The 72089-nt window shown below is 41.4% G+C and overlaps 2 protein-coding genes and 1 long non-coding RNA gene across 8 annotated transcripts in view; all 3 read left to right on the top strand.

The window, feature by feature from the left end:
* LOC123732929 (scavenger receptor cysteine-rich type 1 protein M130) overlaps window positions 1-14915 on the top strand; it is a 137460-nt gene extending 122545 nt beyond the window's left edge. For both annotated transcript variants that reach the window (XM_045712247.1, XM_045712249.1), the window contains exons 2-8: window positions 4623-4652; window positions 4884-5192; window positions 5651-5680; window positions 5912-6214; window positions 6642-6947; window positions 7073-7351; window positions 14141-14915. In XM_045712247.1, coding sequence (XP_045568203.1) covers window positions 4623-4652; window positions 4884-5192; window positions 5651-5680; window positions 5912-6214; window positions 6642-6947; window positions 7073-7351; window positions 14141-14160 — 1277 coding nt within the window. In that variant the 3' untranslated portion in view covers window positions 14161-14915. The remainder of the gene's footprint in view (window positions 1-4622; window positions 4653-4883; window positions 5193-5650; window positions 5681-5911; window positions 6215-6641; window positions 6948-7072; window positions 7352-14140) is intronic.
* A 13470-nt stretch (window positions 14916-28385) lies between these two features.
* On the top strand, window positions 28386-42814 carry LOC106570624 (uncharacterized). Of its 4 annotated transcripts, none has more exons than XR_006763504.1 (8): window positions 28386-28452; window positions 38753-38828; window positions 39778-39892; window positions 39991-40080; window positions 40965-41096; window positions 41200-41308; window positions 41887-41949; window positions 42201-42814. It is a non-coding gene; the product is annotated as an uncharacterized lncRNA (long non-coding RNA). The 4 variants fall into 4 exon arrangements; XR_006763506.1 differs by having other exon boundaries at window positions 28388-28452; window positions 38753-38851; XR_006763503.1 differs by lacking the exon at window positions 39991-40080 and having other exon boundaries at window positions 28424-28452.
* A 3808-nt stretch (window positions 42815-46622) lies between these two features.
* On the top strand, window positions 46623-68775 carry LOC123732932 (uncharacterized). 2 transcript variants are annotated; one of them, XR_006763502.1, is made up of 8 exons: window positions 46623-46922; window positions 65598-65627; window positions 65859-66170; window positions 66594-66898; window positions 67024-67300; window positions 67757-68077; window positions 68181-68269; window positions 68397-68775. XR_006763502.1 is itself a non-coding variant. In XM_045712252.1 (8 exons), the coding sequence occupies exons 6-8, from the start codon at window positions 67795-67797 to the stop codon at window positions 68529-68531; spliced, it is 507 nt and encodes a 168-aa protein (XP_045568208.1). In that variant the 5' UTR covers window positions 46634-46922; window positions 65598-65627; window positions 65859-66170; window positions 66594-66898; window positions 67024-67300; window positions 67757-67794; the 3' UTR covers window positions 68532-68775. The 2 variants fall into 2 exon arrangements, 1 of the variants encoding a protein (XP_045568208.1); XM_045712252.1 differs by having other exon boundaries at window positions 46634-46922.
* The last annotated feature ends 3314 nt before the right edge of the window (window positions 68776-72089 follow it).

Below are 72089 nucleotides of genomic sequence, written 5' to 3'. Positions count from 1 at the left end.
CTAAATAGCTAGCCCGTGATGGCTGGGCTATCTACTCAGAATATTGCAAAATGTGCTTTCACCGAAAAGCTATTTTAAAATCGGACATAGCGATTGCATAAAGGAGTTCTGTATCTATAATTCTTAAAATAATTATGTTTTTTGTGAACGTTTATCGTGAGTAATTTAGTAAATTCACCGGAAGTTTGCGGTGGGTATGCTAGTTCTGAACGTCACATGCTAATGTAAAAAGATGGTTTTTGATATAAATATGAACTTGATTGAACAAAACATGCATGTATTGTATAACATAATGTCCTAGGATTGTCATCTAATGAAGATCATCAAAGGTTAGTGCTGCATTTAGCTGTGGTTTGGGTTGATGTGACATTATATGCTAGCTTGAAAAATGGGTGTCTGATTATTTCTGGCTGGGTACTCTGCTGACATAATCTAATGTTTTGCTTTTGTTGTAAAGCCTTTTTGAAATCGGACAGTGTGGTTAGATTAACGAGAGTCTTGTCTTTAAAATGGTGTAAAATAGTCATATGTTTGAAAAATTGAAGTTTTCGGATTTTAACCTCTATGGGAGTTTTCGGATATTACCCTCTATGGGCTCAACAGCCAGTGTAATCCCGTGGCGCGATATTCAAATACCTCAAAAATGCAAAACTTCAAATAATAATAATAATAATAATAATAATCAGACACCCATTTTTCAAGCTAGCATATAATGTCACATAAACCCAAACCACAGCTAAATGCAGCACTAACCTTTGATGATCTTCATCAGATGACAACCCTAGGACATTATGTTATACAATAAATGCATGTTTTGTTCAATCAAGTTCATATTTATATCAAAAACCAGCTTTTACATTAGCATGTGACTAGCATGTGACTAGCATTCCCACCGAACACTGCCGGTGAATTTACTAAATTACTCATGATAAACGTTCACAAAAACATAACAATTATTTTAAGAATTATAGATACAGAACTCCTCTATGCACTCGATATGTCCGATTTTAAAATAGCTTTTCGGTGAAAGCACATTTTGCAATATTCTCAGTAGATAGCCCAGCATCACAGGGCTAGCTATTTAGACACCCAGCAAGTTTAGCACTCACCAAAGTCAGATTTACTATAAGAAAAATGTTATTACCTTTGCTGTTCTTCGTCAGAATGCACTCCCAGGACTTCTACTTCAATAACAAATGTTGGTTTGGTCCCAAATAATCCATTGTTATATCCAAATAGCGGCGTTTTGTTCGATGCGTTCAAGACACTATCCGAAAGGGTAAATAAGGGTGACGAGCATGGCGCATTTCGCGACAAAAAAATTCTAAATATTCCATTACCGTACTTCGAAGCATGTCAACCGCTGTTTAAAATCAATTTTTATGCCATTTTTCTCGTAAAAAAGCGATAATATTCTGACCGGGAAATCGTTTTTAGTACAAAGAGAGTGAAAGTAAAAGCATGCTATCCCCTCATGCACGAGCCTCAGTCTAATGGCCCTCTGATAGAGCACTTGCCAAACGCGCTAATGTGTTTCAGCCTGGGGATGGAATTACATCGTTCAGCTTTTTCACGCCTTCTGAGAGCCCATGGGAGCCGTAGGAAGTGTCACGTCATGCCAGAGATCCCCTGTATTTGTTAGAGATGATCAAGGAGGGAAAGAAATTGTCAGACAGGCCACTTCCTGTAAGGAATCTTCTCAGGTTTTGGCCTGCCAAATGAGTTCTGTTATACTCACAGACACCATTCAAACAGTTTTAGAAACTTTAGGGTGCTTTCTATCCAAAGCCAATAATTATATGCATATTCTAGTTACTGGGCAGGAGTAGTAACCAGATTAAATCGGGTACGTTTTTTATCCGGCCGTGCAAATACTGCCCCCTAGCCCCAACAGGTTAAATCGGGTACGTTTTTTATCCGGCCGTGAAAATACGGCCTCCTATCCATAACAAGTTAAGTTAGCACAGTTGAAAACTGTTGTTCTGATTAAAGAAGCAATAAAACTGGCCATCTTTAGACTTGTTGAGTATCTGGAGCGTCAGCATTTGTGGGTTCGATTACAGGCTCAAAATGGCAAAAAACAAAGAACTTTCTTCTGAAACTCATCAGTCTATTCTTGTTCTGAGAAATGAAGGCTATTCCATGCGAGAAATTGCCAAGAAACTGAAGATCTCGTACAACGCTGTGTACTACTCCCTTCACAGAACAGCGCAAACTGTCTCTATCCAGAACCGATAGAGGAGTGGGAGGCCCCGGTGCACAACCGAGCAAGAGGACAAGTACATTAGAGTGTCTAGTTTGAGAAACAGACACCTCACAAGTCCTCAACTGACAGCTTCATTAAATAGTACCCCCAAAACACCAGTCTCAACGTCAACAGTGAAGAGGCGACTCCGGGATGCTGGCCATCTAGGCAGAGTTGCAAAGAAAAATACATACCTCAGACTGGCCAATTAAAAGAAAAGATTAAGATGGGCAAAAGAACACAGACACTGGACAGAGAAACTCTGCCCAGAAGGCCATCATCCTTGAGTCGCCTTTTCACTGTTGACGTTGAGACTGGTGTTTTGTGGGTACTATTTCATGAAGCTGCCAGTTGATGACTTGTGAGGCGTCTGTTCTTGTTGACCATTCATGCTAATGTTGGGTGTTTGAGCTAGTGCCCAATAGACTCCCATTCAATCCTTGAAAGAGTGCTCTCCTTGTCCCAGAATCACCCAGAATGCACAATGCGGCCCATGGATGTTTTACAGGCACCGTTTCCCATCTCCTCAAAACTATATCTGCAGTTGCGAATGTTAGAATCCACTCTGTGAGGCACATCAATCTGTAGGTTGAATATGGTGAGATTGTGGACTCCTAAATTGATAGTGCAGTTCGTTTAGGTGATTTAACAGCTAGTTAGCTACTTCACATGCTGATATTGTCTTTGGTATTATTGTGTGTAGATACGTTTAGCTACCAGCCAGCCAGCCCATACAGAGAGCATTGCATTGTGGATTTTGTAGTCGACTTGAGCTGCAACAGATTTCCTCAACGATTTTCCATCTTGCTACCAACCTTATAACGCCAAAATGAAAAATTTGTTTACAAAAAGTATTGTTCTCACATACTAGCATTATTTAACAATATCAAGTAAAGGAATGATTGGTGTAGATTTTCATCTTGTATTTCATGACTATCTTTATTCTTAGGTTGAGTCAGTTTGTCGTTATGCGTCCTTGTCGATTGATGGCCTAATTAATTATTTTGATGCCTTTTATTTCAATACATATACAGGATTTATCTGGCATAGTTTACATTCACATTCAGCTGTTTTATGCTCCGGTGTCTTTCACATTGATGTGGGTATTTGAAGTCGGCCTTTGAAGTGTGTATTATACATCTATTTCATTGTACTGTTCCAACAGTAGACTAAATGTGTCAATGTAGCCTATATATGATGAGGTTGAGTAGTACATTCTACACTCCATTCCACAGACCTTTAAACCTAATATAAACCTAATATTGCAGTGATAATGTCTGGGGGCATTTTTGTTAATTTTGCATTTCTCCAAATAGTATTGTAGAGTTTTTAAGTACAGTAAATTATCTGGTGTGGGAATTTCTACACACCCCATTTAGCAATACCCTAGGTTGAGCAGTATTTCTACACACCCCATTTAGCCATACCCTAGGTTTAGCTGTATTTCTACACACCCCATTTAGCCATACCCTAGGTTTAGCTGTATTTATACACACCCCATTTAGCCATACCCTAGGTTTAGCTGTATTTATACACACCCCATTTAGCCATACCCTAGGTTTATCTGTATTTATACACACCCCATTTAGCCATACCCTAGGTTTAGCTGTATTTCTACACACTCCATTTAGCCATACCCTAGGTTTAGCTGTATATCTACACACCCCATTTAGCCATACCCTAGGTTTAGCTGTATTTATACACACCCCATTTAGCCATACCCTAGGTTTAGCTGTATTTCTACACACCCCATTTAGCCATACCCTAGGTTTAGCTGTATTTCTACACACCCCATTTAGCCATACCCTAGGTTTAGCTGTATTTCTACACACCCCATTTAGCCATACCCTAGGTTTAGATGTATTTATACACACCCAAACAACTTCAAGTGGCTATGGGACACAGAAGAAGAGGGAAGAAGAGTGAGAGAGAAGGGGAGGAGAGAGAGGGAGATGTTAACAGAGAGAGTGCTGACAGACTAACATGCTGTGATCTGAATATCTTTTCAGAACTGACTTCTCACCAGTGATGTCATCATAACCTGTAACCTTTTCCACTCTTGGTTCGGCTCAGCTTGACCCTGACCTCTGAAACTAATGATTGAAAAACAGACGAAATCAAATGTATTAAATGATATATAAACCAATCTGCAAAGAGAGGTTCACCTTTCCATGGAACGGGAATGTGTGTACACATGGGTGTTGTTGCACCATACCAACGATAAGCCTGTCTCCTCCATCACATCATGAAAGGTCATGTTGATGTTCATTTAACCTCTGTCTCTCTCTTCCTCTGACTCATCCCTTTCTCCTTTGTTTCTCTCTATCTCTCTGTCTCTTTCTCTCTCTTTCTCCTCTTTCTCTCTCTTTCTCCTCAGATCTCCAGGCTCAAAGCGTCAGTCCACCAGGTAGGTAGAGTATAAATTTACCGGGATTATAGCAGTTCAATATTAGTCAACTTTATTATCCCACATGGAAAAATTCATGTTTCCATACAAACCATTCTAAACCCCAATAACAAGTACTGTTTTATGGAACTACTAATACTTGTCAACCACAAAGCACTACTGCTGTTAGAATAACAGAATCACTGTCATCATCTGTCCTCACCACTGTGTTTTCCTCTCTGCTGTTTACAGCTGAACTCTCAGTCAGACTGGTGAATGGGACCACTTCCTGTTCTGGGACAGTGGAAGTCTTCTACAGAGGAGAGTGGTCAGGTGTATGTACTGGGTGGTGGAGCATGAGAGATGTTATGGTTGTGTGTAGAGAGCTGCACTGTGGGGATGCTGTAGCTGTATCTACAGGAGGTCTGGTTGAAGACGGAAGACGAGGAGTCTCCATAAAGAGTTGCAGGGGACATGAGTCTACTATTACAGAGTGTGGCTTCAGAGAAGGAGGACCTGGTTACTGTGATGGTAGAAATTATCATTATGTGATCTGTTCAGGTAAGAGACATGTATTATTCAAGAAACATTTGTACATTATTTTGCATGTAGAATGTTTTATCCTTTTCAAAAGAGAGTGGGCTGACAGACTAACATGCAGTTAACTGAATATCTGACTTCTCATCAGGGATGTCATCATAACCAGTAACCTTTTCCACTCTTCCACTTTTGGTTCAGCTCAGCTCAGCTTGACCCTGACCTCTGAAATTAAGAAAAAAAAAAACAGACAAAACCAAATGTATTAATTAAAAATAAACTAATCTGCAAAGAGTTGGAAGGGGAATGTGTTTACACATGGGTGTTGTTGCACCATACCAACGATAAGCCTGTCTTCTCCATCACATCATGAAAGGTCATGTTGATGTTCATTTAACCTCTGTCTCTCTCTTCCTCTGACTCATTCCTTTCTCCTTTGTTTCTCTCTATCTCTCTGTCTCTTTCTCTCTCTTTCTCCTCAGATCTCCAGGCTCAAAGCGTCAGTCCACCAGGTAGGTAGAGTATAAATCTACAGTGGTTATAGCAGTTCAATATTAGTCAACTTTATTATCCCACATGGAGAGATTCATGTTTCCATACAAACCATTCTAAACCCCAATCACAAGTAGTGTTGTATGGAACTACTAATACTTGTCAACCACAAAGCACTACTGCTGTTAGAATAACAGAATCACTGTCATCATCTGTCCTCACCACTGTGTTTTCCTCTCTGCTGTTTACAGCTGAAGACTCAGTCAGACTGGTGAATGGGACCACTTCCTGTTCTGGGACAGTGGAAGTCTTCTCCAGAGGAGAGTGGTTCGGTCTATGTCCTGGGTGGTGGGGCATGAAAGAGGCTAAGGTTGTGTGTAGAGAGCTGGACTGTGGGAATTTTGTAGATGTATCTAGAGGACCTCTGGTCGAAGATGGAAGAACAATATATGTCAGCTGCAGTTTATATGGAGATGAGTCTATTGGACAATGTTACAAAAATGAAGGAAGTAAAAACTGTAATGGTGGATATTATCATCATGTGACCTGTTCAGGTAAGAGACTGGTCATATTGAGAGATTTATTTATACATTATACAATATTACCATGTATCATGTTTTATGTGTTTTTATTTCATTTAAATAGAGGGAGAGATGTCAGATGTATTTAAACATTATATTTGTGTTTGTCATATTGGTTTATGGGAGATGTTCATGGGCAGATCATTGTAGTTCAGATGGTACTGAAGTGAAGCTGCCTGATGGATGTCCAGCTGTTTATTTTCTATAAAGTGAAGTGAACTTATTCCTGTCTCCTGCCTGCATTATTCCCAACCCTATCCTGAGTGACTAAGAACCCATTTCTACCTCTTACAGTATCAAACATAGCAAACTACAATATTTTATCCAACATATTTGTGTTTGTCCTTGACAGTGTCATCAACAAAACTGATTGAATGTTCAACCAACTCTTTTTCTCCAGAGTCTGTGCGGCTTGTGGGTGGAGCTGGTCTCTGCTCTGGGAGAGTGGAGGTGAAGTCCAATCAGTCCTGGGCCTCAGTGTGTGAAGCTGACTTTGACTGGCGAGATGCAGAGGTAGTCTGTGGGGAGCTTGGCTGTGGGGCTCCTGCAGCTCTACAGGGGGGGCTCTATGGAGAAGGTAAGGGTCAGACCTGGGATAAAGAGTTCCAGTGTAAAGGCAAAGAGTCCCTTCTCCTGGACTGTGACACCTCAGACAGAGAAAACAACACCTGTCTACCTGGTAATGCTGTTGGACTCACCTGCTCAGGTAAGAAACAGTTTTTCTCTCAATCAACTTTGTTTCTCACCTGGAGTGAAGAATATGAGAGACAATATAGGTGTGTTTTAGTGAGAAAATAGTAAGATTACTGTCTCTCTCTTTTCTTTTCTCAGAGCCTGATGATGTGAGGCTGGTGGGAGGAGGCAGTCGCTATGCTGGTGGAGTGGAGCGGTACGACCAGGGAGAGTGGAAGATTGTGGGAGCTGAAGACTGGGACCAGGAGGATGTAGCTGCAGTAGTGTGTAGACAGCTGGGTTGTGGCTCCACTGTTTCAGTTCTACCTGGAAACACCACTGGAGTGTATGGAGTTTCCTGTTATGGGTCAGAGTCTGCGCTGAGGGAGTGTTCCAGAACGTCTGGTCGCCTTTCTGGATTCACAGTGATCTGCTCAGGTAATTACAAGGTACACTACATGGCCAAAAGTATGTGGGCAGTGGTGGATTTGGCTATTTCAGCACAGCTGTTGCTGACAGGTATATTAAATCAAGCACACAGCGGTACAATCTCCATAGATTGGCAGTAGAATGGCCTTACTGAAGAGCTCAGTGACTTTCAACGTGGCGCATCGAGGAGGAACAGCGATTCAGCCGCAAAATGGAAGGCCACACAAGCACATGGAACAGAACCAGCAAGTGCTGAAGCGCGTAGAGCGTAAGAATCATGTGTCCTCTTTTGAAAAACTCACTACAGATACCCACATTCTTTTGGCCTTGTATTATATCTCCTTCCTGGACTCACAGGGATCTGCTCAGGAAATATCAAGATATTATAATTATATTGAACTGATTTCCTTCATTCATACAACTTCCTCTGCACCTCTCATAATGACTGTTTAGCTTTTCAGTCTGCTTTGCAAAATAGATCACTCAGTCAAATAGGAATCAAATACAACTTAAATATCCCAGAATGCTTTTGTATTTGAGTGTTATCTCAGTGAACGTCTCTACTCAATACCACTGTTACATGTCATGTTATTGTCATATCTACAGTAAATGAGGCAAGTAGATAAGTAGCTACGTTTTATGTTCCCTCATAACTTCTCCTCTGAGAGTGAGTTCCTCTCACCGTCACAGGTAACTGAACCTGGGGTGAGACATTCTCACTAATCTGCTAGAGAACCAGTACGGATTTGAATATAACTTTTGTATGACTGAAGCCTTTAGTGAGAGGTCTAACGCTTTAATAGTTAATCATTTCTGCCCTCTGAATTCATATTCATTATATAAATAGGCTTGTTAAATTTTGTCTGGCTTGCCATTACAAATCAAATGGAATATTATTTTCTCATTTAATTTAAAAAACAGGTCGCCACGTGTAGGCAAGACCATAAGCAAATAGGTAAACTGGGATATGACTAATGAGTTAATCAGGGTAAACTGGGATATGACTAAAGAGTTAATCAGGGTAAACTGGGATATGACTAAAGAGTTAATCAGGGTAAACTGGGATATGACTGAAGAGTTCATCAGGGTAAACTGGGATATGACTAAAGAGTTAATCAGGGTGATTTTTCCACAAATATACAGGTCGTTTCCTTTCCATGGTAGCAAGATCTTATCTATTTTTGCTAAATATCTATTAAAATGTATTAGAGTGAGTTCATTTGTTTCTTTCTGGATATGTATACCGAGTATGTCAACATCACCCTCAGACCATTTTATTGGTAAACTACACGGTAATGTAAAAGTTGTATTCTTATCATCATTTGGTTGTAATCCAGAGAGGTTATAAAAAGTATCTAGATCCTCTATGATGATGTGGAGGGATCCAAAATGTGGATTTAAAGGAACATGAATCATCTGTGTACAATGACACCTTTGTTTTTAAGCCCTGGATTTCTAACCCCTTGATATTTTTATTGGATCTGGTTTTAATAGCTAACATTTTGATGGCCACAATAAATAGATTTGCCGATATTGGACAACCTTGTTTTACTCCTCCTGACAGTTTAATAATACTTTCTGAGAAGTAGCCATTATTTACTATTTTACACCTAGGGTTACCATACATAACTTTAACCTGTTGTATAAGTATTCTCCAAAATGTAAATATTCCAGGCATTTATATATAAATTCCAGTCGTACTTTATCAAAAGCCTTTTCAAAGTCAGCTATGAATCCCAGGCCTGGTTTCCCAGATTCTTCATAGCTTTCTATTGTTTCCAGTACTTGTCTTATATTATCTCCAATGTATCGTCCATGAAAAAAACCTGTCTGATTAGGATGAATAATATCCGACAAAACCTTTTTAATTCTCTGCGCTACACATTTTGCTAGAATCTTTTTCCATCACAGCACTGAAGTGTAAGAGGCCTCCAATTTTTTAAATGGACTGGATCTTTATATTTACCACTTGGATCCTGTTTCAGTAATAATGAAATCAGACCTTCTTGTTGCGTGTCTGATAATCTACCATTTATATAGGAGTGGTTAAAACATGCTAATAACGGTCCTCTGAGTAGATCTAAAAAGGTTTGTTATAACCTCCACTGGTATGGCCTCCAGCCCTGGAGTTTTCCTGGACTTAAAGGCTTTATATGTATCAAGAAGTTCCTCCTCTGTACTTTGGCCTTCATTAAATTATTTTTGGTAGGATTCTATGGTGAAGCTTTTTATAATATGTTACACTGGATCTTTCTTGAATAAGTTCCTCCATTTCTTTTTGTTTTTCCTCTTAACTTACTCTGAGCCTCTACGGGACAGTTCTTATTGCTACCTAACTGTACTGTTAGTCCTGCCATTTTCTTTGTTAATATGGACTATTTTGACCTAAATTGCTTTTGTTTTAGAGATTACTGAATTGCATTGCCTCTGAAGGCACATTTAAAAGTGTCCCATACAATAAGGGGATCTGCTGTACCTATGTTATGTCTGAAAAAGTAGGTTATAAATGATTCTGTTCTAGTTAAAAACAAGTTATCATCCAATAGGCTTTGATAAAATTTCCAATATCCTCACCCACGTGGAAATTCTGTAAGAGTAATATATATGCCAATATATGTCCCCTATCAACACTATTTTATCTTTTGGTGCCAGAGAGAACGACATAAGAAAGTAGTAAAGACGACTAGCTTGATTAAGTCTCCTCCATGTATATCTCACTAGGTCAGGATATTAAACCTCCTCCATGTGTATCTCACTAGGGCAGGATATTAAACCTCCTCCATGTATATCTCACTAGGTCAGGATATTAAACCTCCTCCATGTATATCTCACTAGGTCAGGGTATTAAACTTCCTCCATGTATATCTTACTAGGTCAGGATATTAAACCTCCTCCGTGTATATCTCACTAGGTCAGGATATTAAACCTCCTCCATGTATATCTCACTAGGTCAGGATATTAAACCTCCTCCATGTATATCTCACTAGGTCAGGATAATAAACCTCCATGTATATCTCACTAGGTCAGGATATTAAACCTCCTCCATGTATATCTCACTAGGTCAGGATATTAAACCTCCTCCATGTATATCTCACTAGGTCAGGATATTAAACCTCCTCCATGTATATCTCACTAGGTCAGGATAATAAACCTCCATGTATATCTCACTAGGTCAGGATATTAAACCTCCTCCATGTATATCTCACTAGGTCAGGATATTAAACCTCCTCCATGTATATCTCACTAGGTCAGGATATTAAACCTCCTCCATGTATATCTCACTAGGTCAGGATATTAAACCTCCTCCATGTATATCTCACTAGGTCAGGATATTAAACCTCCTCCATGTGTATCTCACTAGGTCAGGATATTAAACCTCCTCCATGTATATCTCACTAGGTCAGGATATTAAACCTCCTCCATGTATATCTCACTAGGTCAGGATATTAAACCTCCATATATCCTCTAGTTCCAATATATAGTTTGTAGTGTGATTTCCTTTAGTGAATGAGGGTGATAGTTTGTAGTGTGATTTCCTTTAGTGAATGAGGGTGATAGTTTGTAGTGTGATTTCCTTTAGTGAATGAGGGTGATAGTTTGTAGTGTGATTTCCTTTAGTGAATGAGGGTGATAGTTTGTAGTGTGATTTCCTTTAGTGAATGAGGGTGATAGTTTGTAGTGTGATTTCCTTTAGTGAATGAGGGTGATAGTTTGCAGTGTGATTTCCTTTAGTGAATGAGTGTGATAGTTTGCAGTGTGATTTCCTTTACTGAATGAGGGTGATAGTTTGTAGTGTGATTTCCTTTAGTGAATGAGGGTAATAGTTTGCAGTGTGATTTCCTTTAGTGAATGAGGGTGATAGTTTGCAGTGTGATTTCCTTTAGTGAATGAGTGTGATAGTTTGCAGTGTGATTTCCTTTAGTGAATGAGGGTGATAGTTTGTAGTGTGATTTCCTTTAGTGAATGAGGGTAATAGTTTGCAGTGTGATTTCCTTTAGTGAATGAGGGTGATAGTTTGCAGTGTGATTTCCTTTAGTGAATGAGTGTGATAGTTTGCAGTGTGATTTCCTTAACGTTCCATAGAGATATTTAAAACCGGATTATAATCTGACACCATAATAATAGAGTCTTGTGTTGCTTGTACGGTTGATAAATGATTCTATATATTTTCAAAGAAGCCTGGATCATCATTATTTGGACTATATAGGTTACAGTTTCTCAGTCGCTTTGGTGCATTTTTCACATCATCCCTAACATGTGCAAAATAATAAGTGCATTTCTCAGAACAATTTGTACAAACTGCAATATACAATAGATGTGTTTCTAAAGCTAGTCAGTCACTAAAAATCCTTAGTACATCTCTCAAAAGTAAATATTCATGCCAATGATCATGTCAGTGTCATCAGAATGATAAGTCATTGAGTCATTGTTCACGAACAAGGTCGTCAAAATGTTTAGGCATGTTGTCAATGGAACTGTGTACTTTGACAGTATTACCTGATGTAAACTTAGGCTACAGTTTGGATGACAGTTACTGTATTGAAAATGCACAAGGCTGCACTTCTATGGCATATATCAATTTCAACCGTACTATTTACATATTACTGTATGTGGGTTATTGATTGAAAGAGACTGGACAACCCAAGGGGCACAAAGGGAAAAAAAACGAAATTAGAAAGAAACACTTTGCCCGCAGCGCTGTTCTAGTGCTGTCTCTACACATCCAGACGTTCCTGTCTGTCGGCCCACATATTCTCATCCACATCACACCGGATATTTTACCTTCCAATGCAACGTGGAAAGAATCTTTTGGAATGCCTTATCCATCCTCTGCAGGCGTCTACTGTGATGTCCTCACATGCTGCATCCATTGCAGCCAGCAGGGTCATCTGTGTGTGTGGCTGACGATCGTACACCTTCCACCTCTATGCTGAAAAGAACTCCTCAATTGGGTTAAGGAATGGTGAATAAGGTGGGAGGAATTCTATGAGCGTCCTCGGGTGGGTCACAAACCATTGCCTTATGATGTTTGATCGATGGAAACTCACATTATCACAAATGACCACATACTTTGGCAAATCCTGTCTAAACAGACCCCTCTCATCATCAGGGATGAGAGCCCTGTAGAGAGTCTCTAAAAAGTTGAGTAGATGCTGGGTGTTGTATGGCCCTATAAGGGGGATATGGGTTAGGACACCATGCTCCGAAATAGCAGCACACATGGTGATATTTCCTCTCCGTTGGCCTGGCAAATCCACAGTAGCTCTGTTACCGATGATATTCCGACCCCGCCTTCTGCATCTGGTCAGGTTGAAGCCAGCCTCATCCACGTAGACAAAGTTGTGAGAGGGTTCACTTGATTCCAACTCCATTATACGCTATATCCCAGAACACACAGTTGAATTTGTTTTGGTAAGGAAGAGTGACATAAAATGTACATATATTGCATGTTCCTTCCACAGCAATGGAAATGTGTGCAGTTTATGCTTACTGTACTATGTATCACTATAAAATGTTGCTGTAAAGTAGTTACATAGATATATGTTTTACCTGTACATACTGGTACCGTAGCTCCTTAACTCTGTCCTCATTCCTTTGGAATGGTACACGGTACAGCTGTTTCATACTCGTCTGGTTTCTATGCAGCACCCGGTCGATGGTTGAGATGCTAACCGTATGGATGTTTTCAAAGACATCGTTGTCTTCTATAATGGTCCTTTGTATTTCCCTGAGTCTCATGGCATTGTTTGCTTGGCTGTTGACCCTGTTCGTTTCCTGGTCCATCCATTATTGGAAAATTGCAACTCTGTGTTGTGGTCTGTCTATATATGCTTGCCAATTGATTCTTCATGAGATGCACCTTTGAGCAATTTAGACAACTGGTTGATTGTTGGTTGAACTAACACTTTACATTCCTTCATGAGTGAGGGTCAATTTCACCTGCACCATTCATCAATTCACGTTTTTGTACAAAAGGTCTAATAGAAATGTGTAAAACTATGCTTGACAGTTTATGACAAATAGTTCAACAATTGTGCATGTAATGGCTTATGCAAGGAACTAATGCCTAGATGTTTTGAGGGGTAAGACTATTCAACAGAGAACCATCTACTATATTTTGATCAACATGACATGAGTAATTGAAAATGTGGAAAAAAGCTGACACTTGTACATTATCAATTGCAATATGTACAAAAGCAATTGCAATTTGTTCAAAGGAATAAGAAATTGCTTTAATGATGTGCACAAGTGACTAGATGATTTGGAATTTGTACAAGTAGTATCAAGAATGGCACTTTTGATCTAAGAAATGCACCAAAGCGACTGAGAAAACTGTAATAAGCCCTGTTGTTTATGTCCCAATAACATATAAAAAATGATCCATCTACCTTCATCCATCTACCAAAATGACTGTAAATTAATATCACCTCTTTGGAATTTCTTTGCCTATGGGAGAAATATATTTCACCCCCCCAGTCCTTTTCCCACGCAACTTCATCTTAAACGGTTGAATGAGTTTCCTGTAAATAATAGATGTTATATTCCTTCTCTTTCAACCAGGTAAATACAGATCGTCTTTTCTTATTATCAGCTAAGCCATTACAATTATAACTGGCTATACTTATTTCACCATTTACCATAATGAGACACAACTTTCAATTATATTTATCAAAATATGTTTGTAAACTCACTGTTAAAAAGTACCATAGTGATTGAGTGTTCATATAGCTGTACCATGATATTTGCATTGCTACTAAGTAACCCTCCAATTGTTCTCCACTATTCCATCCTCTAAAGCCCCTCCCCATCCCAAGTAGGGTTGTCATCCCAGTGACCGGCAGACCCCCCCGTCCCCCCGGATCCCAGGGCCCCTGAGAGACTGGGACCCATCCTTTGAAAAGACCCCACTGTGAAACACACAGAACAGAAGCAGATCAGCAGACAAAAGCATTTCCATCACCCTCACATCGATTAGCATTATTCTACAGCTATAAAAAATATATATAAATAAAATGTCCTGCTTATCTTAATTTCCATAATTAACAAATAATATGCGTAATAATGTAGGCAGTTCCTGCCATGTTATGTTGTCAGTAATATATAGATAATGATGTTATTGATTATAAATGTTATGCTATTGATTATGATGTAGATTGTTCTGTTGTTAGTAGTATATAGATAATGATGTTATTGATTATAAATGTTATGCTATTGATTATGATGTAGATTGTTATGTTGTTAGTAGAATATAGATAATGATGTTATTGATTATAAATGTTATGATATTGATTATGATGTAGATTATTGTTATGATGTTGTTAGTAGAATATAGATAATGATGTTATTGATTATAAATGTTGTAATATTGATTATGATGCAGATTGTTATGATGTTAGTAGTATATAGAACATGATGCTATTCTCTTATGATCTGTGTGTTACAGAGAAAGTATAGTATTTAGTGCAGGTCTGATATACATTAGATTGTGTGGATATGTTCCAGATAAAGACCTGTTGTTCTCTAAACTGCCATGTAATCAACTGAATGCTTTTAATAAACTCCCAGGCTGTCAGTCTTGTGTGATTTCCCCTCCAGTTTTTTATTTCCCAGTGGTCAAGGAGTTATTGATCATTAATGATTCCCTCAGTGACACCAGACATCAGCTCAGCCCAGAGGTCCAGCTCAGCACCTTGACCCTTAGTGACCTCTCGACAGACAGACAGACAGACAGACAGACAGACAGACAGACAGACAGACATGACTCCCATTGTTACAACACTACACACACACACACTGCCATTGTTACAACACTACACACACACACACACTGCCATTGTTACAACACTACACACACACACACTGCCATTGTTACAACACTACACACACACACACACACACACTGCCATTGTTACAACACTACACACACACACACCCATTGTTACAACACTACACACACAAACACACCCATTGTTACAACACTACACACACACACACACACACACACTCCCATTGATACAACACTACACACACACACACTCCCATTGTTACAACACTACACACACACACTCCCATTGATACAACACTACACACACACACACACACACACAGACATTGTTACAACACTACACACACACACACACATACACACACACACTCCCATTGTTACAACACTACACACACACACACACTCCCATTGTTACAACACTACACACACACACACACACACTCCCATTGTTACAACACTACACACACACACACACACACTCCCATTGTTACAACACTACACACACACACACACACTGCCATTGTTACAACACTCCACACACACACACACACACACTCCCATTGTTACACCACTACACACACACACACACACACACACACACTCCCATTGTTACAACACTACACACACACACTCTGCCATTGTTACAACACTACACACACACACTCCCATTGTTACAACACTACACACACACACACACCCTCCCATTTTTACAACACTACAAACAAAGAATACAGAATACATGTTAGGAATATACTGTATATACTAGACCTATATAGTGCACCACCAGAACCCTGTGAGGCCTGGTCAAAAGTAGTGCACTACAATGGGCCCAGCGTCTTCCGGGTTTGGCCGGTGTAGGCCGTCATTGTAAATAAGATTTTGTTCTTAACTGACTCGCCTACTTAAATAAAGGTTAAATAAAATACAATTAAATGGAAATAGGGTTCCATTTGTGACATATTTTGTCTTCCTGTCATACAGTTAAATGGCCACTAGATGTCAGTGTTCAGCCAGTCTGGACCAGGGTGGCAGCAGAGAACTAACACTGATGAACCAGGCCTATGATGTAAAACAGTCCTTTATCAAGGTTATGATCCATTCATATCTAGTTCTGTATTCATGAAGAGTTTCAGAGTAGGAGTGCTGATCTAGGACCAGTTCAGTCTGTTAGATCATAATGAATAAGAGAGGAGGGCTGATCTAGGACCAGTTCAGTCTGTTAGATCATAATGAATAAGAGAGGAGGGCTGATCTAGGACCAGTTCAGTCTGTTAGATCATAATGAATAAGAGAGGAGGGCTGATCTAGGACCAGTTTAGTCTGGTAGATCATAATGAATAAGAGAGGAGTGCTGATCTAGGACCAGTTCAGTCTGTTAGATCATAATGAATAAGAGAGGAGTGCTGATCTAGGACCAGTTCAGTCTGTTAGATCATAATGAATAACAGAGGAGTGCTGATCTAGGACCAGTTCAGTCTGTTAGATCATTATGAATAAAGAGAGGAGTGCTGATCTAGGACCAGTTCAGTCTGTTAGATCATTATGAATAAGAGAGGAGTGCTGATCTAACTTCAGTCTGTGCTGATCTAGGACCAGTTCAGTCTGTTAGATCATAATGAATAAGATGCATTGACAGGGGAGGGAACTGACCCCAGATCAGCACTCTGATGCTTGTTGAACACAGGGCACTGACTCTATATCAGTGGAGGAAACTTCTCCCTATTTCATACTGAAAGTTATGTGATGCTCAATGTGAGTTGTTCATTGAATGCAGATTTTTACATCTTAATAGATGCCATTTAACAGACACTTCAGCCAAAGCAACTAAGAGTCATGCATTTTACCTTCAGGTTGGTATCAGGAACTGAACCCACAATCCTGGCATTGTAAGCACCATGCAGTACCATCTGAGATACAGAGAACCAGCTATACACTGTTACACAATACACACATTAGTTTATACCATCTGAGATACAGAGAACCAGCTATACACTGTTACACAATACACACATTAGTTTATACCATCTGAGATACAGAGAACCAGCTATACACTGTTACACAATACACACATTAGTTTATACCATCTGAGATACAGAGAACCAGCTATACGCTGTTACACAATACACACATTAGTTTATACCATCTGAGATACAGAGAACCAGCTATACACTGTTACACAATACACACATTAGTTTATACCATCTGAGATACAGAGAACCAGCTATAAACTGTTACACAATACACACATTAGTTTATACCATCTGAGATACAGAGAACCAGCTATACACTGTTACACAATACACACATTAGTTTTACCATCTGAGATACAGAGAACCAGCTATAAACTGTTACACAATACACACATTAGTTTATACCATCTGAGATACAGAGAACCAGCTATACACTGTTACACAATACACACATTAGTTTTACCATCTGAGATACAGAGAACCAGCTATACACTGTTACACAATACACACATTAGTTTATACCATCTGAGATACAGAGAACCAGCTATACACTGTTACACAATACACACATTAGTTTATACCATCTGAGATACAGAGAACCAGCTATACACTGTTACACAATACACACATTAGTTTATACCATCTGAGATACAGAGAACCAGCTATACACTGTTACACAATACACACATTAGTTTACCATCTGAGATACAGAGAACCAGCTATACACTGTTACACAATACACACATTAGTTTATACCATCTGAGATACAGAGAACCAGCTATACACTGTTACACAATACACACATTAGTTTATACCATCTGAGATACAGAGAACCAGCTATACACTGTTACACAATACACACATTAGTTTATACCATCTGAGATACAGAGAACCAGCTATAAACTGTTACACAATACACACATTAGTTTATACCATCTGAGATACAGAGAACCAGCTATAAACTGTTACACAATACACACATTAGTTTATACCATCTGAGATACAGAGAACCAGCTATACACTGTTACACAATACACACATTAGTTTATACCATCTGAGATACAGAGAACCAGCTATACACTGTTACACAATACACACATTAGTTTATACCATCTGAGATACAGAGAACCAGCTATACACTGTTACACAATACACACATTAGTTTATACCATCTGAGATACAGAGAACCAGCTATACACTGTTACACAATACACACATTAGTTTATACCATCTGAGATACAGAGAACCAGCTATACACTGTTACACAATACACACATTAGTTTATACCATCTGAGATACAGAGAACCAGCTATACACTGTTACACAATACACACATTAGTTTATACCATCTGAGATACAGAGAACCAGCTATACACTGTTACACAATACACACATTAGTTTATACCATCTGAGATACAGAGAACCAGCTATACACTGTTACACAATACACACATTAGTTTATACCATCTGAGATACAGAGAACCAGCTATACACTGTTACACAATACACACATTAGTTTATACCATCTGAGATACAGAGAACCAGCTATAAACTGTTACACAATACACACATTAGTTTATACCATCTGAGATACAGAGAACCAGCTATACACTGTTACACAATACACACATTAGTTTATACCATCTGAGATACAGAGAACCAGCTATACACTGTTACACAATACACACATTAGTTTATACCATCTGAGATACAGAGAACCAGCTATACACTGTTACACAATACACACATTAGTTTATACCATCTGAGATACAGAGAACCAGCTATAAACTGTTACACAATACACACATTAGTTTATACCATCTGAGATACAGAGAACCAGCTATACACTGTTACACAATACACACATTAGTTTATACCATCTGAGATACAGAGAACCAGCTATACACTGTTACACAATACACACATTAGTTTATACCATCTGAGATACAGAGAACCAGCTATACACTGTTACACAATACACACATTAGTTTATACCATCTGAGATACAGAGAACCAGCTATACACTGTTACACAATACACACATTAGTTTATACCATCTGAGATACAGAGAACCAGCTATAAACTGTTACACAATACACACATTAGTTTATACCATCTGAGATACAGAGAACCAGCTATACACTGTTACACAATACACACATTAGTTTATACCATCTGAGATACAGAGAACCAGCTATAAACTGTTACACAATACACACATTAGTTTATACCATCTGAGATACAGAGAACCAGCTATAAACTGTTACACAATACACACATTAGTTTATACCATCTGAGATACAGAGAACCAGCTATACACTGTTACACAATACACACATTAGTTTATACCATCTGAGATACAGAGAACCAGCTATAAACTGTTACACAATACACACATTAGTTTATACCATCTGAGATACAGAGAACCAGCTATACACTGTTACACAATACACACATTAGTTTATACCATCTGAGATACAGAGAACCAGCTATAAACTGTTACACAATACACACATTAGTTTATACCATCTGAGATACAGAGAACCAGCTATACACTGTTACACAATACACACATTAGTTTATACCATCTGAGATACAGAGAACCAGCTATAAACTGTTACACAATACACACATTAGTTTATACCATCTGAGATACAGAGAACCAGCTATAAACTGTTACACAATACACACATTAGTTTTACCATCTGAGATACAGAGAACCAGCTATAAACTGTTACACAATACACACATTAGTTTATACCATCTGAGATACAGAGAACCAGCTATAAACTGTTACACAATACACACATTAGTTTATACCATCTGAGATACAGAGAACCAGCTATACACTGTTACACAATACACACATTAGTTTTACCATCTGAGATACAGAGAACCAGCTATAAACTGTTACACAATACACACATTAGTTTTACCATCTGAGATACAGAGAACCAGCTATAAACTGTTACACAATACACACATTAGTTTATACCATCTGAGATACAGAGAACCAGCTATAAACTGTTACACAATACACACATTAGTTTATACCATCTGAGATACAGAGAACCAGCTATAAACTGTTACACAATACACACATTAGTTTATACCATCTGAGATACAGAGAACCAGCTATACACTGTTACACAATACACACATTAGTTTTACCATCTGAGATACAGAGAACCAGCTATAAACTGTTACACAATACACACATTAGTTTATACCATCTGAGATACAGAGAACCAGCTATAAACTGTTACACAATACACACATTAGTTTATACCATCTGAGATACAGAGAACCAGCTATAAACTGTTACACAATACACACATTAGTTTATACCATCTGAGATACAGAGAACCAGCTATAAACTGTTACACAATACACACATTAGTTTATACCATCTGAGATACAGAGAACCAGCTATAAACTGTTACACAATACACACATTAGTTTTACCATCTGAGATACAGAGAACCAGCTATAAACTGTTACACAATACACACATTAGTTTTACCATCTGAGATACAGAGAACCAGCTATAAACTGTTACACAATACACACATTAGTTTTACCATCTGAGATACAGAGAACCAGCTATAAACTGTTACACAATACACACATTAGTTTATACCATCTGAGATACAGAGAACCAGCTATAAACTGTTACACAATACACACATTAGTTTATACCATCTGAGATACAGAGAACCAGCTATAAACTGTTACACAATACACACATTAGTTTATACCATCTGAGATACAGAGAACCAGCTATAAACTGTTACACAATACACACATTAGTTTTACCATCTGAGATACAGAGAACCAGCTATAAACTGTTACACAATACACACATTAGTTTATACCATCTGAGATACAGAGAACCAGCTATAAACTGTTACACAATACACACATTAGTTTTACCATCTGAGATACAGAGAACCAGCTATAAACTGTTACACAATACACACATTAGTTTTACCATCTGAGATACAGAGAACCAGCTATACACTGTTACACAATACACACATTAGTTTATACCATCTGAGATACAGAGAACCAGCTATAAACTGTTACACAATACACACATTCGTTTTACCATCTGAGATACAGAGAACCAGCTATAAACTGTTACACAATACACACATTAGTTTTACCATCTGAGATACAGAGAACCAGCTATACACTGTTACACAATACACACATTAGTTTATACCATCTGAGATACAGAGAACCAGCTATACACTGTTACACAATACACACATTAGTTTTACCATCTGAGATACAGAGAACCAGCTATAAACTGTTACACAATACACACATTAGTTTTACCATCTGAGATACAGAGAACCAGCTATACGCTGTTACACAATACACACATTAGTTTTACCATCTGAGATACAGAGAACCAGCTATAAACTGTTACACAATACACACATTCGTTTATACCATCTGAGATACAGAGAACCAGCTATACACTGTTACACAATACACACATTAGTTTTACCATCTGAGATACAGAGAACCAGCTATAAACTGTTACACAATACACACATTCGTTTTTACCATCTGAGATACAGAGAACCAGCTATACACTGTTACACAATACACACATTAGTTTTACCATCTGAGATACAGAGAACCAGCTATAAACTGTTACACAATACACACATTAGTTTTTACCAACTTGTGTGACCAGACTAAAAAGAGAATTAATGTAATTCTAATGCCACTATAGTGGAGAGAATATCAACTAAATGTAGTACTGTATCTTTATATAGTTCACATGGTGAAGAGACTTGCAGGACAACAGGCCCAGGTATCCTGCCAGCTAGTGGAAACCTGTTGTCTTTTCCAATATCACACTGGCCAGAATCCTCAGGGTCCATCCCTGACTATAACCAATCTGTGTTGTCATGTAAAACTACTGTCCTGGCCTTTATAATGAGCAGCCTCTTCTCCTACAAGCAGCCAGCTTCTGTTTCTCCAACACAGAAGGGTGTTCCACCCTCCACCCCCCTGCCTGTCCCCTGTCAGAAAACTGTCAGAAACCGTTTCAGGGAAGCTCATCTGCCTGCTCGTCATCCTCACCAGGGTCTTGACCTGACTGCAGTTTGGCGTCGTAACCGACTTCAGTGGTAAATGCTCACCTTCCATGTCCACTGGAGAAGTGTTCTCTTCATGGATGAATCCCGACTTCAACTGTACCGGGCAGATGGCAGACAGCGTGAATGGTGTTGGTGGCGGTGGGGTTGTGGTGCCAACCAACACGATAGTATTGTCGTGCCATTCATCCACCACCGTCACCTCGTGTTTCAGCATGATAATGCATGACCCCATGTCTCAATAGTCTGTACACAATTCCTGGAAGTTGAAAATATCCCAGTTCTTCCATGGAGAGAAAGAGAGAGAGAGAGAGAGAGAGAGAGAGAGGCAGAGACAGAGAGGAGGAGTAGTTTTACCTTGAAGAATGGGCAAACATCCCAGTGGCTGGATGTGCCAAGCTTATAGAAACATACCCCAAGAGACTTGCAGCTGTAATTGCTGCAAAAGGTGTCTCTACAATGTATTGACTTTGGGGGGTGAATAGTTTTGCACGCTCAAGTTTTCTGTTTTTTGTCTTATTTCTTGTTTGTTTCTTAATAAAAAATATTTTGCAACTTCCAAGTGGTAGGCATGTTGTGTAAATCAAATGATACAACCCCCCAAAACATCCATTTTAATTCCAGGTTGTAATGCAACAAAATAGGAAAAATGCCAAGGGGATGAATACTTTTGCAAGGCACTGTAAGCCATACAACTTTACAACCGGTCTAATTTCTGCCAAACAAAATGTTAAACATGGCGATGTTGCTCTCATGGTCTCAATAAAGGTGTTCAATAATTAGTTACATGTCATGATTTATGCACTTCTTCATTCTGTTACAGTTCACCCCAAACACTGTTACAACTAACCCAGAACATGGGGTTTATTGTAACACATTGTAACACATTGTAACACTCCTTGTATTTAAGACAACACCAAGCACTGTTACAACTAACCCAGAACATGGGGTTTATTGTAACACATTGTAACACTCCTTGTAGTTAAGACAACACCAAGCATTTCCAGTCTGATTTACATACATAATAACCACCTCCATTTGGAAAGGACAGATGGAGGTTGTCTGTATCGAGGTGAAAGTGTAACAACCATCCCCGGTCTCCCCTAAACCTCCACTACAGTACTAAGATATGTATCAGTGGGGATTAAGAAGTGACTATACGCAATGCCCACTGAAAAACATGTGGTTAAACAGAGTATACCTGAGTATACCTTCCACTACACCACTGGTGTAGGCTACATTTAAAGAAATATACTTTTAATAAAATACAAATATATGTTATTGGAATTAGTAAATATAGTCTCAAAACTTAAATGTGTCTCTTGTGCAGGGCAACGTGTTTAATACAGAGTACTGATGACTCCTTACTCAACCCTCTCCATTCACTGTAATGTAATACACAGTATATGGGAAACTGATTGGCTGGTAGAGAGACAGCTTTTCTACCTGTCTCAGCTAAGGTGGGATGGAAATACTCAGTAGGGTCTCTACTAACCAGATATGGTTAGTTTTGGAGTAGAGACCGGTAGGAGCACCCGATTCAGCTGCCCTGCGAGCGGGAAAAGCCATACTGTTGCCATTTTGAAGCATTTCATGTGTCTGAATGTACAAACTGCCTCCCTGTTGGACCAGAGAGCAAATCAAGTGCACTATAGTTTCACCGCTGGCCAATGGGATGGCTCAGATTACCGTAACGGCATAAAACAAAGGTTTAAAACCAGGACAAGGGGAAACTGTCAACAATACAGCAAATAGCTGCTGTTTTTATGAGGAAGTTCATGTTCAAGGTAGCCTAGTGGTTAAAGCATAGGACTATTAACTGAAAGGTTGCAAGATCAAATCCCTGAGCTGACAAGGTAAAAATCTGTCGTTCTTCCCCTGAACAAGGCAGTTAGCCCACTGTTCCTAGGCTGTCATTGAAAATAAGATTTTGTTCTTATCTGACTTGCCTAGTTAAATAAAGGTTAAAAAAACCTACTCAGTCAACAGTTTTAGAAGCCATAAAATGAGCGTTCTTCCTATTTCCCCTCAGCGCTACAACAATGAGCAGGAAAGTGTCTCTATAGGCTTCTGACCATCAGATGCAGGCACCATCAGCCCTGTAAAATAAAAATAAAAAGCTAATTATTTAAATGTATGCTCACTCAGCTGTGCCTCACAAGTAATACAACTAATACTGGTGTAATCATATAGCCTACCTCAACTTTAAAATATGGCCTGAACAATGTATTGGCAGAGTAATTCAAGCTAAGCTAATATGTGGTGTGTGGTGTAGAGTAGGTCAGAAGGCTAAACTGGACAACCTTTACTGAAACTTCAGCCTGTATTAGACTGAAACTACCTAATAAAACTATGGTGGAGCCTCAAACACACTTCAGTGCAGGATGTTTATTTACATAGTGATTCAGAAAGAAAACTGTACTGCCACTAAAGTATACATTATGGGGACAGCTAAACAGTGCTTCCCCATCAACAGCTCAATGAAAAAGGTTCCCCCTTGAACTGAGAGGCTCCCCACTGTTCCCCGGGCGCCGAAGGGGCTCCGCACCTCTCTGATTCAGAGGGGTTAAATGCAGAAGACACATTTCAGTTGAATGCATTCAGTTGTACAACTGACTAGGTATCCCCCTTTCCCTTTTGCAGGGGAAGCCCCCTCCCATCAGAACATACAAAACTCATTAATTTAGCCATTACAAACATGAAAGACTACATTTCCACTCAGCTAAACATATCATCAATTATCTTAAATTAACCTTTGCAATTGGTTTATCATAATACTATATAGCACAATATAATACATTTGCATAAACCCATCATTACTAACATGGTGTCTTCCAATACAGCCATTCACATGAGCAGCGCAATTCTGGACAGGCACTACAAAGCCAGCCTGACTGTGGTAGCTCTGGTCCTTGGTGTGGAAAAGGGAGAGGAGGACCGTGTGATGACAGAAGCAGAAATGTCATTTGAAGTTGAAAGCGCGTCGAGTACAGTTAGCGAGAAAGATGAGTGGACAACAGTGAAGTCCATGAATGGAACAAAAAGGACTAACATGTTGTGTAAAATGAGTCTGATGAATCGTTGCTTGTTGGAGAACGTTCCTCATTGGATATGGATGTTTAGTTGGGAAACCCTTTTGAAGTCAGGAGGATGGTGAAGAAGGTGTTGGGAATTGTGGATGCAGTCATAGTAACCAGGAGTGGTATGGTGTTGATATGGTGCAGTCATAGTAACCAGGAGTGGTATGGTGTTGATATTGTGTAGTCATAGTAACCAGGAGTGGTATGGTGTTGATATTGTGTAGTCATAGTAACCAGGAGTGGTATGGTGTTGATATTGTGTAGTCATAGTAACCAGGAGTGGTATGGTGTTGATATGGTGTAGTCATAGTAACCAGGAGTGGTATGGTGTTGATATTGTGTAGTCATAGTAACCAGGAGTGGTATGGTGTTGATATTGTGTAGTCATAGTAACCAGGAGTGGTATGGTGTAAATAGTGTAGTGTATATATAAAAAGCAAAAGGAACATGCATTGTGGCTCGTGAGTTTATCGACACATGAAGTGAACAGTTTGATATTCGGAGCAGCCACCGGTAAAAGGTGTTTCTCTGGCGTCCCGTTGGACATTGATGATTAATATCTGAGACATTAAATTCCAGGAGTAGTTAATGTACGTCTCTTGACCCGTATGGAGAATGTAGCTGTTTATCTGTATTATTGACCCCTATGGAGAATGTAGCTGTTTATCTGTATTATTGACCCCTATGGAGAATGTAGCTGTTTATCTGTATTATTGACCCCTATGGAGAATGTAGCTGTTTATCTGTATTATTGACCCCTATGGAGAATGTAGCTGTTTATCTGTATTATTGACCCCTATGGAGAATGTAGCTGTTTATCTGTATTATTGACCCCTATGGAGAATGTAGCTGTTTATCTGTATTATTGACCCCTATGGAGAATGTAGCTGTTTATCTGTATTATTGACCCCTATGGAGAATGTAGCTGTTTATCTGTATTATTGACCCCTATGGAGAATGTAGCTGTTTATCTGTATTATTGACCCCTATGGAGAACGTAGCTGTTTATCTGTATTATTGACCTCTATGGAGAATGTAGCTGTTTATCTGTATTATTGACCCCTATGGAGAATGTAGCTGTTTATCTGTATTATTGACCCCTATGGAGAATGTAGCTGTTTATCTGTATTATTGACCCCTATGGAGAATGTAGCTGTTTATCTGTATTATTGACCCCTATGGAGAATGTAGCTGTTTATCTGTATTATTGACCCCTATGGAGAATGTAGCTGTTTATCTGTATTATTGACCCCTATGGAGAATGTAGCTGTTTATCTGTATTATTGACCCCTATGGAGAATGTAGCTGTTTATCTGTATTATTGACCCCTATGGAGAATGTAGCTGTTTATCTGTATTATTGACCCCTATGGAGAATGTAGCTGTTTATCTGTATTATTGACCCCTATGGAGAATGTAGCTGTTTATCTGTATTATTGACCCCTATGGAGAATGTAGCTGTTTATCTGTATTATTGACCCCTATGGAGAATGTAGCTGTTTATCTGTATTATTGACCCCTATGGAGAATGTAGCTGTTTATCTGTATTATTGACCCCTATGGAGAATGTAGCTGTTTATCTGTATTATTGACCCCTATGGAGAATGTAGCTGTTTATCTGTATTATTGACCCCTATGGAGAATGTAGCTGTTTATCTGTATTATTGACCCCTATGGAGAATGTAGCTGTTTATCTGTATTATTGACCCCTATGGAGAATGTAGCTGTTTATCTGTATTATTGACCCCTATGGAGAATGTAAAGGAGCTGAGTTTATCTGTATTATTGACCCCTATGGAGAATGTAGCTGTTTATCTGTATTATTGACCCCTATGGAGAATGTAGCTGTTTATCTGTAATATTGACCCCTATGGAGAATGTAGCTGTTTATCTGTATTATTGACCCCTATGGAGAATGTAGCTGTTTATCTGTAATATTGACCCCTATGGAGAATGTAAGGAGCTGATTTATCTGTATTATTGACCCCTATGGAGAATGTAGCTGTTTATCTGTATTATTGACCCCTATGGAGAATGTAGCTGTTTATCTGTATTATTGACCCCTATGGAGAATGTAGCTGTTTATCTGTATTATTGACCCCTATGGAGAATGTAGCTGTTTATCTGTAATATTGACCCTTATGGAGAATGTAGCTGTTTATCTGTATTATTGACCCCTATGGAGAATGTAGCTGTTTATCTGTATTATTGACCCCTATGGAGAATGTAGCTGTTTATCTGTATTATTGACCCCTATGGAGAATGTAGCTGTTTATCTGTATTATTGACCCCTATGGAGAATGGGGGAAAAGGAGCAGAGTTTATCTGTATTATTGGTGTTTGATGAGTATTTACCACCCTATGATAAGTTGGGATATATAAGATACGCCATAAGAGCGTTTGTGTAAAAAGTGAAAGCAGTTGGTCTGTGTCAAGTGTTTTCAGACTGAAGGAATATGTTCTAGAAGTGTCTGTGAATGTAAAATATTGTAACTGTGGTAGGGATCATATTTCTAAATTCCCAGAATGCCCTGTTAGGGTGAAAGAGGTTGAGGAGTCAAGGATCAGGGCTGCACAGCAAGTCTCCTATGTGGAGGTGGTGAAGAGAGTTGAAGGGAAAAGAGGCCACAGTTCTGAAGAAGATATGGAGGTGAATGTACCACAACCAGTTGTAAATGTTATACGTCAATCAAGTGATCTGGATACACTTATTGTGGAAAAGGTGGATTTTGTAGCATTTACAGCCACAGTTATTCATTGTACTGTACATTATTATAACTGCAGCAGAGAAGTTTTTGGGCCTCCAAGACTTACGGCAGAAGCACTTCAAGGACTACTGTCACCAGGAAATGTCCCTCCATCACAGGATCCCTCTGAGCCTGTGTAGGGACCTGATTAAAATAGAAAAGCAGGCTGATTTAGTTTAATTAACATGATACTTTGTATGGAATTTGTTATTTTATTTATATTATTACATGTTTATCCTTTTTGGAGACGTATTATCCACCTGAACAGTAGGTGGCGGAATGCACATATAATTGTTGCGAACGTAATTATACCATAGAAGAAGAAGCTCGCGTCCTTATTCCAGCAAACCCGGAAGTTACAGAGACGGAGAGGGACAGAAACAATCAAACAGCGCTACTCCACAACATTACTAAGTACAATATACATCACATGAATCAAACATGAATGCTTGTCTGCCTATTCCTTATACCATATTGTTACTGAAGGAAGGTAATAATAATGTGTGTATTGTATGAACTGAGATGTTAAATGAACTGTGTCGACACATTGCTAACGGAGCTGAAAACGGAGCAGGGAGGAGGTGTGTTAGTTTACCAAATGCTGTCCGCGGCCAGTGACTGACTTCTCCGGCAGACGGTGACAGTCAGCTAAATAGCTTTTTTTGTCTTAAAGGGACAGTGTTGTATTTTGGGACACACTTGCGTAAGCTTGCATCAAACACAACAGCATTTTCAGTCACCTCCTTGCCTGAAGGAGAAGTGGATAAACAAGTTAATGTCAAGCCCTGCATGTTTCTTTCAGAAGTCTCATGGAATGTAGGCCTATATTAAACACCACACATTGGCTGCTACTGTAGGCTGAATGATAGAACAACTGTTTCCATGTTAAAATGTTATGGGAAGCATTTTCTCCATTGTTTTTGATGGTAGGTCACTCTGGTAGGCCTACGTTATGATCAAATAGCCACAGTAGCCTACTTGTCCACTGTTAACTGTAACTTAAAGGGGGTACAGCCTCAGTGTTCACAGTAAACGCACACTGGAAGTTGCACAGAATTTTCACAATGTTCAAGTTTGAGCTCAGCACACCTGAAATCTGCTCAGTCCCGGAAAAAGTTAGAGGAACATTGGTGATTGTGTCATGCATCTGACGGTTGTATATTCAGTGTGTCAATGATTGATTGTATCTGTCTCTATGTAAATGAATGAGAGTATATATTATATATTATATTGGTGTTATGTTAGAGTAGGAGAAGGGAGGGGTGTAGAAGCTAGAGGTCTGTGATCTGAGTCAAGATCAACAGGTCCTCAACACTATATGTCAGGAAGAGAGAGAGAGAGAGAATGAGAGAGAGAGAGAGGGAGATGGAAGAGAGAATGAGAGAGAGGGAGATGGAAGAGAGAGAGATGAGCAGAGGGACAGGGAGGAGAGGAGGGGTGGGGAGGGTGAGAGATAAAGGGAGGGAGGTGTCAAAAGAGATGGACTGACATAGTAACATACAGTCAACTGAATATAGTCAACCAGTAACGTCTTCCACTATTTGCCCAGCTCAGCTTGACCCTGACCTATGGAACTGAATGATTGAGAAAACAAAAATAGATGAAAGCAAATATATTAAATTATACACTGCTCAAAAAAATAAAGGGAACACTTAAACAACACATCCTAGATCTAAATGAAATAAATAATCTTATTAAATACTTTTTTCTTTACATAGTTGAATGTGCTGATGTAACAGTGTAGGTTCCGTCCCTCTCTTCGCCCCAACCCGGGCTCGAACCAGGGACCCTTGCACACATCAACAACTGACACCCCACGAAGCATCGTTACCCATCGCGCCACAAAAGCCGCGGCCCTTGCGACGCAAGCGGAAACCCTACTTCAAGTCTCAGAGCGAGTGACGTGACCGATTGAAATGCTACTAGCGCGCACCACCGCTAACTAACTAGCCATTTCACATCGGTTACACTGACAACAAAATCACACAAAAATAATCAATGGAAATCCAATTTTTCAACCCATGGAGGTCTGGATTTGGAGTCACACTCAAAATTAAAGTGGAAAACCACACTACAGGCTGATCCAACTTTGATGTAATGTCCTTAAAACAAGTCAAAATGAGGCTCAGTAGTGTGTGTGGCCTCCACGTGCCTGTATGACCTCCCTACAACGCCTGGGCATGCTCCTGATGAGGTGGCGGATGGTCTCCTGAGGGATCTCCTCCCAGACCTGGACTAAGCCAACTCCTGGACAGTCTGTGGTGCAACGTGGCGTTGGTGGATGGAGCGAGACATGATGTCCCAGATGTGCTCAATTGGATTCAGGTCTGGGGAACGGGCGGGCCAGTCCATAGCATCAATGCCTTCCTCTTGCAGGAACTGCTGACACACTCCAGCCACATGAGGTCTAGCATTGTCTTGCATTAGGAGGAACCCAGGGCCAACCGCACCAGCATATGGTCTCACAAGGGGTCTGAGGATCTCATCTCGGTACCTAATGGCAGTCAGGCTACCTCTGGCGAGCACATGGAGGGCTGTGCGGCCCCCCAAAGAAATGCCACCCCACACCATGACTGACCCACCGCCAAACCGGTCATGCTGGAGGATGTTGCAGGCAGCAGAATGTTCTCCACGGCGTCTCAGACTCTGTCACGTCTGAACCTGCTTTCATCTGTGAAGAGCACAGGGCGCCAGCGGCGAATTTGCCAATCTTGGTGTTCTCTGGCAAATGCCAAATGTCCTGCACGGTGTTGGGCTGTAAGCACAACCCCCACCTGTGGACATCGGGCCCTCATACCACCCTCATGGAGTCTGTTTCTGACCGTTTGAGCAGACACATGTACATTTGTGGCCTGCTGGAGGTTATTTTGCAGGGCTCTGGCAGTGCTCCTCCTGCTCCTCCTTGCACAAAGGCGGAGGTAGCGGTCCTGCTGCTGGGTTGTTGCCCTCCTACAGCCTCCTCCACGTCTCCTGATGTACTGGCCTGTCTCCTGGTAGCGCCTCCATGCTCTGGACACTACGCTGACAGACACAGCAAACCTTCTTGCCACAGCTCGCATTGATGTGACATCCTGGATGAGCTGCACTACCTGAGCCACTTGTGTGGGTTGTAGACTCCGTCTCATGCTACCACTAGAGTGAAAGCACTGCCAGCATTCAAAAGTGACCAAAACATCAGCCAGGAAGCATAGGAACTGAGAAGTGGTCTTTGGTCCCCACCTGCAGAACCACTCCTTTATTGGGGGTGTCTTGCTAATTGCCTATAATTTCCACCTGTTGTCTATTCCATTTGCACAACAGCATGTGAAATTTATTGTCAATCAGTGTTGCTTCCTAAGTGGACAGTTTGATTTCACAGAAGTGTGATTGACTTGGAGTTACATTGTGTTGTTTAAGTGTTCCCTTTATTTTTTTGAGCAGTATATATAAACTCATCTGTAAAGAGATGTTCATCTTTCCACATTGTAACTTTTGTGGTGAGGTCTTGTTGAGAAATGTCACACCATTTCTCAGTGCTCAATGTCTCAACAGTGTTTTTCAAAGGAACCACAACCATTTGTCCTGTTCATCTCTCACAGCTTAGTTCAGTCTACTGCTAAATAACAGGATATGGAGAAACAGCATTTGGCTGTGAGTCCAGAACGATGAGTCAGTCATGTAGACAAAGGGGAAGTGTTCTAGCAGAGGGAGCAAGCCTCATCAGTACATCATGTGACTTTAGTTAAATACATAGATACACCGGATAAACATTTTTACAGACTTTAATTAAATGTATAGATACATTAATCCACATTTAGTTAAATGCATAGATACACTGGATAAATATTATAACAGCAATATTGCGACCATACACCCTCTCAGCCAGCCAGCTCCACTAGGGCCCTCTCAGCCAGCCAGCTCCACTAGGGCCCTCTCAGCCAGCCAGCTCCACTAGGGCCCTCTCAGCCAGCCAGCTCCACTAGGGCCCTCTCAGCCAGCCGGCTGAGAGGGGCCATAGCGGAGCAGAGGGGCCGTAGCGGAGCAGAGGGGCCATAGTGGAGCAGAGGGGCCGTAGTGGAGCAGAGGGCCCGTAGTGGAGCAGAGGGGCCATAGCGGAGCGGTTAATAACAATCACTCAAAAGGTGCAGAGTTAAGAGCCCAACGAAATAGAGTTTGGTTTCAGCCAAAGGACTATGGAACTGAGAGGCTGCTGTTGGTTTGTGGTGAGGTCTTGTTGAGAAATGTCACGCCATTTCTCAGTGCTCATTGTCACAACACTGTTTTTCAAATGAATGTTGAGGGTGGTGCAGTTGCCGTACCACGCAGTGATACAGCCCGACAGGATGCTCTCGATTGTGCGTTTGTGAGGGTTTTAGGTGACAAGCCACATTTATTCAGTCTCCTGAGGTTGAAGAGGCGCTGTTACGCCTTTGTCACCACGCTGTCTGTGTGGGTGGATCTTTCAGTTTATCCGTGATGTGTACGCTGAGGAACTTTCTCCACTACTGTCCCGTCGATGTGGATAGTGGGGTGCTCTCTGCTGTTTCTCGAAGTCCACGGTCATCTCCTTTGTTTTGTTGACGTTGAGTTAGAGGTTGTTTTCCTGACACCACACTCCGAGCGCTCTCACCTCCTCCCTGTAGGCTGTCTCGTCGTTGTTTGTAATCAAGCCCACTACTGTTGTATCGTCTGCAAACTTGATGATCGAGTTGGAGGCGTGCATGGCCACGCAGTCATGGGTGAACAGGGAGTACAGGAGGGGGCTGAGCACGCACCCTTGTAGGGCCACAGTGTTGAGGATCAGCTAAGTGGAGATGTTGTTTCCTACCTTCACCACCTGGGGGCAGCCCGTCAGAAAGTCCAGGACCCAATTGCACAAGGCGGGGTTGAGACCCAGGGCCTTAAGCTTAATGATGAGCTTGGAGGGTACTATAGTGTTGAATGCTGAGCTGTAGTCAATGAACAGGTATTCCTCTTGTCCAGATGGGATTGGGCAGTGTGCAGTGTGATGGCGATTGCATCGTCTGTGGACCTGTTGGGGCGATATGCAAACTGAAGTGGGTCAAGGGTGGCAGGTAAGGTGGAGGTGATATGATCCTTGACTAGTCACTCAAAGCACTTCATGGTGACAGAAGTGAGTGCTACGGTGTGATAGTCATTTAGTTCAGTTACCTTAGCTTTCTTGGGAACAGGAACAATGGTGGCCATCTTGAAGCATGTGGGGACAGCAGACTGGGATAGGGATTGATTGAATATGTCCGTAAATACCCCAGCCAGCTGGTCTGTGCATGCTCTGAGGACGGGGCTAGGGATGCCATCTGGGCCAGCAGCCTTGTGAGGGTTAACACGTGTAAATGTCTTACTCACGTCGGCCATGGAGAAGGAGAGGGGGGGCTATGATCCATCTTGGACTTCACATTTTCCAGAAGAAAGCAGGTGGCCGTTTCTGTGGAGTGTTTTGCTCTGAAGCCAAACTGCATGGAGTGTAATGTGAAGGGGCTGTTGTTGAGGTGGGAAATCAGTTGTTCTGCTACACACTTTTCAACAACCTTCGACACTACAGGTAGTATACTAATGGGCCTGTAGTTACTCACATCAGCAGGGTCGCCCGATTTAAAGATGGACGTTATTATGGCTGACTTCCATACCCTTGGAAACACCCCCAGACCAATAGATGTGTTGGTGACCTTAGTAATGGGGCCAATGAGTGACTCTTTGTAGTTTTTAAGAAAGGTACAGTCCAGCCCAAACACATCTTTGGATTTAGAGTTCTTTAGTGAGCTAATCACCTTGTTCACCTTTGACTCAGAAACCTCCCTTATGATGAAGACAGGTTGAGCGTCATTCACTAGCACTGAGCCCAATAAACCAGTGGAGGGGTTCTGTGTCAGTACTGTCATGACGTTGGCCTCTCCCTTTTGCACACAATCCACCCTGTGTGTAAAGGGTAGAAAAACTCTAAAATTCCAGGAAAGTCTCTGGCCACATTGGCCCATAGAGAGACAAAGGAAATTCTTCCAACTCATAGAATTGAAGAATCCAGCTACGAACTGATCCGCTGGTACCATTTTGTGATACTCAGAAGAGACAATATAGCCATATTACCATAAAACTGTTTATATAATAGACTCAGTTTAAGACTTGCCTCATATGGGTGTATGGAATGTATTGATAAGGATAAAGCTTTTGTAAGACATTGAGATGCTATGTACTGATGTAATGTGATAGAATTGGATTTCTGTAACCAAACCTAACTCAGTCATAGGCACGCCCCCAGGGACACATACAGGACCAGGCGTCATTTGACCAGCCTGTTCGATGGGCACTATAAATCACTCCCTGATTTACATTTCTCTAGACCAGGCCTAAACTCTATGGCCAGAGGTTTGACCATCCAATTCCTCTACTGAAAGTGAACCATACCACGTGGTTAACTTTTAGACGATTGATATCGACAGAATAAGAACAAGTCTTTGATATTAATTATTAGTCTGCAGCTAAGTAAATTATATCATCGAACGCGAAGACCAACGAAACCACCATTCTATGACGACATTAATGAATGTCGCTCTGACACTTCCATTCTAACCGAGAGAGAGAGAGAGAGAACGCGGACAAAACTCTCCAACAGAACCGAACTCTCCAACAAAGAACGACGACACACTGAGCGTAAATATATATTGATTGCAATTGTTCCCGAATGAGTGAGCCTTCAATTGTTAATATTAAATCACCCTGTGTAACTTCTCAGCCGACCTTTTATGACCCATTGTTCAACAGGCCGACCTGACTGCTTAGCCCACAAGGGCAAATTCCGATACCAATCCTTTGTGACAATAATTACTGTTTGTATGTTTTTCTGTTAATTACTTAGTGTAGTAAATAAATGATTTTAAGACAATTGATGTATGGATGATTTTAGTAAAGACTGGGTTCGTGCAGATACAACAATTTACGACGTTTTGGAATGAGACTGAACGAGGTAAATACACCATTTTAAACTTAGAAGATAATCGACCTATACTATAATAGAATAGAATATTATAGTACAGGAAAGTTATATTAGGAAAATTATAGCTTTGTAATCTGAATATTCTCCTTGGTGCCCCGACCTCCTAGTTAATTACAATTAAACGATTAATCAGTTTAATCGCGTGATAATAATTACAGGGAGCTAATTGATAAACATATCTTCCGTTTAATGGTACCCCCAAAGACACGACAGTACTTTGACAGAGTCAATAAAGTAGAAATTGAAGGCTATTGCTATTTCGACAGCATCCTGTGTTAGATTGTTATTCACCATGATTTCTAGTCTTTTTGCATTATTACTATGGTCTTTCCCTGTTAACTTTTTTAGATTCTCCCAGATCAATTTAGAATTTCCCTTTGCCTCACCAATTATGTTAATAAAAAAGTTTGCCTTGGCCTGTCTGATTTCTTTCGTCACCTTATTTCTCAACATGGTAAACCTACGTCTGTCATGCTCTAATTTGGATTTTAGGGCTGTTTTTAGAGCATAATCTCGTTCTTTCATCAATTTCCAAATTTCTCCATTTAGCCAAGGAAGAGTGCTGTTTTGGCCAGGTTTGGATTTGATTTTCTTTAGGAAACCATTTATTGTAGTCTGGATTGTGGAAAGATAGAAAAACCTCACTATCAGCTTCCACGTCTGTATAGGACAAGAGATCATTCCAGTTAATTCCATTAATTGCGTTTTCAAAATAGTTTAATTCACTCTTAGGTATTCTTAGCTGATCCGGCTTTCTAACAATGTAGCCTTGTGACCAGCTAGTAGTTGGTTGATATGGTGCAGTAGGTTACAGTACAACATTACTAAATGATAACAACGTAGCCTTGTGACCAGCTAGTAGTTGGTTGATATGGTGCAGTAGGTTACAGTACAACATTACTAAATGATAACAACGTAGCCTTGTGACCAGATAGTAGTTGGTTGATATGGTGCAGTAGACTACAGTACAACATTACTAAATGATAACAACGTAGCCTTGTGACCAGATAGTAGTTGGTTGATATGGTGCAGTAGATTACAGTACAACATTACTAAATGATAACAACGTAGCCTTGTGACCAGATAGTAGTTGGTTGATATGGTGCAGTAGGTTACAGTACAACATTACTAAATGATAACAACGTAGCCTTGTGACCAGCTAGTAGTTGGTTGATATGGTGCAGTAGGCTACAGTACAACATTACTAAATGATAACAACGTAGCCTTGTGACCAGCTAGTAGTTGGTTGATATGGGGTGCAGTAGGTTACAGTACAACATTACTAAATGATAACAACGTAGCCTTGTGACCAGATAGTAGTTGGTTGATATGGTGCAGTAGACTACAGTACAACATTACTAAATGATAACAACGTAGCCTTGTGACCAGATAGTAGTTGGTTGATATGGTGCAGTAGACTACAGTACAACATTACTAAATGATAACAACGTAGCCTTGTGACCAGATAGTAGTTGGTTGATATGGTGCAGTAGACTACAGTACAACATTACTAAATGATAACAACGTAGCCTTGTGACCAGCTAGTAGTTGGTTGATATGGTGCAGTAGGTTACAGTACAACATTACTAAATGATAACAACGTAGCCTTGTGACCAGCTAGTAGTTGGTTGATATGGTGCAGTAGACTACAGTACAACATTACTAAATGATAACAACGTAGCCTTGTGACCAGATAGTAGTTGGTTGATATGGTGCAGTAGACTACAGTACAACATTACTAAATGATAACAACGTAGCCTTGTGACCAGATAGTAGTTGGTTGATATGGTGCAGTAGACTACAGTACAACATTACTAAATGATAACAACGTAGCCTTGTGACCAGCTAGTAGTTGGTTGATATGGTGCAGTAGACTACAGTACAACATTACTAAATGATAACAACGTAGCCTTGTGACCAGCTAGTAGTTGGTTGATATGGTGCAGTAGGTTACAGTACAACATTACTAAATGATAACAACGTAGCCTTGTGACCAGATAGTAGTTGGTTGATATGGTGCAGTAGGTTACAGTACAACATTACTAAATGATAACAACGTAGCCTTGTGACCAGATAGTAGTTGGTTGATATGGTGTAGTAGACTACAGTACAACATTACTAAATGATAACAACGTAGCCTTGTGACCAGATAGTAGTTAGTGGATATGGTGTGCAGTAGGTTACAGTACAACATTACTAAATGATAACAACGTAGCCTTGTGACCAGCTAGTAGTTGGTTGATATGGTGCAGTAGGTTACAGTACAACATTACTAAATGATAACAACGTAGCCTTGTGACCAGATAGTAGTTGGTTGATATGGTGCAGTAGACTACAGTACAACATTACTAAATGATAACAACGTAGCCTTGTGACCAGCTAGTAGTTGGTTGATATGGTGCAGTAGGTTACAGTACAACATTACTAAATGATAACAACGTAGCCTTGTGACCAGCTAGTAGTTGGTTGATATGGTGCAGTAGGCTACAGTACAACATTACTAAATGATAACAACGTAGCCTTGTGACCAGATAGTAGTTGGTTGATATGGTGCAGTAGACTACAGTACAACATTACTAAATGATAACAACGTAGCCTTGTGACCAGATAGTAGTTGGTTGATATGGTGCAGTAGACTACAGTACAACATTACTAAATGATAACAACGTAGCTTTGTGACCAGATAGTAGTTGGTTGATATGGTGCAGTAGGTTACAGTACAACATTACTAAATGATAACAACGTAGCCTTGTGACCAGATAGTAGTTGGTTGATATGGTGCAGTAGGCTACAGTACAACATTACTAAATGATAACAACGTAGCCTTGTGACCAGATAGTAGTTGGTTGATATGGTGCAGTAGGTTACAGTACAACATTACTAAATGATAACAACGTAGCCTTGTGACCAGCTAGTAGTTGGTTGATATGGTGCAGTAGGTTACAGTACAACATTACTAAATGATAACAACGTAGCTTTGTGACCAGATAGTAGTTGGTTGATATGGTGCAGTAGACTACAGTACAACATTACTAAATGATAACAACGTAGCCTTGTGACCAGATAGTAGTTGGTTGATATGGGGTGCAGTAGACTACAGTACAACATTACTAAATGATAACAACGTAGCCTTGTGACCAGATAGTAGTTGGTTGATATGGGGTGCAGTAGACTACAGTACAACATTACTAAATGATAACAACGTAGCCTTGTGACCAGCTAGTAGTTGGTTGATATGGTGCAGTAGGTTACAGTACAACATTACTAAATGATAACAACGTAGCCTTGTGACCAGCTAGTAGTTGGTTGATATGGTGCAGTAGGTTACAGTACAACATTACTAAATGATAACAACGTAGCCTTGTGACCAGATAGTAGTTGGTTGATATGGTGCAGTAGACTACAGTACAACATTACTAAATGATAACAACGTAGCCTTGTGACCAGATAGTAGTTGGTTGATATGGGGTGCAGTTAACTAGCGTCGTTGTTATTTGTTGGGTCCCTTGACTAAATCATGTTATTTTTGACTTGGTAAAATAAGCTAATGGTTTTGTACTCTCTCACTAGATAGAATTATGTGGTTTGGTGGCAGATTTTCAACAGAAAATAGACAGATACAGTATATCATCAGCAATTGTCAATCAGATGAGATGCACAGCGAACCCATATTGAATTTCATTCATTTATAAATGTGTAGACTAATTATTGTTAATATTCCAGGTTTCAGGCCGTCCAATCACAACCCTGAAGCCCCCTGTCCCCAGCAGGAAAGACCAGGAAAAAGTGTTAGCTGAAGGTACAACTTCCTATTGAGGAAATGTAAGACAACTCAATGTCATATTTAGAGTTACTGACATGAATAGAAGCATATACAAACAATCTATCACATGTATTTTATAAAGCCCCTTTTACATCAGCAGTTGTCACAAAGAGCTTATACAGATACCCAGCCTATAACCCCAAAGAGCAAGCAATGCAGACGTAGAAGCACAGTGGCTAGGAAAGTCTCCCTAGAAAGGCAGGAACCTAGGAAGAAACCTAGAGAGGAACCAGGCTCTGAGGGGTGGCCAGTCCTCTTCTGGCTGTGCTGGTGGAGATGATAAAAGACTACAGCCATTTAGACAGATGACCAGCAGTGTCAAATAATAGAGGTTTATAGAGGGTGCAATAGTTCAGCACCTCAGGAGTAAATGCCAGTTGGCTCTTCATAGCTGAGCGTTTAGAGGTTGAGACAGTAGGTCCGGTAGAGAGAGACAGGATCAAACAGCGGGTCTGGGACAAGGTAGTACCTCTGGTGAGCCTTGAGCAGGTCAGGGTTCCATAGCTGCAGACAGAAACAGCAGAGACTGGATCAGCAGCACGACCAGGTGGACTGGAGACAGGGACAGACAGGAGTCGTCAGGCCAGGTAGTCCTGAGGCAGGGTCCTAGATCTCATGTCATTCAGTAATACATGTCCTTTGATCTCCTTTTTACTGGACACTGTTGATAGCCATTTTTCCCAAGCTAATCACTGATTGGCCGAATACAAGGATGTGGTCAGGTTGAGACTTCTGAGTCATAATAACACAGAACACACACATCAGATTGCAAGGGCAAGTACAATACGTGAGTTACTTGACGTGGAATAGAGTTCCATGTAGTCATGGCTCTATGTAGTACTGTGCTCCTCCCATAGTCTGTTCTGTTTAGGTTGGTGTGTAGTCAAGGCTTTGTCATTAAAATGATATTGTGCCTATTTTTCAGATCTGCCCACCTGCTCAGTGGGTGACAGGTCTTTCCACCAAGCTGTTCCAGGCCTGGAGTGGCATGCTGGAACTTCCAGAGGCTTCTACACCTGAAGCATTGTGATGTGGTCCAGGTAATTATCAAACACACGTTTACACACTCACTCAATCACTCACTCTGTTTTGTTATATAATTATTTTAACTTTTGAAAATTGTTCCTCTCTCTCTTAGATCTGACAGCACTATTAGCTCAACCACAGTCTTCACAGCTGCAGTCGTCTGCCCCTGCACCTGCTACACCGGCCACGACAGCTGATACAGGTCATTATCACATCCATGTATACACACATGCACCCTCTCCCTCACTTGGGGCTCTATTCAATCACTTCCTCTTCAGCCGACATCCACATAGAGGTTGTTTTGGTGGTGTCTGAGGTGGAACTGTGTTAGAGATGTCAAATCCACAAGCTGCTCCTGACATTATACCTAAAGGGGACGTTGCCATTGGCTGCACGGATTCACATTAACAGAAATCTCATGCAGCCCAGTTTAGAAGTTTCAACACTGGAATGTGAGATGTAATCTGCACCTCCATTAGGCTGATAGAAATCCTCATGATTTAGAATGTGAGATGTATCTCCTCCTGGCTATAATCCTCATATTTAAATTAATTCTCACCCATTAGCTATGAAATCCTCATATTTAATATTATGCACTCATTAGGCTGATAGAAATCCTCATGATTTAGAATGTGAGATTTAATCTACACCTCCATTAGGCTGATAGAAATCCTCATGATTTAGAATGTGAGATGTAATCTACACCTCCATTAGGCTGATAGAAATCCTCATGATTTAGAATGTGAGATGTAATCTACACCTCCATTAGGCTGATAGAAATCCTCATGATTTAGTTTCATGATTTAGAATGTGACCGTCATTATTTCTATATGACCTACACTTTCTCCTTCTGAACTTGTAACGTGAGTAGGACGGCTGTAGTTTTGTGACTTTGATCAAGAGCTGCTGCTCACTGATTGGACAGATCCAACACAGTTACACCTCTGACACGGCCAAAACATCAGCTATGTGGTGTCAGATATCACCGGTTAACACTTGATCTGATTGGATCTAGGCCTTACACTCATTCAGTCTGTTTAGTTTGTGATTATTGTCAGTTCAGAAAATTGTGCCTCTCTCTTTTAGATCTGCCAGCCCCAGCAGTTCAGCTGCAGTCTCAGCAGTCCTCTGCTGTGGTCTTTCATTTACCGGCTGCACCAGTTCCTACTACACTGGCCGTGAAGGGAGGAACTGTTGAGGAGACCCAGATGGATACAGGTCATTCAGAATTCTATTGCATATGCTCAGTCACACCAACAGATGTACACAGACATGTTGTTCACCTGTATACTTACTGTCACTTTGTGTGTCTCTCTTTCAGATCTGCCTGACAGCCTCACCCAGAAGACACTGGGCCTATCAAGACTGACAAAGCAGAGATGGGTGGCTGACAAGGAAAAATAAAACACAACACACACATTATCCACAATGTAAACACATTGTAATTACTTGTTTATTTAATGTTTTGCTGCATTTTATTTGAGGATTGGAGAGATCTACTCCTTCATATCCATTCTTAATATCTACATAATTACTCTCCATATCTATCAAATCAAAGGGTGATTGATAATATTGTAAAAGACTATGGCTTAATGTTTACAGTCTGAGGAAATTCTGTGTGCTTTTTTCTGAGTTGAAAACATGTGTTGGTTCCACTTTTCTGGGCTCCGTTATTTACAAATAAGGAAAACTTCAAATGTGAATATATAAAATGAAGATATTAGAATACAGCCGTAGACAGAAGTCAAAGATCAACATACAACTGATGTCTCTCCTGAGTTCTGCCCCGAACAAAAGAAAGACAGGATCTTATATAGATCACCCCTTATGGTGTCAAACCCTGTATGTGCAGCTAAAAGAACAAGTTATTCTTAACACAAGGTTTCTGAGAACCGGTCTCAGCAGTATGTAAATCTGCCCTTGTTTCAGAGAAAAACAGAAGCTGTCTCTCTGTGTCTCTCTGTGTCTCGCTGTCATCCACAGTCCCTTTTCTCACCTCTTCTCACAGACGCAGGGCTGCGGGTTTTGGCAGAGAGCTACACACAGAGAGGCCTCAATATTCAGCTATACAGTGAGTATAAGTACAATGGCACGTCAGCAAATGAATAACAACATAATCAGTGGTGGGGGTCTTTAGAAGACCCCCAAATCAACTTTAACCCTTCACATGCCTCCCTCTCACACACACATTAGACCCAATGTAAATAAATTGTAATAACTTGTTTATTTTATTTGAGGAAAATATCTGCAGTAAAGTACAATCACAGTAAAAGCAATGTCTTTGGTTTATTGGATATTTCTCTGAATACAATGTGTGACCAGAAGGAAGTCGGCAGACCTGCAACCCCTGGACTGTGTGGGTTTTGTCATCTGGAGCTGAAAAATAGAGAGATGGGAGGAAGAGTGGAGTTTAAAGGTTTATCATTAACAACAGACACAATTCTAGAATTAATTCATATTAGAATATATTACATAATAGTGACCAGTAGTTACTGTATTGTGATTGTTTAGTCGTAGTTACTGTATTGTGATGGTTTAGTCATAGTTACTGTATTGTGATTGTTTAGTCGTAGTTACTGTATTGTGATTGTTAGTCGTAGTCACTGTATTTTGATTGTTTAGTAATAGTTACTGTATTGTGATTGTTTAGTCATAGTTACTGTATTGTGATTGTTTAGTCATAGTTACTGTATTGTGATTGTTTAGTGTTTTATTTACTCAATCAAGTATTGCCCCAAGGAGGGATCGAACTGTGTCTCAAAAGCAGCAGAAAAGGTCAAATTAGGTCACCAAAATGTCCGTTACGGCTGTACACGACTGGTCCCCGCGTAACAATCTGTAGTTCTGCCCCTGAACAAGGTAGGCCGTCATTGTAAATAACAATTTGTTCTTAACTGACTTGCCTAGTTAAATATAATAAAAATGTTTTTTAAATATACCGCCGCAGACCGATGCTGGTACTTAAACCACACTCAATGATCTGTTTACCACCATAATCAAACAGGAAGACGTTCATCCAGAGGAGGTGTTCCTAATGGCCGGGGATGCAGGGAAACTCAAATCACTTTTACCTCATTTCTACCAGCATGTTAAATGTGCAACCAGAGGGGAAAAACTCTAGACCACCTTTACTGCACACACAGAGACGCATAAAAAGCTCTCCCTCGACCTCCATTTGGCAAATCTGACCATAATTCTATCCTCCTGATTGCTGCTAACAAGCAAAAAGTAAAGCAGGAAGCGCAAGTGACTGGGTCAGTACAGTACATCACTGGGGCCAAGCTTCCTGCCATCCAGGACCTCTATATCCGGCGGTGTCAGAGGAAGGTCATAAATATTGTCAAAGACTCCAGCCACCCTAGTCATAGACTGTTCTCTCTGCTACCGCACGGCAAGCGGTACCGGAGCACCAAGTCTAGGTCCAAAACGCTTCTTAACAGCTTCTACCCCCAAGTTACAAGACTCCTGAACAGCTAATCAAAGGGCTACCCAGACCCCTCTTTTATGCGCTGCTACTCTCTGTTTATTAGCTATCCATAGTCACTTTAACTCTACCTACATGTACATATTACCTCAACTAACCGGTGCCCCCACACATTGACTCTGTACCGGTACCCCTGTATATAGCCTCCACATTGACTCTGTACCGGTACCTCCTGTATATAGCCTCCACATTGACTCTGTACTGGTACCTCCTGTATATAGCCTCCACATTGACTCTGTACAGGTACCCCCTGTATTAAGCCTCCACATTGACTCTGTACCGGTACCTCCTGTATATAGCCTCCACATTGACTCTGTACTGGTACCTCCTGTATATAGCCTCCACATTGACTCTGTACCGGTACCTCCTGTATATAGCCTCCACATTGACTCTGTACTGGTACCCCTGTATATAGCCTCCACATTGACTCTGTACCGGTACCTCCTGTATATAGCCTCCACATTGACTCTGTACTGGTACCTCCTGTATATAGCCTCCACATTGACTCTGTACTGGTACCTCCTGTATAAAGCCTCACTATTGTTATTTTCCTGCTGCTCTTTAATTAGTTGTTACTTTTATTTTCTATTTTTTACTCAACACTTTTTTTCTTCTTAAAACATTGTTGGTTAAGGGCTTGTAAGTAAGCATTCACTGTAAGGTACACGTTTTGTATTCGGGGCATGTGACTAATAGAATTAGATTTTATTTGATGTGGGTATTGGAAATGGACGGTCTTTCTGTGTTCTCAGCCCCAAGGTGAAGATTCCTCTAGGTACAGATCAGGATCTGCTTCTCCTCCCCCAATCCTAACATTAACCATTAGTGGGGAAAATCCCAAACTGACCCCAGATCAGTGTCTAGGTGTAACTTCCCCCTACTCACTTACACCCCTCTTGTTGGTGGAGAGAACAGTGTGCAGTTTTAAAGATAATTTTCTTCCAATTCTGTACATTTTGCCTTGTCTGATATATCCATGTCTAATGTGTATTCATGACCCCCCCCCATGTCTAATGTGTATTCATGACCCCCCATGTCTAATGTGTATTCATGACCCCCCATGTCTAATGTGTATTCATGACCCCCCCATGTCTAATGTGTATTCATGACCCCCCCATGTCTAATGTGTATTCATGACCCCCCATGTCTAATGTGTATTCATGACCCCCCCATGTCTAATGTGTATTCATGACCCCCCCATGTCTAATGTGTATTCATGACCCCCCCATGTCTAATGTGTATTCATGACCCCCCCCCCATGTCTAATGTGTATTCATGACCCCCCCCATGTCTAATGTGTATTCATGACCCCCCCCATGTCTAATGTGTATTCATGACCCCCCATGTCTAATGTGTATTCATGACCCCCCCCCCCATGTCTAATGTGTATTCATGACCCCCCATGTCTAATGTGTATTCATGACCCCCCCCATGTCTAATGTGTATTCATGACCCCCCCCATATGTCTTTTCCTCTCTTGTCCCAGCCTGACCCTGACATATAGCATCAGGCCTGTTGAGTTGACTTGGGTAACAGACCTCTAGCTTCTACACCACATCCCCCCTTCTCCTGCTCTAACATGAGACCTCATCAGAACTCATTCTGGGTGCTGGTACTGTTTATATTTAGGTGCTGGAACATTAAGCCAATATTCTATAAGAGGTGAACTCAAGCAGTAGAAAGCTAGAGGTGATATTATAGCACACACTAAAGTTGAAGTTGGAATTTTACATACACCTTAGCCAAATACATTTAAATTCTGTTTTTCACAATTCCTGACACATAACCACTTTATTTTAAGAATTTGAAATGTCAGAATAATAGGAGAGGGAGAATGATCTTTTTCAGCTTTTATTTATTTCATCACATTCCCAGTGGGTCAGAAGTTTACATGCATTCAATTAGTATTTGGTAGTATTGCCATTAAATTGTTTAACTTGGGTCAAATGTTTCGGGTAGCCTTCCACAAGCTTCCTACAATAAGTTGGGTGAATTCTGGCCCATTCCTCCTGACAGAGCTGGTGTAACTGAGTCAGGTTTGTAGGCCTCCTTGCCCGCACACGCTTTTTCCACTTCTGTCCACAAATTTTCTATAGGATTGAGGTCAGGGCTTTGTGATGGCCACTCCAATACCTTGACTTTGACCACGACTTTGGAAGTATGCTTGGGTCATTGTCCATTTGGAAGACCCATTTGCGACCAAGCTTTAACTTCCTGACTAATGCCTTGAGATGTTACTTCAATATATCCACATCATTTTCCATCCTCATTATGCCATCTATTTTGTGAAGTGCACCAGTCCCTCCTGCAGCAAAGCCCCCCCACAACATGATGCTGCCACCCCGTGCTTCAAGGTTGGGATGGTGTTCTTTGAATTGCAAGCCTCCCTTTTCCCTCCAAACATCACAATGGTCATTATGGCCAAACAGTTATATTTTTGTTTCATCAGACCAGATGACATGTCTCCAAAAAGTACGATTTTTGTCCCCATGTGCAGTTGCAAACCATAGTCTGGCTTTTTAATGGCGGTTTTGGAGCAGTGGCTTCTTCCTTGCTGAGCGGCCTTTCAGGTTATGTCGATATAGGACTCATTTTACTGTTGATATAGATACTTTTGTACCTGTTTCCTCCAGCATCTTCACAAGTTCATTTGCTGCTGTTCTGGGATTGATTTGCACTTTTCGCACCAAAGTACATTCATCTCTAGGAGACAGAACGCGTCTCCTTCCTGAGCGGTATGACGGCTGCGTGGTCCCATGGTGTTTATACCTGCGTACTATTGTTTGTACAGATGAACGTCGTACCTTCAGGCATTTGGAAATTGCTCCCAAGGATGAACCAGACTTGTGGAGGTCTACAATTTATTTTCTGAGGACTTGGCTGATTTCTTTTGATTTTCCCATGATGTCAAGCAAAGAAGCACTGAGTTTGAAGGTAGGCCTTGAAATACATCCACATGTACACCTCCAATTGACTCAAATGATGTCAATTAGCCAATCAGTAGCTTCTAAAGCCATGACATCATTTTCTGGAATTTTCCATGCTGTTTAAAGGTGCAGTCAACTTAGTATAAGTAAACTTCTGACCACCTGGAATTGTGATACAGTTAATTATAAGTCAAATAATCTGTAAACAATTGTTGGGAAAATGATCTGTGTCATGCACAATGTAGATGTCCTTACCGACTTGCCAAAACTATAGATTGTTAACAATACATTTGTGCAGTGGTTGAAAAACGAGTTTTAATGACCCCAACCTGAGTCTATGTAAACTTCCAACTTCAACTGTTTGTGAAACTGCTGCTCTGTCAACAGTTTCCTGTGGGTGTTTTCAGAACAGATCAGTTTGCTCTATTTAGCTGAGCTCAACCACTGATCTAAGAGAAGTTTTTCACACCACTGAAATAAGGAAGTAATGAGAGAGAAGTCATATAGCATAGCAGTATTTTCCATTCTTCAGTCCTCTCTACGACAGTAGACTGTATAGCTCAGTGGAGCCCCAGTTAGAGACAGGTATGATACCTGCAGTGATGATCCTGTTGATCCTCTTCTGGAACACAGGTAGGATGCTGAAATACAAACATACACTTGTGACACTTACTGAGATATGTTTTGATATTGTAAGATATGTTACCATTTGCAGGGTTAGTAAAATAACATGCAACTGGAAGCAGACAGTAAAAATGTGTCTCAAAGCAGGACAATGATGTGATCACCTGTAAATGTACTTTACTGTAGCCTAACCGTCCATCTGGGGACAGGCACTAATGTCAGTTAAGTTGTGATGGTGTCATGCATCTGACTGCTGTATATTCAGTGTGTCAATGATTGACTGTATCTGTCTCTATGTAAATGAATGAGAGTATATTTTATGTATCTATTTAATATTGGTCTGATGTTAGAGCAGGAGAAGGGAGGAGTGTCGATGCCAGAGGTCTGTGACCTGGGTCAAGATCAACAGGCCTGATGCTACATGTCAGGAAGAGAGAGAGAACGAGAGAGAGATGGAAGAGAGAAGAGGGGAGAGGAGAGGAGAGAGGAGTGGAGGGGAGAGAGAGGAGGGGAGGGGAGAGGAGAGAGTAGTGGAGAGAGAGAGGAGAGGAGGGGAGTGGACAGAGCATAGCCGAAGGAAGTAGGCTGCAGCACCACCTGAAAAATAAAAAAAATGAAAAAATGTATTCCAGTACTGTATCAGCGGTTTGATGTAGCCTTCTGTAGCGAGCCCAAAATAACCTTCTTGTTTATAGGGGCGGCAGGTAGCCTAGTGGTTAAAGCATTGAGCATGTACCTGAAATGTTTCTAGATCGAATCCCCGAGCTGACAAGATAAACATCTGCCGTTCTGCTCCTGAACAAGGCAGTTAACAAGGGCCCTCTCAGCCAGCTGGTTATACTAGGGCCCACTCAGTCAGCCAGCTACACTAGGGCCCTCTCAGCCATCTGGCTCCTCTAGGGCCCTCTCAGCCAGCTGGTTACACTAGGGCCCTCTCAGCCAGCTGGCTCCACTAGGGCCCTCTCAGCCAGCTGGCTCCACTAGGGCCCTCTCAGCCAGGTGGCTCCACTAGGGCCCTCTCAGCCAGCCGGTTACACAAGGGCCCTCTCAGCCAGCCGGTTACACAAGGGCCCTCTCAGCCAGCTGTCCTAGATCATAACAACCTGTACGTGTTCCTGTGAGACTCACCTTTCCATAGTGGGGTCATGTTAGTGTGTCCTAGATCATAACAACCTGTACGTGTTCCTGTGAGACTCACCTTTCCATAGTGGGGTCATGTTAGTGTGTCCTAGATCATAACAACCTGTACGTGTTCCTGAGAGACTCATCTTTCCATAGTGGGGTCATGTTAGTGTGTCCTAGATCATAACAACCTGTACGTGTTCCTGAGAGACTCACCTTTCCATAGTGGGGTCATGTTAGTGTGTCCTAGATCATAACAACCTGTACGTGTTCCTGAGAGACTCATCTTTCCATAGTGGGGTCATGTTAGTGTGTCCTAGATCATAACAACCTGTACGTGTTCCTGAGAGACTCACCTTTCCATAGTGGGGTCATGTTAGTGTGTCCTAGATCATAACAACCTGTACGTGTTCCTGAGAGACTCACCTTTCCATAGTGGGGTCATGTTAGTGTGTCCTAGATCATAACAACCTGTACGTGTTCCTGAGAGACTCATCTTTCCATAGTGGGGTCATGTTAGTGTGTCCTAGATCATAACAACCTGTACGTGTTCCTGAGAGACTCACCTTTCCATAGTGGGGTCATGTTAGTGTGTCCTAGATCATAACAACCTGTACGTGTTCCTGTGAGACTCACCTTTCCATAGTGGGGTCATGTTAGTGTGTCCTAGATCATAACAACCTGTACGTGTTCCTGAGAGACTCACCTTTCCATAGTGGGGTCATGTTAGTGTGTCCTAGATCATAACAACCTGTACGTGTTCCTGAGAGACTCACCTTTCCATAGTGGGGTCATGTTAGTGTGTCCTAGATCATAACAACCTGTACGTGTTCCTGTGAGACTCACCTTTCCATAGTGGGGTCATGTTAGTGTGTCCTAGATCATAACAACCTGTACGTGTTCCTGAGAGACTCACCTTTCCATAGTGGGGTCATGTTAGTGTGTCCTAGATCATAACAACCTGTACGTGTTCCTGAGAGACTCACCTTTCCATAGTGGGGTCATGTTAGTGTGTCCTAGATCATAACAACCTGTACGTGTTCCTGAGAGACTCACCTTTCCATAGTGGGGTCATGTTAGTGTGTCCTAGATCATAACAACCTGTACGTGTTCCACTGCAGAGACTCATCTTTCCATAGTGGGGTCATGTTAGTGTGTCCTAGATCATAACAACCTGTACGTGTTCCTGAGAGACTCACCTTTCCATAGTGGGGTCATGTTAGTGTGTTGTCCAAACGGTTCTGACACTACAGACAGAAGTTGGCAGATGGACTGTATGACTTCAGACGATGCTTATGGGGTCGTAGAGCAAAACGGAGAACATCATCGTGTTCCTGAGTCTCATCTTTCCATAGTTTACAGGCCAAACTGATCGGATGTTACAGACATTTGCGTGAGAAGACCCATTTTCTGAAAGTTTCAAGGTCTGACAAACACAGCTCTAGCTCTGGGACCTTTCACCTCAGATGAGGAATGGAGATATTGGTGGATGTGCTGGATTGAGATGTAATAAATATCTCTAGTTTAACAGATGGATTTTGATGGGATTGTTTTTTAACGTTAATTAGATTTCTACAGGTTCACTGAAATGGTTGACTAAGGGTTAAATGGTATTCTAAGGGTTAAATGGTATTCTAAGGGTTAAATGGTATTCTAAGGGTTAAATGGTATTCTAAGGGTTAAATGGTATTCTAAGGGTTAAATGGTTTCTAAGGGTTAAATGTTATTCTAAGGGTTCAATTGTAAATGAAAAGAGCATCAAACATGGATTGTGTGTGGGGGGTACAGAGATGTGGTAGTCATATAATAATCATGCTGTGGTCTACATTTTGTTCATCATCAAGCAGACCAGATCATTAGAGATGGTGGGAGAGCCTGTTAGGCTGTTTAAAATGGAACAATATCATTTATATACTGTAGCATGAGACTAATACCTCTATATACATTTTAACTGGATTTGAGTGACGTTTTCGAAATTGTTTTCATAACTAAATTAAATATATAATACATAATATATCATTTTTTCACTGAGACATCATGGAGTGTACATCAATTTAAATCCCAACTTGTAACTAAAGTATAAATAATAAAAAATCAACAATGTATTGGACAGGCCTATGAGGTCTAAAGGTCTGTCTTTCCAAGACATTCTGTTCATCTGCAAGCAGACCTGGTGATTCTAGATGGTGGGAGAGCCAGTTATTTAAACTGGAAGAATATAACTTACTGTAGCCTATATAATGTAACAGTGACATTAATCCATTCATATATACTGTAGTTGAAGGTTATTTTAGTGTCATAAAAAGTGTTCATTAAAACAAATCAGGATGTTTGGTGGATGGATTCAATGTAGATGTTCTGCTGTGTATCCAGGTGTTTATATGAAAGTGGTAGATTTGTAATTCTTTACAAGAGCAAGTTCTGGATTACTTTTCTTTGGGTGACCTCAGGCTTTGACAATTCAGCTAAGTGTTTAATAGGGATAGCCCCCTTTTTCCTTTAACTGCCTGTAGCTCAGGCCCTGAAGCAAGGATATGCATATTCTTGGTACCATTTGAAAGGAAACACTTTGAAGTTTGTGGAAATGTGAATTGAATGTCGAAGAATATACCACAATAGACCTTGTAGAAGAAAATACAAAGAAAAAAACCAACCAATCTTTTTTTACCAGCATCTTTGAAATGCAAGAGAAATGTCATAGTTCTAGCCATCACTCTGGTTGTAATTCTGATAGTGTACACAAGATGGCAGCAATGTATGTACAAAGTTTCAGATGGATAACTTGAAGTATGACTGAACTACACAACTTTTAGTGTGAAGTCCCCAGGTACATTTGGGCAAATCGTGAAGGAGACAGTCACATTCATATTGCATTTTTCTGCAAGAATATTGTCAAATCTGTATACTTGGACTTTGATTTAGCTTTCCAAGTATTAATAGCCATATTACAAGTTCAACATTTGCAAACAACCAGTTTTCATAACTTCATAACTCTGAATATCCTTCAAATTTTTGTCCAAAAGGAAAAGGCATGCTGTCACAAAAGGTTAGCGCCTACATTTTGCGACCGAGACAGGGTTTCCGGATGCTCCCGTAAAGCCCAGCTCATTGGCCTTCTAGCTATCTTTGTTTGACCCCGATTGGTGCTTATTTGACAAAGATTCAGTCCTTCAAGTGATGGCCACCCGCGTTATCGACGTGCCATGAAGGCGTCGCTCACTAACCAAATATGGTGTCCTATAGGATATACTACACCCCTAATTAAATTGTGAAGTCTTGTTACCTTCTAGGATCTCTGAGGATATGAACATGATTTGACCCGTTGAAACAACGTTTAGGCTGAAATTCACAGATTCCTTTCTTTGCAAATTGAACGAGTCGAAATACAAAATTGATCGTGCATGCTATATGGACCTTTTTAGGTTAACCTCTATGGGCTAGGTGGGACGCAAGCGTCCCACCCGTGGTGCACTCCATCAACAGCAGGTGCATTTCAAGAGCGGCAAATTTGAATCCAAATAAATGTCAAAATTCAAATTTTTCAAACATACAACTATTTTACACCCTTTGAAAGATAAACATCTCCTTAATCTAACCACGTTTTACGATTTCAAAAAGGTTTTACGGCGAAAGCATAAATTTAGAGTATGTTAGGACAGTACATTTACAAGAGTTGTGTGTAATGTTTTGTCAATTCAAAGACAGGGTCACCAAAACCATAAAACCAGCTAAAATGATGCACTAACCTTTTACAATCTCCATCCGATGACACTCCTAGGACATTATGTTAGACAATGCATGCATTTTTAGTTCTATCAAGTTCATATTTATATCCAAAAACAGCATTTTACTATGGCATTGATGTTGAGGAAATCGTTTTCCCTCCAATAACCGGCAGTCAAGTCAGTACCACAAATTAAATAATTAAAATTAGAAAACATTGGTAAAATATTATATTGTCATTTAAAGAATTATAGATTTACATCTCTTGAACGCAATCAACTTGCCAGATTTAAAAATAACCTTACTGGGAAATCACACTTTGCAATAATCTGAGCACTGCGCCCAGAAAAATACGCTTTGCGATACAGACTAGACGTCATGTTGGGGAGATCTAAAATTGAAAATACTATGTAAATAATCCATTACCTTTGATTCTCTTCATCAGATGTCACTTCCAGGTATCACAGGTCCATAACGAATGTAGTTTTGTTCAAAAAAGCTCATCATTTATGTCCAAAAATCTCCGTCTTGTTAGCACATGATCTAAGCCAGCCGGACTTCTCGTCATGAACGAGGGGAAAAAATATATTTACGTTCGTTCAAACATGTCAAACGTTGTATAGCATAAATCATTAGGGCCTTTTTAACCAGAACATGAATAATATTCAAGGTGGACGAATGCATTCTCTTTTATACCGTATTGGAACGAGGGTACCCAACATGAACTCGCGCGCCAGGTGTCTAATGGGCCATCATCGTTCCATGGCTCTTGTTCGGTCAGATCTCCCACCAGAAGACTCAAAACACTTTGTAAAGGCTGGTGACATCTAGTGGAAGCAATAGGAAGTGCCAAAATATTCCTCAGCCCCTGTGTTTTTCAATGGCATAGGTTTAAAGGTAATACAACACATCAGGTATCCACTTCCTGTCAGAAAATGTCTCAGGGTTTTGCCTGCCAAATGAGTTCTGTTATACTCACAGCAGACACCATTCAAACAGTTTTAGAAACTTTAGAGTGTTTTCTATCCATATATAATAAGTATATGCATATTCTAGTTACTGGGTAGGATTAGTAACCAGATTAAATCGGGTACATTTCTTTTATCCAGCCGTGCAAATACTGCCCCCTAGCCCTAACAGGTTAAGAAAAATGATTATATCTAACAAAACGACACTTCATGTTATCTCTGGGACCCTTTGGATGATAAATCAGAGCAAGATTTCAGAATGTAAGTACACATTTCACCTTCAGAGGTGAATTTATCAAACTTATCGTGCTGAAAAAGTGTTTTGTTGTTGTAACAGCGGTCGTACAAAGGGGAACAAGGCACAGCGTGTGAAGTGCTCATATTTCCTTTTTAATGAATACACTTTAACAAAACAACAAAATGACCGACAACAGATCCTTCAGGTGAACATACACTAAACAGAAAACAACTACCCACAAAACCCAGGAAGAAAAACCCCTACTTAACCTCTCGGGTAGGGGGCAGTATTTGCACGGCCGGATAAAAAACGTACCCGATTTAAATCTGGTTATTACTACTGCCCAGAAACTAGAATATGCATATAATTGTTTGATTTGGATAGAAAACACCCTAAAGTTTCTAAAACTGTTTGAATGGTGTCTGTGAGTATAACAGAACTCATATGGCAGGCAAAAACCTGAGAAGATTCCTTACAGGAAGTGCCCTCTCTGACCATTCCTTGGCCTTCTACACTCTCTTTATTGAAAACTGAGGATCTCTGCTGTAACGTGACACTTCCTACGGCTCCCATAGGCTCTCAGAAGGCGGCAAAACGTTGAATGATGCCTTTGCAGGCCATGGCTGAAAAACAGTAGCGCATTTGGATAGTGGTCGATCAGAGAACAATGAGACTGGGGGCGCGTGCACGAGCCGACACCGTGTTTTTATTTTTTCGTCTTTGAACGAAAACAAGGTTTCCCGGTCGGAATATTATCGCTTTTTTACGAGAAAAATCGCATAAAAATTGATTTTAAACAGCGGTTGACATGCTTCGAAGTACGGTAATGGAATATTTAGAATTTTTTTGTCACGAAACGCGTCGGGCGCGTCACCCTTCGTCACCTTTCGGATAGTGTCTTGAACGCACGAACAAAACAGGATATTTGAACATAACTATGGATTATTTTGAACCAAACCAACATTTCTTATTGAAGTAGAAGTCCTGGGAGTGCATTCTGACGAAGAACAGCAAAGGTAATCCAATTTTTCTTATAGTAAATCTGAGTTTGGTGAGGGCTAAACTTGGTGGGTGTCAAAATAGCTCGCCATCACGGGCTAGCTATCTACTCAGAATATTGCAAAATGTGCTTTTGCCGAAAAGCTATTTTAAAATCGGACATAGCGATTGCATAAAGGAGTTCTGTATCTATAATTCTTAAACTAATTATGTTTTTTGTGAACGTTTATCGTGAGTAATTTAGTAAATTCACCGGAAGTTTGCGGGGGGTATGCTAGTTCTGAACGTCACATGCTAATGTAAAAAGCTGGTTTTTGATATAAATATGAACTCGATTGAACTTGATTGAACGAAACATCCATGTATTGTATAACATAATGTCCTAGGAGTGTCATCTGATGAAGATCATCAAAGGTTAGTGCTGCATTTAGCTGTGGTTTTGGTTTTTGTGACATTATATGCTAGCTTGAAAAATGGGTGTCTGATTATTTCTGGCTGGGTACTCTGCTGACATAATCTAATGTTTTGCTTTCGTTGTAAAGCCTTTTTGAAATCGGACAGTGTGGTTAGATTAACGAGAGTCTTGTTTTTAAAATGGTGTAAAATAGTCATATGTTTGAGAAATTGAAGTAATAGCATTTCTAAGGTATTTGAATATCGCGCCACGGGATTCCACTGGCTGTTGAGTAGGTGGGACGATTTCGTCCCACATACCCTAGAGAGGTTACATATGATCTCTAATCAGAGGCAACGAGGATCAGCTGCCTCCAATTAGAGATCAACCCAAACAATCCCAACATAGAAATAGAAAGACTAGAACTTAAACATAGAAATAGAAAACATAGAACAACCCAAAAACACCCAAAGCAACCACCTGTCACGCCCTGACCACTCTACTATGGAAAAATGACCTCTTACAAGGGTCAGGACGTGACAGTGGTTAGGAGCTCTCCTCAAACAATAGCATGGTATTTTGTCGCCATAACACCTACTGTAAATTGGACAGTGCAGTTATATTAACAAGAATTTAAACTTTCAGCCAATATAAGACACTTGTATGTACCGATATTTGTTGTTTCTCTAAAATCTGCGATCGTGACACAAAACGCTGCGTAATTTACAACTGTCCAGCTAACGGGACGCCAATCCCTAGGCTACTTAGTCCTACAACTGTCACCTTGTAACAGCTGATTTACTTAACAAAAGGCACATCTCAATATGTGGTCCAGGTGCCTTAGTGTTCCTATAAAAACCTGTGTCCAAACTCAGCATTAAATAGTATCTCATCAGAAGAGTGTACAGAGATAAGTTATTACTCCTATTGAAATGTCATGTTTTTTACTGTTTATTCTGTTGCATTAAAAAACACGTCTGATTGGACTAGATCCATGTTGAGGTGAGACATGTCTGATTGGACTAGATCCATGTTGAGGTGAGACATGTCTGATTGGACTAGATCCATGTTGAGTGAACGTCTGATTGGACTAATCCTTTATACACGTCTGATTGACTAGATCCATGTTGAGGTGAGACACGTTTTTTCCATTTAGGTGAGACATGTCTGATTGGACTAGATCCATGTTGAGGTGAGGCACGTCTGATTACTAGATCCATGTTGAGTGAGACATGTCTGATTGGACTAATCCACGTTGGTGAGACATGTCTGATTGGACTAGATCCATGTTGAATACTCTATTACTAGATCCATGTTGATGAGACGTCTATTGACTAGATCCATGTTGAGGTGAGACATGTCTGATTAGACTAGATCCATGTTGAGGTGAGGCCATTCCATGTCTTTATTGGTTTGTATGTGAAGACAGTTTGGGAGAAGGTGGTGGACCGTTTGAGGATTCTACAGTTCCCCTGGTGGAGGTTCTTGGAACACTGCTATTTAAGTCTGAGGTTGATAAAAACCAAATGTGGTGCTGCTATGTTAAGAGTGTAGAACTATATTACAGTAGTGGTTCTGTGGTTTTCTGAAAAACAAAATGGTGCATTGGTTCTGGTAAGTTAAGATAATCAGAAATACTATGAAACATCCCCACTTTTAGAACCCACTAACAACCAGGAAAAGTTGCCTACTTCTATGCGTACTGATGCATGTGTCATATGTCATGGAAAAACTGCAAGATTATGTTATAATGCTTGTATTGCATCAAATGGTTGTTTTATTCGACAGAACAGAGTATTCTGTTCACTATTGTGTGTGTGTGTTCTACTCAGGATGGGCCTCTGGGAGATAACACTGACAGGAGATTTACGATGTCTTTGAAACCTAAAGAGCATTCAAGAGAAGGAGTTAATGTTTCCGCTCTATACCGTACCAGGGAGAGATGGTTCCAGTTTGGAGTCTTAACCTTGTGACACATTCTCTGTATCTGTTGTTCATCAAGTAGGTTGAAAGGGGTCTATCTTGGCTATAAAAGACCTTTGTACTTTTGTCTCGCCACTCTCAACGGATCATTAGAAATGGTGAATCGTTGACAAGTCACTGCTATTGCAAAGCTCTCATTATTAAAGATTTAGTTTAAGTATAACTCTGACTTGTGTGATAAGTTTGTCCACTCATTTGATAGTAAAGAAATGACCCACCACACACTCATAATTGACAGAACCGACAAAAAAGACATGCTCACATGCAAACAAAAGACAATAATTAAATTGACAAAACTTTTTTTTTGGACATAACCATAAATGTTATGAAATAAAACAAAACTTGTTGATCAAGTGTAGTAATTTGAATTGAAATGACCGTAAATCAACGTTGTAGATGATAAAAGATTTGAGTTAAAGTTTAACCTGTTAGGGCTAGGGGGCAGTATTTACACCGCCGGATAAAAAACGTACCCGATTTAATCTGGTTACCACTCCTACCCAGTAACTAGAATATGCATATACTTATTACATATGGATAGAAAACACCCTAAAGTTTCTAAAACTGTTTGAATGGTGTCTGTGAGTATAACAGAACTCATTTGGCAGGCAAAAATCTGAGACGGTTTCATGCAGGAAGTGGCCTGTCTGACAAGGTGTCGTTCTTCTTGTCTCTGTTTATTGAAGAGTGAGGATCTTAGCTGTCCCGTGACACTTCCTACGGCTGCCATAGGCTCTCAGAAGGCGGCAAAACACAGAATCGTGGCTTTGCAGGCTCTGGCTGAAAAAAAGTAGCGCGTTTGGGTAGTGGCTGGTTACAGTACTGTGAGACTCAGGCTCGTGCCCGCGTCGACCGAAAGCTTTGTTTACTTTCCTCTGTTTAGCTAAATGGACATTCCCGGTCGGAATATTATCGCTTTTTTACGAGAAAAATGGCATAAAAATGGATTTTAAACAGCGGTTGACATGCTTCGAAGTACGGTAATGGAATATTTAGATTTTTTTTGTCACGAATTGCGCCATGTGCGCGACCCTGATTTACCATTTCAGATAGTGTCTGGGACGCACGAACAAAACGCCGCTATTCGGATATAACGATGGATTATTTTGGACCAAACCAACATTTGTTATTGAAGTAGCAGTCCTGGGAGTGCATTCTGACGAAGACAACAAAAGGTAATCAAACTTTTATAATAGTAAATCTGATTATGGTGAGTGCTAAACTTGCCGGGTGTCTAAATAGCTAGCCCGTGATGCCTGGGCTATGTACTTAGAATATTGCAAAATGTGCTTTCACCAAAAAGCTATTTTAAAATCGGACATATCGAGTGCATAGAGGAGTTCTGTATCTATAATTCTTAAAATAATTGTTATGCTTTTTGTGAACGTTTATCGTGAGTAATTTAGTAAATTGTTAGCGAATTCCCCGGAAGTTTGCGGGGGGTATGCTAGTTCTGAACGTCACATGCTAATGTAAAAAGCTGGTTTTTGATATAAATATGAACTTGATTGAACAAAACATGCATGTATTGTATAACATAATGTCCTAGGGTTGTCATCTGATGAAGATCATCAAAGGTTAGTGCTGCATTTAGCTGTCTTCTGGGTTTTTGTGACATTATATGCTAGCTTGAAAAATGGGTGTCTGATTATTTCTGGCTTGGTACTCTGCTGACATAATCTAATGTTTTGCTTTCGTTGTAAAGCCTTTTTGAAATCGGACAGTGTGGTTAGATTAACGAGAGTCTTGTCTTTAAATAGCTGTAAAATAGTCATATGTTTGAGAAATTGAAGTAATAGCATTTCAAAGGTTTTGAAAATCGCGCCACAGGATTCAACTGGCTGTTACGTAGGTGGGACGAATTCGTCCCGCCTAGCCCAGAGAGGCTAACATTTTGTAATGGCTTTCGTCATAATGAGAAGAGGACCAAAGCGCAGCGTGGTAAGTGCTCATGATTTATTAAACAAAGAAACACTCGAACAAAAATAACAAAATGAAAAGCCAACAGTTCCGTCAGGTACAAAATACAAAACAGTAAACAACTACCCACAAACACAGGTGGGAAAAGGCTGCCTAAGTATGATTCCCAATCAGAGACAACGATTGACAGCTGCCTCTGATTGGAAACCATACTCGGCCAAAACAAAGAAATAGAATGCATAGAATGCCCAGCCCCATATCACACCCTGACCTAACCCACTCGTCACCACACTCGTCCCTTAATTAAGTGTCCACGGACCATTCCCACAAGTTGACATTTTGTTTCAAATTCCCATTTTGGGGATTTAGGAGTTCGCCATGTGAAATCATTTTATCTCTGTGTCTCTCTCTGCATGACCAGGGGGAGAGAGTCTCCACCAGGTATTTATGGCCTGAGGTAACAGAACCTGGGTGTAGGAGAGAGTGAGTGAGAGAGAGGGGATGCCACGATCTATACCCAGAAAGGGCCACATCATGACACCTACTAAATAGTTTCTAGTTAAACTGGTTAAACTGGTTAAATGGATTTAACTTCATCCTAATCTTCTACCGCGGTAACCAGTTGACCTGAGCAGCCCGATGAAAACTCACGCTGTCCCAAATTAGAACATACATTAGCTTCTCAGGATCACCTGACCCTCTCTGCTCTGGCTGGTAAAGACTGTCATGTAAGGTGTTGAGGAAATGAAGGAGATGGGCGGTGTGGTCTGGTCCAAGGGTGGCATGGTGGTGGAGGACCCTATAGTGGCTCATAGCTGCACATAATATTATGGTGACATTTCCCCTGCGCTGGACAGGTACCTCAATGATGATGCATTGGCCAAGGATGTTCCTTCCTCTCCTCCTCTTCGTCGCTAAATTGATTCCAGCCTCATCTATGAATATGAGTTCCTGGAGGATGGGACTTGCATCCAACTCCCTGATTCTATGAAATGACAGTAAACACTGTAATTGCTGAATAGTAAAGTTCACTGGTAACATCAATGAGTCTCTAATGTTTCTACAGAGTAATACTAGTATATTACTGGTAACATCAATGAGTCTCTAATGTTGTCGGGCCGCTCTGGCGGCTCCGGGCAGTCGGGCCGCTCTGGCGGCTCCGGGCAGTCGGGCCGCCCTGGCGGCTCCGGGCAGTCGGGCCACCCTGGTGGCTCCGGGCAGTCGGGCCACTCTGGCGGCTCCGGGCAGTCGGGCCACTCTGGCATCTCCGGGCAGTCGGGCCACTCTGGCATCTCCTGACTGGCGGGCAGTTCTGGCGACTTACGACTGGCGGGCAGCTCTGGCGACTCTTGACTGGCGGGCAGCTCTGGCGACTCTTGACTGGCGGGCAGCTCTGGTGACTTACGACTGGCGGGCAGCTCTGGTGACTCTTGACTGACGGGCAGCTCTGGTGACTCTTGACTGGCGGGCAGCTCTGGTGACTTACGACTGGCGGGCAGCTCTGGTGACTTACGACTGGCGGGCAGCTCTGGTGACTCTTGACTGGCGGGCAGCTCTGGTGACTCTTGACTGGCGGGCAGCTCTGGTGACTGTTGACTGGCGAGGCTGGGCTGACGCACTAGAGGCCTGATGCGTGGGGCTGGTACTGGATGTGCCAGCCTGGAGACACGCACCTCAGGGCTAGTGCGGGGAGCTGGCCTGGGGCTCCATCCTTGCCCCGTCAAACAGCCCTTGTGCCCCCCCAATTTTTTTTATTGGGGCTGCCTCTCGGGTTCCCTTAACTTGTCCTCCCAGGTCCATCCTTCCTCCTCGTTCGTCCGCTGCTTGGTCTTTTGGTGGTGGGTAGTTCTGTCACAAAAAATGTCGTACTCGTCACAGAAAATGTCGTACTGGAGAGAAGAGGACCAAGACGCAGCGGGAATATGGATACTCATATTTTAATTACAAAAAAGGAGTAAAGCATCCACTTGACAAAACAATAAGAGATACTCACGACAGTGCAACAGTTCTGCAGGCTATTAAACGCAGTGCAAAAACACTACCCACAACCCCAAAGAAAAACACACACACCTATATAGGACTTCCAATCAAAGGCAACTCAACACACCTGCCTTCAATTGGAAGTCCCAATCACCAACACAAACATTCACACACACAAAATCTGCCACGTCCTGACCCCAAAACTAATACAATAGCTCCATCTGCTGGTCAGGACGTGACATTTACACACAAGAGATTTTAGTTGTGAAGGTTGTGCCAAAGGTAGAGAATTGTGTGTTGTGTTTTGCCAAATGTTTGTTGTAGAATTGAAATCTGAGTGTAAAGCTAAACATGTTCCAGTAGTATTGTAGATGTGGTGTCTGGTTCTGATAAATGAGTTACAGGTTTGGGTCATTGGTCCTCATGGTCCAGTAGTATTGTAGATGTGGTGTCTGGTTCTGATAAATGAGTTACAGGTTTGGGTCATTGTGTCTCATGTTCCAGTAGTATTGTAGATGTGGTGTCTGGTTCTGATAAATGAGTTACAGGTTTGGGTCATTGGTCCTCATGTTCCAGTAGTATTGTAGATGTGGTGTCTGGTTCTGATAAATGAGTTACAGGTTTGGGTCATTGTGTCTCATGTTCCAGTAGTATTGTAGATGTGGTGTCTGGTTCTGATAAATGAGTTACAGGTTTGGGTCATTGGTCCTCATGGGCCAGTAGTATTGTAGATGTGGTGTCTGGTTCTGATAAATGAGTTACAGGTTTGGGTCATTGGTCCTCATGTTCCAGTAGTATTGTAGATGTGGTGTCTGGTTCTGATAAATGAGTTACAGGTTTGGGTCATTGGTCCTCATGTTCCAGTAGTATTGTAGATGTGGTGTCTGGTTCTGATAAATTAGTTACAGGTTTGGGTCATTGGTCCTCATGGGCCAGTTTTAGTGTGGAAACAATTAGGAAAAACTGTAAGGTTGTTGTATTAAGTGATGGTCAAATGTACTTAAACAAATGAGAAGAGAATCATATGAAAGTCTTGTGAGCATTGCATTGTGAAAGGAAATTACTTTATATGAAATGTATTTCTAAATGAATCACTGATTAGGTCTGTCTGTCTGTCTGTCTGTCTGTCTGTCTGTCTGTCTGTCTGTCTGTCTGTCTGTCTGTCTGTCTGTCTGTCGCCACCTAGCCCAGAGAGATGTTAACAAGAAGTTAATGTCAAACGCTGTTTAAAATCAATTTTTATGCGACTTTCCTCGTAAAATAGGGGAGGGGAGAGGGGAGAAGAGGAGAAGAGAGGGGGAGAAGAGGAGAAGAGAGGGGGAGAAGAGAAGAGGAGAGGGGGAGAAGAGAGGGAGAGGAGAGGTAGAGAAGAGGAGAGGGGGAGAAGAGAAGAGGAGAGGGAGAGGAGGAGAGGAGAGGGGAGAAGAGAGGGAGAAGTGTAGTGGAGAGGGGGAGAAGAGTAGAGGAGAGGGGGAGAAGAGGAGAAGAGAGGGGAGAAGAGGAGAAGAGAGGGGAGAAGAGGAGAAGAGAGGGGAGAAGAGGAGAAGAGAGGGGAGAAGAGGAGAAGAGAGGGGGAGAAGAGAGGGGAGAAGAGGAGAAGAGAGGGGAGAAGAGAGGGGGAGAAGAGGAGAAGAGAGGGGAGAAGAGGAGAAGAGAGGGGGAGAAGAGGAGAAGAGAGGGGAGAAGAGAAGAGGAGAGGAGAAGAAGGGGGTGGGAGAAGAGGAGTGGGGAGAAGAGGAGTGGGGAGAAGAGGAGAGGGGGAGAAGAGGAGAGGGGATAAGAGTAGAAGAGGGGAGAAGAGGAGAGGAGAGGAGAGGAGAGGGAGAGAAGAGGAGAGGGGGAGAAGAGAAGGAGAGGGGGAGTAGAGGAGAGGAAAGGGGAGAAGAGAAGGAGAGGGGAGAGGGGAGAAGAGGAGAGGAGAGGGAGAGAAGAGGATAGGGGAGGAGAGGAGAAGAGAGGGGAGAAGAGGAGAAGAGAGGGTGGGAAGAGAAGAGGAGAGGGGGAGAAGCGAGGAGAAGAGAAGGGAGAAGAGGAGAGGGAGAGAAGAGGAGAGGGGGAGAAGAAGGGTGGGAGAAGAAAGGGGGAGAAGAAGGGAGAAGAGAGGGGAGAAGAGAGGGGAGAAGGGGAGAAGAGGAGAGTAAAGGGGGAGAAGAGGAGAGGAGAGGGGGAGAAGAGGAGAGGGGGAGAAGAGGAGAGGAGAGGGAGGAGAAGAGAGGGGGAGAAGAGGAGAAGAGAGGGAGAGGGGGAGAAGAGGAGAAGAGAGGGGGAGAAGAGGAGAAGAGAGGGGGAGAAGAGAAGAGGAGAGGGAGAGAAGAGGAGAGGGGGAGAAGAGAGGGAGAGGAGAGGAGAGAGAAGAGGAGAGGGGGAGAAGAGAAGGAGAGGAGGAGGAGAGGAGAGGAGAGGGGGAGAAGAGGAGAGGAGGGGAGAAGAGAGGGAGAGGAGAGGTAGAGAAGAGGAGAGGGGGAGAAGAGAAGGAGGAGAGGTGAGGAGGAGAGGAGAGGGGGAGAAGAGGAGAGGGAGGGGAGAAGAGAGCGGGGTAGAGGAGAGGGGGAGAAGAGGAGAAGAGAGGGGGAGAAGAGGAGAGGGAGAGAAGAGGAGAGGGGAGGAGAGGAGAGGGAGAGGAGAGGGGGATAAGAGGAGAGGAGAGGAGAGGAGAAGAGGAGAGGAGAGGGAGAGGAGAAGAGGAGAGGGAGAGGAGAAGATTGGGGAGGAGAGGAGAGGGGAGAAAAGGAGAAGAGGGGGAGAGGAGAGGAGAAGAGAGGGGAGAAGGGGAGAAGAGGGAGAGAAGAGGAGAGGGGGTGAAGAGGAGAGGAGGGGAGAAGAGAGTGGGAGAAGGGGGAGGAGAGGGGAGGAGAGGGGAGAAGAGTAGAAGAGAGGGGAGAAGAGTAGAAGAGAGGGGGAGAAGAGTAGAAGAGAGGGGGGAGAAGAGGAGAAGAGAGGGGGAGAACAGGAGAAGAGAGGGGGAGAAGAGAAGAGGAGAGGAGAAGAAGGGGGTGGGAGAAGAGGAGTGGGGAGAAGAGGAGTGGGGAGAAGAGGAGAGGGGGAGAAGAGGAGAGGGGGATAAGAGTAGAAGAGGGGTAGAAGAGGAGAGGGGAGGAGAGGAGAGGGAGAGAAGAGGAGAGGGGAGAAGAGAAGGAGAGGGGGAGAGAGGAGAGGAAAGGGGAGAAGAGAAGGAGAGGGGAGAGGGGGAGTAGAGGAGAGGAGAGGGAGAGAAGAGGAGAGGGGAGGAGAGGAGAAGAGAGGGGGAGAAGATGAGAAGAGGAGAGGAGAAGAGAGGGGAGAAGATGAGAGGAGAGGGGGAGAAGAGGAGAGGAGAAGAGAGGGGAGAAGCGGAGAAGAGAGGGTGGGAAGAGAAGAGGAGAGGGGGAGAAGCGAGGGAGAAGAGAGGGGAGAAGAGGAGAGGGAGAGAAGAGGAGAGGGGGAGAAGAAGGGTGGGAGAAGAAGGGTGAGAAGAGGAGAGGAGAAGAGAGTGGGAGAAGAAGGGGAGAAGAGAGGGGAGAAGAGAGGGGAGAAGAGGAGAAGAGGAGAGTAGAGGGGAGAAGAGGAGAGGAGAGGGGGAGAAGATGAGAGGAGAGGGAGGATGGGAGGGGAAGAAGAGGAGAGGGGGAGAAGAGGAGAGGGGAGAAGAGGAGAGGGGGAGAAGGGGAGAGAGAGGGGAGAAGGGGAGAAGAGAGGGGAGAAGAGGAGAGGGGCAGAAGGGGAGAAGAGGAGAGGAGAGGGGGAGGAGAGGAGGGGAGAGAAGAAGGTGAGAAGAGAGATTGGGAGAAGAGAGGGGGAGAAGAGGAGAAGAGAGGGGGAGAGGTGGAGAGGAGAAGAAGGGGAGAATGAGGAGGGGGAGAAGAGGAGAGGGAGAGAAGAGGAGAGGGGAGAAGGGGGAGAGAGGAGAGGGGAGGAAAGTGGAGGAGAGAGGAGAGGAGAGAGGGAGAAGGGGAGAAGAGAGGGGGCAGAGAGGAGAGGGGAAGAAGCAGAGGGTGAGATGAGTAGAGGGGGAGAAGAGGAGAGGAGAGGGAGAAGAGGAGGGGGGAGAAGAGGAGAGGAGAGGAGAGGGGGAGAAGAGGAGAGGAGAGGGAGAGAAGAAGAGAGGAGAGAGGGGAGAAGAGGAGAGGTGAGGGAGAGAAGAGGAGAATAGAGAGAGAGAGGAGAGTGGTTAGAAGAGAAGAGTAGAGGAGAGGAGGGAGGAGAGGGGAGGATAGTGGATAAGATTGGTTGAGAAGGGGAGAAGAGGGAGAGGAGAGGAGACTTGAGAGGAGAAGAGAGAGGGAGAAGGGGGAGAAGAGGAGAGGAGAGGAGAGGGAGAGAGAGGGGAGAAGAGGAGAGGAGAGGGAGAGAGGAGAGAGAGAGGGATGGGAGGAGAGAAGAGGAGAGGTGGAGAAGAGAGAGGGAGAAGAGGAGAGAGGGAGAAGAGGAGAGGGGAGGAGAGGAGAAGAGAGGGAGATGGGAGGGAGAAGAGGAGAGGAGAAGGAGGGGAAGAAGAGTAGAGGGGAGAAGAGGAGAGGGGAGGAGAGGGGAGAGGAGAGGAGAGGAGAGGAGGAGAAGAGGAGAGGGGAGAAGAGGAGAAGAGAGGGTGAGAAGAGAGAAGAGGGGGAGAAGAGGAGAAGCGAGGGGGAGAAGAGAGGGGAGAAGAGAAGAGAGAGAGGTAGAAGTGGAGAGGGGCAGAAGAGAGCGGAGAAGAGAAGAGGAGAGAGTGAGAAGAGGAGAGGAGAGGTGGAGAAGAGGAGAGGAGAGGGGAGAAGAGGAGAGGAAAGGGGGAGAAGAGGAGAGGGGGAGAAGAGAGGGAGAGAGTTGAGGGTAGAGGGGAGAAGAGTAGAGGGAGGGGAAGAAAAGGAGACGAGAGGGTTAGAAGACGAGTAGGGGAGAAGAGTACAAGACAGTGGTAGAAGAGAGGGGGCAAAGTGAGAGGAGAGGAGAGAGGAGAGGAGAGGAGAGAGGAGAGAGGGGCAGAAGGGGAAAAGAGGGGTGGGAGAAGAGATGGGAGAAGAGGAGAGGAGAGGGGAGAAGAGAGGTGAAAGTCACTGAGCTCTTCATTAAGGCCATTCTACTGCCAATGTTTGTCTATGGAGATTGCATGGCTGAGTGCTTGATTTATACATCTGTCAGGAAGGGGAGTGGCTGAAATAGAATCCACTAATTTGTAGGGGTGTCCACATACTTTTGTATATATAGTGTATGTACACATGGGTGTTGTCGCACCATACCAACGATAAGCCTGTCTTCCCCATCACATCATGAAAGGTCATGTTGATGTTCATTTAACCTCTGTCTCTCTCTTCCTCTGACTCCTCCCTTTCTCCTTTGTTTCTCTCTATCTCTCTGTCTCTTTCTCTCTCTTTCTCCTCTGTCTCTCTCTTTCTCCTCAGATCTCCAGGCTCAAAGCGTCAGTCCACCAGGTAGGTAGAGTATAAATCTACAGTGATTATAGCAGTTCAATATTAGTCAACTTTATTATCCCACATGGAGAAATTCATGTGTCCATACAAACCATTCTAAACCCCAATAACAAGTAGTGTTTTATGGAACTACTAATACTTGTCAACCACAAAGCACTACTGCTGTTAGAATAACAGAATCACTGTCATCATCTGTCCTCACCACTGTGTTTTCCTCTCTGCTGTTTACAGCTGAATACTCAGTCAGACTGGTGGATGGGACCACTTCCTGTTCTGGGACAGTGGAAGTCTTCTCCAGAGGAGAGTGGTTGGGTCTATGTCCTGGGTGGTGGAGCATGATGAGAGATGTTAAGGTTGTGTGTAGAGAGCTGGACTGTGGGAATCCTGTATCTGCATCTAGAGGACCTCTGTTTGAAGATGGAAGAAGAGGAGTCAGAATATTTAGAATTTGTAGTGGAGATGAGTCTTCTATTAGACAGTGTGGCATCATAGATGGACCTGGTTACTGTTATGGTGAATATTATCATCATGTGACCTGTTCAGGTAAGAGACTGGTCATATTGAGAGATTTATTTATACATTATACAATATTACCATGTATCATGTTTTATGTGTTTTTATTTCATTTAAATAGAGGGAGAGATGTCAGATGTATTTAAACATTATATTTGTGTTTGTCATATTGGTTTATGGGAGATGTTCATGGGCAGATCATTGTAGTTCAGATGGTACTGAAGTGAAGCTGCCTGATGGATGTCCAGCTGTTTATTTTCTATAAAGTGAAGTGAACTTATTCCTGTCTCCTGCCTGCATTATTCCCAACCCTGAGTGACTAAGAACCCATTTCTACCTCTTACAGTATCAAACATAGCAAACTACAATCTTTTATCCAACATATTTGTGTTTAGTCCTTGACAGTGTCATCAACAAAACTGATTGAATGTTCAACCAAGTCTTCTTCTCCAGAGTCTGTGCGGCTTGTGGATGGAGCTGGTCTCTGCTCTGGGAGAGTGGAGGTGAAGTCCAATCAGTCCTGGGCCTCAGTGTGTGAAGCTGACTTTGACCGGCAGGATGCAGAGGTAGTCTGTGGGGAGCTTGGCTGTGGGGCTCCTGCAGCTCTACAGGGGGGCTCTATGGAGAAGGTGAGGGTCAGACCTGGGATAAAGAGTTCCAGTGTAAAGGCAAAGAGTCCCTTCTCCTGGACTGTGACACCTCAGACAGAGAAAACAACACCTGTGTACCTGGTAATGCTGTTGGACTCACCTGCTCAGGTAAGAAACAGTTTGTCACTCAATCAACATTGTTTCTCACCTGGAGTGAAGAATATGAGAGACAATATAGGTGTGTTTTAGTGAGAAAATAGTAAGATTACTGTCTCTCTCTTTTCTTTTCTCAGAGCCTGATGATGTGAGGCTGGTGGGAGGAGGCAGTCACTGTGCTGGTGGAGTGGAGTGGTACGACCAGGGAGAGTGGAGGACTGTGGGATCTGACTGGGACCAGGAGGGTGTAGCTGCAGTAGTGTGTAGACAGCTGGGTTGTGGCTCCACTGTTCCAGTTCTACCTGGAAACACCACTAGAGGGTTTGGAGTTATCTGTAATGGGGATGAGCCTGTACTGAGGGAGTGTGGGAGAAGTTATTATCTCCTATCCTGGACTCACAGTGATCTGCTCAGGTAATAACAAGATATTGTAATTATATTCAACTGATTTCCTTCATTCATACAACTTCCTCTGCACCTCTCATGATGACTGTTTAGCTTGTCAGTCTGCTTTACTAAATAGATCACTCAGTCAAGTAGGAATCAAATGCAACTTAAATATCCCAGAATGCTTTGTATTTGAGTGTTATCTCAGTGAACGTCTCTTCTCACTACCACTGTCACATGTCATGTTATTGTCATATCTAAATGAGGAAAGTAGTTGAGGAGCTACGTTTTCTTTTTCTCTCCTCTTGTTCCAGATGTCCTGCTTAAGCCTGATATCAACATATGTTGTCTCAGTGACTGTAGGCCCACTACTCATGTTGCCCTGTGAGGGAGGGTGGCTAGCACTGTTACATGCTGATGTTATTGTCATATCTATAGGAAACTAGTTGAAGAGGTTTCTCTTGTTCTCTGTTATTGTTACAGATCTCCTGGTCCAGCCTGATATCTCCCTGACTGACTCAATGGGAGGGGTCTCCAGGGGACACCAGGGGCCCGAGATGTTCAGGGGCTACAGCTTCACCATCACCTGCTCCACTCAGCCACAGTACCCAGGAGGCTCCTTCCTCCTCACGTTCACCGGCTCCAACAGAACCCAGACCCAGCCAGCTGTCAATCACTCCGCTGCCTTCCTCTTCCCTGCTGCAGATGACTCCCACCAAGGGACCTACAGATGTGTTTATGACAATTATGTTTTCTCTCATAACTTCTCCTCTGAGAGTGAGCTCCTCTCCCTCACCATCACAGGTAACTGAACATGAACCAGACTTATAACTTTGTCATTGACAGATTTCCCACAGATCTATGTGATGATGATCAGTCCCCTCATCAAAGGTGTTTCTGTTTGCAGCCTCTCCTCTGCCAGCCTTCATCATCAGACACGTTGTAGTGCTGCTGATCCTACTGACAGGCATCACCACCTCCTACCTGTACTACAAGGTAAAGACATTTACTCAGACGTTACAAGTCATTTAAACTAGAGGGAGAGGGTGAGGGGGAGAGGGAGGGAGAGAGAATGGAGATACTAGAGAGTAAATGTCTGACTGTTGGTGCTGTGTCTCCCTAGCCCACCAGGAGGCAGAAGAGAGTGAACAGGGTGAGCAGCATGGATCTTTATGTCAATGCCAATGAGATGGTCTCTCTGAGCTCCAGAGCTGAAGCTGGACCGGGAGAGGAGAGAGCAGCCCAGGGGACGGAGTAGGAGTAGAATGAAGCTGACCCTACATGCTGATCTTAGGTCAGTTTTGTGTTTTAAATGGATGTTCAGCAGTGGACTGGTGTTTAAAATGTGGTGACAAACCTGAAGTGATTCTAAGTTTAATAACAAGTTCAGAATTAGTTTCTCTTTCTAGAACCTTGGAAGAAATCTAAAAGGAGTGACTGTAACCACCATTATTCCTTTTAGTTTGGTTTTACCACCAGAGAAACATGCGGTTCTGGGTAACATGGGGTTCTGGGTAACATGGGGTTCTGGGTAACATGGGGTTTTGGGTAACATGGGGTTTTGGGTAACATGGGGTTCTGGGTAACATGGGGTTCTGGGTAACATGGGGTTGGTAACATGGGGTTCTGGGTAACATGGGGTTCTGGGTAACATGGGGTTTTGGGTAACATGGGGTTTTGGGTAACATGGGGTTTTGGGTAACATGGGGTTCTGGAGTAACATGGGTTTTGGATTATTTTAAGAGAGTAGCTCAATTACGTCTGTTTTGTGTTCCAGAATAAATTGAGCTTTTTTGCTTTTGTCTTAATGTCTTTATCTTATTTAGTGTCTCTTAGATTCTTTATCTTATTTAGTGTCTCTTAGATTCTTTATCTTATTTAGTGTCTCTTAGATTCTTTATCTTATTTAGTGTCTCTTAGATTCTTTATCTTATTTAGTGTTCTCTTAGATTCTTTATCTTATTTAGTGTCTCTTAGATTCTTTATCTTATTTAGTGTCTTAGATTCTTTATCTTATTTAGTGTCTCTTAGATTCTTTATCTTATTTAGTGTCTCTTAGATTCTTTATCTTATTTAGTGTCTCTTAGATTCTTTATCTTATTTAGTGTCTCTTAGATTCTTTATCTTATTTAGTGTCTCTTAGATTCTTTATCTTATTTAGTGTTCTCTTAGATTCTTTATCTTATTTAGTGTCTCTTAGATTCTTTATCTTATTTAGTGTCTCTTAGATTCTTTATCTTATTTAGTGTCTCTTAGATTCTTTATCTTATTTAGTGTCTCTTAGATTCTTTATCTTATTTAGTGTCTCTTAGATTCTTTATCTTATTTAGTGTCTCTTAGATTCTTTATCTTATTTAGTGTCTCTTAGATTCTTTATCTTATTTAGTGTCTCTTAGATTCTTTATCTTATTTAGTGTCTCTTAGATTCTTTATCTTATTTAGTGTCTCTTAGATTCTTTATCTTATTTAGTGTCTCTTAGATTCTTTATCTTATTTAGTGTCTCTTAGATTCTTTATCTTATTTAGTGTCTCTTAGATTCTTTATCTTATTTAGTGTCTCTTAGATTCTTTATCTTATTTAGTGTCTCTTAGATTCTTTATCTTATTTAGTGTCTCTTAGATTCTTTATCTTATTTAGTGTCTCTTAGATTCTTTATCTTATTTAGTGTCTCTTAGATTCTTTATCTTATTTAGTGTCTCTTAGATTCTTTATCTTATTTAGTGTCTCTTAGATTCTTTATCTTATTTAGTGTCTCTTAGATTCTTTATCTTATTTAGTGTCTCTTAGATTCTTTATCTTATTTAGTGTCTCTTAGATTCTTTATCTTATTTAGTGTCTTAGATTCTTTATCTTATTTAGTGTCTCTTAGATTCTTTATCTTATTTAGTGTCTCTTAGATTCTTTATCTTATTTAGTGTCTCTTAGATTCTTTATCTTATTTAGTGTCTCTTAGATTCTTTATCTTATTTAGTGTCTCTTAGATTCTTTATCTTATTTAGTGTCTCTTAGATTCTTTATCTTATTTAGTCTCTTAGATTCTTTATCTTATTTAGTGTCTCTTAGATTCTTTATCTTATTTAGTGTCTCTTAGATTCTTTATCTTATTTAGTGTCTCTTAGATTCTTTATCTTATTTAGTGTCTCTTAGATTCTTTATCTTATTTAGTGTCTCTTAGATTCTTTATCTTATTTAGTGTCTCTTAGATTCTTTATCTTATTTAGTGTCTCTTAGATTCTTTATCTTATTTAGTGTCTCTTAGATTCTTTATCTTATTTAGTGTCTCTTAGATTCTTTATCTTATTTAGTGTCTCTTAGATTCTTTATCTTATTTAGTGTCTCTTAGATTCTTTATCTTATTTAGTGTCTCTTAGATTCTTTATCTTATTTAGTGTCTCTTAGATTCTTTATCTTATTTAGTGTCTCTTAGATTCTTTATCTTATTTAGTGTCTCTTAGATTCTTTATCTTATTTAGTGTCTTAGATTCTTTATCTTATTTAGTGTCTCTTAGATTCTTCATCTTATTTAGTGTCTCTTAGATTCTTTATCTTGAAGTGTTTCCATTATTAGTCCATGTATTATTATAATCATCTGGTCATTCTTTGTATTTTGAAACATTTTTTAATAAAGGGGTTTGTTGTTGTTGTTGTTCACCTCATGATGTTGTTAGTAGTCTAGAGATAATAATTTAATTGATTATAAATGTTATGATATTGATTATGATGTAGATTATTGTTATGATGTTGTTAGTAGTCTAGAGATAATAATTTAATTGATTATAAATGTTATGATATTGATTATGATGTAGATTATTGTTATGATGTTGTTAGTAGTCTAGAGATAATAATTTAATTGATTATAAATGTTATGATATTGATTATGATGTAGATTATTGTTATGATGTTGTTAGTAGTATATAGATAATGATGTTATTGATTATAAATGTAATGATATTGATTATTGATTATGATGTAGATTATTGTTATGATGTTGCTCTCTAAACTGCCATGTAATCAACTGAATGCTTTTAATAAAATGACAGGCTGTCAGTCTTGTGTGATTCCCCTCTTGGACAGACTACAACATACAGTATGAATTAACTGAGATCAGTCTTGTGTGATTCCCCTCTTGGACAGACTACAACATACAGTATGAATTAACTGGTCATACATTAGGCAGGAGGTTAGGAAGTGCACCTCAGTTTCCACCTCTTTTTGTGGGCTGTATGCACATAGCCTGTCTTCTCTTGACAGCCAGGTACCCACCTGTATATAGTATTGCTATTGTTATTTTACTGCTGCTCTTTAATTACTTGTTACTTTCATTTCTTATTCTTATTCATATTTTTTTAAACTGCATTGTTGATTGTGGCTCGTAAGTAATAATATTTGATTTGATTTGAGGTCTGCCTACGGCGGCCTTTCTCAATAGCAAGGCTATGCTCACTGAGTCTGTAGATAGTCAAAGCTTTCCTTAAGTTTGGGTCAGACAAAGTTGTCAGGTATTCTGCCACTGTGTTCTCTCTGTTCAGGGCTAAATAACATTCTAGTTTGCTCTTTTATTCTTTGTTAATTCTTTCCAATGTGTCAAGTAATTATCTTTTTGTTTATTCATGATTTGGTTGTGTCACGTCCTGATCCTTGTAAGAGGGCATTTTCCATAGTAGAGTGGTCAGGGCGTGACAGGTGGTTGTTTTGGGTGGTTTTGGTTTTCTGTTTCTATGTGGGGTTTTCTAGATTTCTATTTCTATGTTTCTGTTCTCTATGTTTTGGCCAGGTATGGTTTCCAATCAGAGGCAGCTGTCTATCGTTGTCTCT

Source organism: Salmo salar, unplaced genomic scaffold (genome assembly GCF_905237065.1).
Source record: "Salmo salar unplaced genomic scaffold, Ssal_v3.1, whole genome shotgun sequence".
Lineage (NCBI taxonomy): Eukaryota > Metazoa > Chordata > Actinopteri > Salmoniformes > Salmonidae > Salmo > Salmo salar.
The sequence above is the reverse complement of the archived record's forward strand: the minus strand, read 5'-3'. Positions and strand labels throughout refer to the sequence as shown.

Bases quoted from the DNA above. Each gene is read 5' to 3' on its own strand.
- LOC123732932 (XM_045712252.1), top strand. From the start codon at position 67,795: ATGGGAGGGGTCTCCAGGGGACACCAGGGGCCCGAGATGTTCAGGGGC. The intron at 68,078-68,180 runs GTAACTGAACAT...TTCTGTTTGCAG, and splicing joins CCTCTCCCTCACCATCACAG to CCTCTCCTCTGCCAGCCTTC. The intron at 68,270-68,396 runs GTAAAGACATTT...GTGTCTCCCTAG, and splicing joins CCTCCTACCTGTACTACAAG to CCCACCAGGAGGCAGAAGAG.